Raw genomic sequence first — 60,948 nt, 5'->3', positions numbered from 1 at the left:
GGTTGCTGTTGCACCCTGTGCTTTTAAGGACTCAGCTTATCTCTTCTACCCTCCGCCCCCATTTTGTGCAGCAGTAGGAATCGGTAAAACTAAGAGCCAAAGCTTGGAACTGACTGAAAGTGCCACTTAAGGATACCCACCTGTGGATTGTGAACATCTCACTTCTACTGCTCAGCTGGCAGACGAGCCTGTAGTCCCTTGGAAAGACACCTGAGGTTTTCAGGCCACAGGCCCCATGCACGCTTGTTCCCTTCTGCGTGTCCATATAGCCATATACTGGAGAAAAACACAGTTTCTCACCTGCTGCTCTGGCCATTTGAAAGCTTCCAGGTCCTTCTTTTGTGAAAGAAGGGAGGAGGAGGAGGGAGGAGGAGGGCCAGGTCTCCGCTGTGTGCTATGCGCAGTTAGTGCTGGGTGCCTTCAGCTGCAGACTGACAGGAACAGTACCCACTTTGCCACACTTCATACAAACAGGCAGGGGAAAAGGTCTGAAGCAGACAGGACCGTAAAATAAGATCCAGGAATTCAGCGAGGCCGCAGCGAAAGGAGCAGATTCCTAACTCAGAGCATCTGTCTTTGCCCCGTGAATAAGTTACGAACTGAAAAGCAAGAGAAAGTGGAAGATCCTTTCACAAATAATAAACACTTGTTTGTCTCAGATTAAATGCAACACCTTTACATGTGGGCTCCAGCTGGCCCTAAGTAGATGCACCTTGCGTGGCTGTTACCTTCCCTGCCAATGAGAAGATTATTGTACATCCATCTGCTTAAAGGTTAATAACTCGCTTTTAAAAAGAGGAAGAAAAAAGTCAAATCTGTTAGGTTTACAGGAAGAAAAAAAAATGTTTTTCATTAAAACTGCCCGAACTTTGCCCTGCCTCGAAGTTGTACTCTCCAACGGAGAAGGAATGTGTTAACCTAGGTGCTGTAGCCGCATCTTCCAGAGAGAAATTTTTCCACGCCTTTTAAACAACTCCTGTAATGCCAGTAGGAAAGTGCAGTTTCAAGAAAAGAATGTCTATTTCTAATCTGGGTCCTGCCACTATCTAGAGTTTATAGAGAGACTTTTTAGCTCTTTGGCAACATTCGGGCCAGGAGCAATTTCTGATGTAAACCCATACAACCAGGATGTTACTGAAACTAACGTTAGGCTCTCAGCAGCCTGAGCTTTGCCAACATCTGGAGAATCTGGCGTTGAGTGCCTGGGGAGGGAAGGAATTTTTCTCCTACAAGTGAGGGGAATGGATAAGCTTGCAGCAGCACCTGCATTATCCCTTTCTTTGTGAGATGGAAAACAGCCATGCTCCATCTGAACCGAGCTGATGCTCCCAGCCGACTGATGGAAAGGCCAGAGGGGCTCTGTGGGTCTTGGGGGGTTGCTGACAGCTGACGGGCACCTTCTCAGCTCTGCCTGGACACAGAGGGCACTTGCTGGTTCACCCAGCATCTGGACGCAGGGGTTTGGGCTCTTACTGGTGCTGCTGGTTCTGTGGAGGCTGAGGGAAAGCCAGTTACGCTGAGCTTATTCATGGAGCAAAAGCAGCAGAAAGGGCCCTCCCAGAGCCCAGTTTTCCCCATGCTGGGATGAGGCAAGAGATGTGTCCTGGGAACCCGTGGGGCCAAGACAAGCCCTCCCCTCGGTGTGGGGAGAAGCGAAGCCCAGAGGGCTCCGTCTGCCCTGCAGCCCAGTGAGCAGCATCTGGCCATTGGCAGGCGCCTCTGGGGAACCTGGCAGAGCCATGGCGGAGGAGAGGGTAGGTGAGGCTTGGAGGCCTTTGCCAAAACGGAGCTGGGAGGAGAGGTAGTGTGACTGGACCAGCGGGAACGTAGGAGAAAGGAGCACTTTCAAGTGGGAAGGTCCCCCCACTGCCAGCCCCCAGTGTCTTCTCTTTGGACCACAGGAGTCCTCGTGCCGCAGTGCCTTCAGCATGGCTGTGCTGTGTAAAAGCGGTGGTGCCGGGTGGCTGAGGCTCCCCAGCTCTGCGGCACCTGGTTGCCAAGTCACTTCTCCCAATGTCAGCCGTGATGGATTTACCTGCTGCCTCTTACGGACCTCTTGGGAAGAGCTGGGAGAGTCACAGGAGCCCTGCAAGCCTTAAGCTGTGCCAGAATCAGCACCTCCTGAGGAGTAAGCGAGGGAGAGCATCCTCCTCTCTTCCCTGCGGCCATGGTGCCCTCTGTGCTGGCTGGCAGCAATGCCAGAGGAGCTGTCGGAGGCAGAGAGGCCCTCGTTAGCCAGGAGCTGGCTGGCAGGATGTTCCCGCGCCTGGCTGCTGGCTGTAAACCATCTCTTTGTACGGGGAAAGGCAGCGGCCCATGAGCTGCCACCTGTTGTTAATCTACCCCCGGCTAATCCATTCTGCACTGTGTCAGCAGTTCAAAAGGGCACTGTTAGTATTTTTTGCCAACTTCAATTAACGTGAGATTTTGGAGGCCCCTCTGATCACATTTCATCTGTCATGAGTCAGGAACAAACCAGCCAGATTGCAGTTGAGAGGAGAGAAGAGAAGGAGTTTATTGCAAACCAAAACAACAACAACAGTGTTTGTGCCCCCTCAGCCGGGGCGGCTGGGAAGCAGGGTCCTTCCCAGTGATGCTGCTCCTTTCCAAAACTGGAAAAATGGTACCCAGAAATTCCAGTCTCCTCCCACCACCCAGAGAAAAAAAAAAAAAAAAGCTGCAAGTGCAATAACTTACTTCAAAAAAAAAAAAGGTAAAAAGAACCAAGCTGCAAGACTGTTTGTTCTTTTTTAATATTCCACTGTAATGAACTGGTAATACATGGCTGCATAGGCAATAACATTGCATGGCACAAACCTCACATGGCAACATTTTTAATGATTTTTAAAATTCTTTTTTATCCTGAACTTTTAAAAACTTTTTTATTTTTTTTAATGTGTTCTACCCCAGGCCGTTAAGCTAAAGAAAAAAAGAAAGTTTGCGTTTATACAAGGTTACAATATTTTACAACAAAAAAACAATAATATTGATTGAGGTTTGCTTTCTTTCTTTCTCCCAGTCTGTCTTTCAAACACTGCACACCTAAACCGATATATTATTATACATTGAAAACTGTCCTTCAAAATCAGTAGTATAAAAGTCCTAGCTCTACCAACCTACCTAGCTATGCGGGGGCAGTGGGGAACCGTGTTACCAGCAAAGAGTTAAGGGGGTGCAAGGCTGATCCCTCGCCTCCCCCCAGCTCCCTTGGGAAGCTGCAAAGAGCTGAATGGCTTTCCATCCCATTCCTCCCCCCTTCCCATTTGGGTTTAATTTCTCCTTTGGTCTATTTGCTTTTTGCTGTGTCAGTCAGACCAGGAAAATAAACGCGAGGCTCTGCCTCTGCTTGATTGTTTTTCAAACCTTTTCCAGGAAACTACCTTTTTGCCTTTGTTTGTTTGGAAAGTGTTTTACAACGTGCTGCCTGGGCTGGGCATACTCTGGGAAACAGGGAGACATGTCTCGCCGCCCGAAATACCTCCACCGCCAGAGAAACCCAGCCGGCAGCCCTGCTCGGGCGGCACACCGGGTACACCCGGCTGGGGCTGGTGCTGCGTCCCCACGGCTGATGGGGGCTGATGAGGCAGGTAAAGCCACAAGTGCTGCAGCTCTGGGACCTCACCTCATGTCTGATGCGCTGTCCCTGCGAAGGGCTGTCTCCTACTACCCTGCCCACACTTTTGGCCAGACGTGCCAGGCGTGCTCCGGCAGGGATGTGCGCTCACTCACATGCTGCTATGGGCTCTAAAGAGGGAAGCTGGTTCTCCTTCACCGTGCTGTCTTGGTCCTCTTCTTTGTGGGTTCTACCTGGATACATGCTGGGACAGGGAGACCTGAACTGCGCAGCATACTCAGGAGGAGGCAGCCGGAGCCTGGCCGCTGGCTGGAGAGCCTGCTAGGAGCATGGGTGAGCGGCAGTGCTGGCGGTGGGTGATGCGCCTGTGGGCTGACCTGGCCCCCGTCACGCTCCTCTCCACATCGGCTTGTTGAGGCACAGCACGCTTAGAGCCTGGACACTGCAGGGTCGAGCAGACTCCAAGCCTGGTTCCCACTGGTTTGCAGTTGTTACCAAAACACTAACTACTGCTCGTAGGCAAGAAATGCCTCCGAGTACTCAGCAGTGAGTGGCACCCAACCGCTCATAAGCCAGTGGCGGGAACTCATGCTGCTCTTGCCATTTGCCACCTCCTGGTCTCAAAGCTCTGGGACGTTCAGATCTAGAACTGCTTGGGCAGAATGGTTTCCCACCTTTAGGAGGCCAGGGAGGGCAGCTGGGTGAGCCCAGCTAGCCAGGTGCTGCACCCAAACAGGATGCCACCACGAGCACTGGCATGGAGGGTGTCAGGGTAGCCGGGGCTCGCGAGACATTTTGGTGGTGGCTGGGGATGAAGCTTATAGCCAGGGAATCACAACTCAATGTATGGACAGGAGTAAAATACTAAATAAGGAATAAATAGTGAAGAAAGTCATAAATAGAGTTGAAAGATATTAAAATAATAATAATAATAATTAAAAAAGACATCATCACGGTAACTTGAGATTGCAAGAACAGCACTCACCCTGTGACCCTTAAGAAACGCAGTAGCTGCAGGCTGGCTAGATTAAGATACGTGTATACATATATATATATATATTTATACAGTTTTTCTTGTTAATTTAAGAGCTTGTTTTAAAAAACTTTTAAATTAATTTTTAAAATATGTGTAAATACAGATGCACGTAACTGCAACTGTATCTACTGCCTGAATAGCTGCTTTTTGGAGGCTTCTGAGGGGAGCGCCTTCCAGTGTGACCCACAGGTGTGGGCGCGAGGGGCCGTGCTGGTGCGGCGGCAGCACCCGGAGAGGTGAAGCAGAGCCTGGCGAGCGGCAGCGGGAAGGAAGCCCTGCGGCAGGGGACCCCGGGGAACAACATCCCCCCCTCGCCTGGTGATGCATCCAGGCAGGCTCAGGGCTGGGCACGTGTGGTGGCGTTTAAAATAGATTGAGTGAGTCCAACATGTGCTTTGCACATGGATTATTTTTTTTTTTAAGGTGAGAGAAAGTGGAGGCCAAGCCTCTGTAAATGCCAAGTCTGCTGCCAGGAGACTCTCCTCTCTCTCTAACAAGACAAGGGATGCAGCACTTAATCCTCTGAGCTGTTAAACAGCTTGGGTGAAATCCTGGCTCCGTGGAAGCCCATGAGGAAAAGCTGCCCTTTAACTTCAGTAGGGAATGCAGCTAAGCTCTCGAACAGCTCCAGCCCTCCATCAGAGCTGCCTTCAGTACCGGCAGGTCATGCAGGACTGGTCCCGTGTGCCTGCCCACCCCACCGCCCCCTCCTCAGCTCTGCCTGCTGTTCATCTGCCTTTGTCAGTAGGGTTACGGGGCTGTTTGGGCAGCGGCCCTTCACAGGATTGCCTGCTGCCTGTGGGAAGCACCACCCTCCCCAGTGCACCTGGGAATACTCCCAGCACCAAGCCCTGCTGCCTGCACAAAAGCCAGATTTCTGCTTCCTGCGTGATCCTGTCTGGTTCAGTCCTCAGCCTCACTCGTAGCACCTAAGCCACCACGCCCAATTGCTCAGCTGGAGGTTTCGGCTGGGACAGAAGTCCTGGCTGCTGGTGATGGGAGAGGCCCTGCTCGTACACGTGGTGTGGTAAAACGCGTGCTGCTTCCCTGTGGGTACCAAGCAAGGCACCTCTTAACCTTTCTTTCTGAGGAGATAAAAGAGGCAGCACTACTGGTCTTTTCTTACTCCAGTAAATATATATGACATTTGGGCTAGCAATGGTGTATCTTCATGCAGTGTCTGGCAGTCCAGGCACTGTAGCAATACTGGTATATGGCGTACGGTGAACCTGAAACCTGACATTTGGTTGAGGCTTATTTGGAGCCTTTTCCAAGACCACTAAATATTCCTGGACCTTGAACTACAAGATCCCCTAACACTGAGCAGGAGGAATGAGGGCAGGGTGATGCACAGATTTTTATGGGAGTAAAAATCCTATAGTTCTTGCGAATCTCGGAGACGGCTGCCCCAGCTCCAGCTCAGCCTGCGCAGCCGTGCTGTGGGTGTTAGGGATCGGCTGACCTTCAGCTTGTCCTGGGTGACAATTCAGTGGGGTAAAAGGATGTTCTGAAATTATTCCTGGCAATACGAGGTCACTGAAAAGCTTGGAAAAGATTTAGCCTTGCGAAGAAGATCTCACTTAACAGCACCATGCAGGTAAGAGCACTGGGAGGGAAAAGCGGGGAGGCACATTGACTCGACAAACGCCTGCGTCCTCTGCAAGGTGCAGAGGATCTGAGGTGGCTGGAGATGGGGCAGTGTCACCTCTTCCAGCCTTGGGTCCCTTCCCAGCCTGCTCCCTGTCCTGTTCCCTGTACAGAGATGCCCGCAGTGGCTGTGTGCAGTGGGGCCCTGGGGTGGAGGGCTGCAGGGAGGGGTTGTCATTGCATGAATCTGACCCCAGGACAAGGGGTATGAGGAATTCAATGGCCTCACGCAACGGTGGCCCTGTGCTAGTGCTTGAGCTGTTTCTCAGAGCCGCCTCTTTGGAGACCTGTGGATTTATATGGCAACTGTAATCCCCTCCCCATAGCTGCTGTCTCTAAACTGAGGATAGTAATTCCCAACCCAGAGGAAACATTTTGCTGCCCCACCACACAGGCGAGCCTGAATGCCAACCACAACCACGGCAGAGCAAACCCCAGGCGCTACCTGAGGCAGCAAGCTGTGCTGGGAAGCCATCGTCTGCCGCAGTGCGTCTCCGGCTGGGCGACCAGAGAGCTGGCAAAGACTCCCAGTGTGGTAGCACCGTGCCATGTTGGGAAGAGAAGCATCCCCTTCACAGGCCTCAACAGCTCTGTGCTTCATCTCAGACTGCAAGATGGAGAGGAATCAGGGTAGAAGGAGGTGGGCTAACGTTGCCTTCTTTCTCGCCTCGGGTATCTTCCCAGCCCTGTTCCCCACTCAGCTGTGGGAAGTTGTGGCGCCCACTAAGAGAATGGGAGCAGCCTGAGAGGTGTCTCTTTGCTGGTGCCAGAGTCCCCATTCAGTCCCCTGCCCAGGGCAGAACAGATCTGAGCAACACTGTTGACAAATTAGGAGGGCAAGTTGTGTGTGTGTGTGCGCGTGTGTGTGTGTGTGTACACGGAGGTGGCGGGATGGGAGAAGCCACTGAAATGCCAGCAGGCTCCTGCTCTTTGGAAAGGCAGATCTGGTGTCAGAAAAAGGAGCGGGGAGAAAAAATGCCCAGGTTATTGGGGAGGTGGCAGTGAGAGGGGACGCATCCCAACCCAGATCCCACTGGAAGAGGTGCTGCTCCACAGCCTCCCTCTCCCGCATGATCCCAGGGAGCCAGGAACTGCTGCGTTCATTCTGGAAACACTCCACTTACGTTAGCATATGTACTTTCTATACCTAGGGTAGCTAAAAGTGCTGCATTCAGATCCCCGAGGAGGCAACTGCTGTCTGGAGTCCAAGAGGATGGATTTATTCGGCTGTCCCCGTGTGCTCTCTCCGTGTCTCGAGGGCGCTGGGCTGCAACCCTGTCATGTGGCCCAGGAGATAGCAGCGCTGTGCTCCTTCGCTTTCATCCTCAGGGCAGCGATGCTGGAGGTCTTGCGGTCCGGCTCGCTGTTCAGCTCGTAGCCATTGAGGCTGGGGCTCATGCCGGCCGTGCCAAAAAGGCCGCCCATGTGAGTCTGTCCCACGTGGCTGCCGGGGCCGGAGACGCCAAGGAACTCGGAGACGCCACCGGCCGCGTGGGGGTGAGCATGGGGGGACATGCAGGAGGGCACCGTCTCGCAGGGGACGACGCAGGCGGGCACGGGGGAGGCGGCTCCGTTGTTGCCGATCCAGGAGGGGTTCTGGATCTGAGGGTGGGAAAAACACTTGTCAGGCTGCCCTGTGTGGGACCTGGCCGGTGCCTGGCCTTGAACAGAGAGTGTGTCTGGCCCCGGTCCCCGCCATTGCCCCTCAGGGCAGCCCTGTGCACGAGGGGCAGCCAGCATGGTGGGATGCAGGGTGCTGAGCCCCACCAGAAGCGGCATTCACAGGCCCCCCCCAGAACCAGTGCGTCACCAAGATCTGTACGCCAGCCCTGGCAGGGACAGGGACACTGGAGACTAACCTGCAGGGTTCCTTCCTTCTCCCCTCCCAGCCATTTATCTTTTTGGGGTTTTGCATCATAAATGCTTTTTGGAGCATGGCTACTCTTGGCACGGAAAGCCTGCTGTCATCCACGGTGTTTCTGCAGGCCTACCCACTTCAGAAGGAAGAGGCAGAAAGGGATCCTGCAAGATTGCCAATCTCCCCTCTTGCCCCAGCTTTGCCTAGGCAAGAGTGTTTTTCCCCTGAAAGGATGTGCCTGGTGGAGCTCAGCTGCCCGCAGCCCCCAGTCCAGGCAGTTTCCCTGCCCCTCGCCCAGCACTGCTCGTCGCCTGTCGAGGAAGCGTTGCCTGCAGTGCCGCAGAGCAGAGCCCTGCGGTGCCACTTCGTGCAGCCGTCAGGGCTCCTGTGGCATCACTCAGTCAATGATATTGCAGAAGAAGGGGGGGGCTCGGTATTTGCCTGTGGGAGTAGGTGTGCTGCGGCAGAGGGGGGGGACACAGGATGAAAGCGGGGAGGAGGCAAGCAGCTGACTGGAGCAAGAGAGCAAAGTGCCCTTCATCCCACCACCCCACCGCACCGCTCACCCTTGGGCCCTCTCTGATCTCTTACCTCCTGCAAATCGCTTTTCTTTTTTTTTTTGATCTCTAGGGCTGGGAGAGGAGGGCAGTGCGGAGGAAGGGAGTGGTATAAGTTACAAAGGCAAGAGAAGGGAGTGCTGAAAAGGCTGCTGAGAGTGTCCTCTGCTTGAAAAGCTGCTTTGGCATCTCTCAGCTGTTTCATAAGGGCTTCTTGTTCAGTTCGGGGGAGACGCCAAGCAGGAGAGAGGTCAAACGCTCTGGGCTTGGCTGCAGGGGAGCTTTGGTGCGGCACTGGCTGGGGAGGTTGCTGACAGCCCGGGCGTCGGGGCGGGGGGATGACTCCCAGCAGATCTGTGAGGACAAGTCGGGTTCAGAGCATCATGTCTGCAAAACCGTGCCCTCGAGCAAATTCTGGGTGGCGGGAAGAGGAGTCGGCAGGATGGAGGGAGTGCTTTGCGGGTGCACAGCCTAGCCCTCCAGCTAGCGAATGGCTGTCCGCCCTGGCAGCATCTAAAGGCAACGTTGTGAACTGGGGGCTGGCCCACTGCTTAGGAGGCTACTGTGGTGACAGGTTTCCTAAGACGGAAAGCTAAGAGAGGAGGCAACTGTGTCACCTGCCTCCTGGGCCAGGTGGGCAGGAACAGTCTTGACAGACCACAGGAACAGCCCCAGATAGCCCAAACAAGGCTGCTCCCACCCTTCCTTTGGCATACAAACCCACAAGACCCTTGGGAAGCATCCCCAGATGTCACCAAGTGTGCTGTGGGTAACACAGCCCATCGCTAGGAGACAGCTGTGGGAATTTGCCAGGGGAAAAAAAAGCTGTTGTGCAACTGCCGAAAGAAGGGAACTTAGACATGGCAAAAGGAAGCCTTCCTGGGAACTGCTGTTTTTTAGGTATTAAATAGCCTTCTGGGTCTTTTCCAAACCAGTGGGGAGTTGGGCAGCAGCACACGGGATGGGAGAAGAACAGTGTAACAGGATGTGCTGAGCAGGGTGATCCAGACCCAAAGGGTGGCTGCACTACGTCACCCAGGCCTGGGCTTGGTGCCTGCTTTAGAGATCGCTGCTCCGGGCCAGGGCACGAGGGAGCCAGGCAGGGCACCCAGCTAAATAACTCCTGGCCCTTCAGCGCTTTGCAATATGCCCCTGGCCCCGGCACTCTTGCAGCCTCGCCTGAGGGCAGGGGGATGAACCCGAGATGCGAACCGTGACTTGGGGGCGACCAGAAGCAGAGGTGATGTGTCCAGCAGGCATCGGGACAGAGCGGCCAGGGTGGGGGGGACACACTCACCTGGGCGTAGTTCTCAGCACGGGTGAGCAGGGGCAGCTCGTAGGCGGTGGAGAAGTGGGTCCGGACCTGCTGCATCTGGCCAAACCGCTCCCGCTTGCGCCATTTTGCTCGCCGGTTCTGAAACCACACCTGGGGAGAGGGCGACGGAGGGGCTGAGAACAGAGGGGGTCGGTGGCGGTTGGGAGCCCGCTCAGCCCTGGGAAGCCCACCGGCAGGCAGGGTGGGTGTGCACGGTGGGGGGACAGTGCGTTGCTCAGCACAAAAGCCCCATGGGGGAGCAGCAGCCCTGCCCCGCATCCCCGGGGGGCTGGGGTCAACCTGCGCTCCCAGTCTGGCAGCATCCTGGGCAAAAGGCAATGTCCAGCTTTCGGTGTCCTGCCTGCCTGGGCATGTTCACAGCTCTTGCTTCCCCCAGCGTGGTATGCCCTAGGATAACCCATCTTCCTCACTCCCCTAAATCAGCATTACCCAGGCATTGCCCGCAGCTCTGGTGCTGTCAGCCAGTCTTGGACAAGAAGTGCAAATACATCCGTGTGTGCTGCTGCCAGGCTGAACCCAGCAGTACTGGGGCTTTCCCCAAGCCTAATCCTGGCTATGACGATGCCATCAGATGACAGCTTGCATTTCTCACTGAACTCACCGTCTTATTTTTCTTAATTGTTAAAAAAAATAAAAAGCATAACACTCCTTCCCTCCTTAGCTGCAGGGAAGGACAGGTGCCTTCTACAGCATTGTATGTCCTTTGCTTTACACTGAGTTTTCCTTGCAGGGTTTGCAGCTCCCCACTTCACAGTGCTGCTCAGATCCCTTCAAGGCAGAGGAAAGACCAAAACTCTGTTTCTGCTCTTATTTTTACTGGCTCGACATCAGTGTGGATTATTGCACTGTTGTCAGCACCATTGCTCCTGATTTGCATCAGCCTGAGAGAGATCAGAGCCTGGCCCAGTGTCTTCAAAGCCTCTTGAAGCTTGTGAGTCAGGGAAATACATCAATCAAGAGCCGCTTTGAAGGCACTGAGAGATGCAGGCGATCACCAGGGGCTGGGTTGTGCAGGTCACGCCAGTGCACGAAAGCAGCAGTCCTAGAGCCGCTCAGTTCTGCTTCGAGTTTTGCACGGTGACTTGCGGATCGGAGGTGGGGGGGGCATCGCTAACCAACAGCTTGGCCCTGCCAGGCGGCTTTTGGGAGGCAGGATGGTGATGGCATCGTGGCCTGCGTCAGTGCAGGTAGAAGCTGCTACAGAGAGAGACAGGCCTGAGGATCTGTGGTTTCTGGTCTGAGCTGACCTTTCTTGTGGTGGAAGACCATTTTAGGCTCTCCTGCTTCAGTTTTCCCCTCCCCACCATGCAGGCAGCCTCGTGCCGGTCTCCCACAGTGCCCGACCACAGCCAGCCCCATGGTACCAGTGGGCCACGCGCTGTGCTCTGCTTGGTGCGGGGAGAGAACGGCACAGCGCCCGGGCACATCCTCCCCACGTGAGCTGCGGATGGTGTAGGATTTAGTGCCCTGCCCACAGCCACGGCAAAGCCATTGGCACGGGCCAGCCAGACAAACCAGAGATGGCCGTACCCGAAGCAGCAACGTGGTATTATCTCTCACCGCAAATCAGAAACCCTAGGAGGATTTTTCAGCAGGTGCAATGAAATCAAAAAGGTCCTAGCATTATCCCAGCTGAGCGTGCGCTGCACACGAAGAGCGTCCTACTGCAGCAGGTTTGATGCCCCAGGCATCTGTCTGCTTTTCTTCTACCTCTTCTTGGCACAGCCGCTCCAGCCCAGCTGCAGGCCAGTCCCAGGGCTGGCCCAGATCACGCTGCTTTGATCTCCAGATTCAAAGTTAGCAGTGGTGACCCGGTTCCTCCTCGGGCAGAGGAGGCCCCGCTGTGCACAGAGGGGTGGAGAGCAGGTAGGGAGCAGAGCGCTGGCTGTGCGCGAGGCCGGGGCCAACATGTGCCAGGCATATGCGGCCATTCCCCCGCCTGGCGAAGGCACCGGCTGGCCTGGCTGCACACCTGCGCTGCCGTGCAGGGGAGCTCGCCTGGGCATACCCCCCAGGACACCCACCCGGCAGCAGGACGGCTGAGCGCAGGCTTTTGCTGTGCAGCTCCTCATTTATGCATTGGACTGAACTGGTGCTGGCAGAGCAAGATGGTTTGAACTGGCAGTTCCCGAATTGCGATCCCTAGGCAGCTGGTGGGCTGGGAGGCTGCGGCAAACCCTCACGTTAGGCTGAAAAAGAAGCCTGTCTTCCATCCAAGTGCTGGTGCTGGGGACACTGGAGGCACTCCGAGAGCTGGCAGTGAAGCACTGCTCTGAAACACTTCTGGCAAGGTTTGGAGCACTTTTTAAAGTTCTCCTTTCTCCTCTGGTCCAAGTCCTTTTAGGCTGCTTGGTACCTCACAGTCGGGTTTCTCCAGGCCTCCACAGCACTCCAGGGAAAACAGGGCAGGCAAGGCAATGTATAATGTGAAGATGTCAGCAAAACCCCAACTAATTCGAAGTATTTTTTCGATCTTAGAAGACACCTGCTTTTAAAAAGCAATCTAAAACTCAACAAAAGTCCATTTTCCTTTCAATGCCTGTCACCTTTCATCACGAGAGGCTGCTATGGGATGGGAATGTGGCAGTGGAGGTTGCAACAGGCAATGCAGCGTGTCCTCTGGGGTCAGGATGGAGTACTTTGTGCAGGGATAAGCAGTCGCTGTGGGCTGCACCTCAGTGTTAACAATTAGAGTGGGAGTGTAGGGTAATGTCGTGCATCTGACTCCTGCAGACAATGCTTTGATAAGCCCTGATGTACCAAATCAGCCCTATAAAAATCTACAGAACAGAAAATGTTTCATGTCTCCATAAACATTCAGCCATATGCTGGTACCTAAATCCATATGCATACACAGCTGATGTGCTGTGGGGGGTGGAGAGGCCTGGTACAGCCAGAGACAAAGCAAGCAGGAGGCTCCTGTTCGTTCTCTCGCTGTTGCTACCCTGGCACCCAGCCGGCACTGCCGGTCTGCCCCTGCCACCAAGCGCCACGTGCCCCGCACAGGGCACGGGTGGATGGGCTAAGCCAGGACTTCACTCTGGCCATGGCTGGGGACTGCATCGTTGTGTTCATCCTTCCTCCAAGTTAAAGAAAACGGTGACTTCCCCTCTCTCCTACCTGCCCCAGTGCGGCGGTGCAGGGTGAGTCTGGCCTCCGCATGTGTGACGGTGGGCTGGTGGCAGCCATGGGGACGGATCCAGCCCAGTGCCCTGCACCCTGTGTGCATCGCTGCCCCGATGCAGACAAGGGCTTCCTGCTGGGTGGGAGCCCCTTGCACTCCTGCTCTCCCCTGGCAGCCTGCAGCATCCGTTCTGCCCATCCCTGTCCTCTGGCCCTACTGCCCTTCTTCCTCTGCTCAGCCTCTGTCTGTCTGTTTGTCTGTCTGCCTCCAAGACCCCATCCCTCTGTGAAAGGCCAGCCCATCTCCCCTCTTCCCGGAGATGGCCACCAGCCCTTTGCTTTCCAGCCTGCAAGAACAGAGCCAGAATTCATCCTTGAGCGCTGAAACTGGACACCATTTTATCAGTGGCCTGGAATGGGAAATTGGAGCCTGGGATGAGAGAATTGAATAACTTGAGTTTGTTTTCATTTCATGTTTAATTTCCTGCAGGCTTAGCTCAGTCTTTCCGCTCCTTCCACCAGCCTCCCAGGGTTTTATGGGGGAAAAGGGATCAAGATACATTACTTCTTGCTTTGCTTTGCTTTTTTTCTTTTCTTTTTTTTCCAAGGCGGTGATTTTGCTACAGCGGAGTTTGACATTTCCCTCTCACTTTCAAGCCCCCGCCATATCAGAGGGTCACCACCGAAAACATTTCATTAACGGTCCCAGCAATCATACGGCTGGCTCGGAGGGGGGTGGCTGAGGGGTTAGAGTCCCTGGCCATGAAGCCTGTTTCCATTCCCTTCCCTCTCTCCTCCGTCACAGGGCAGGACAGGAGGCCGAGATGCTCAAAGTCCAAGAGGGATGAGCAGCTGAGGCCGGGCTGGCATGGGCTTGGGGGACAGAGGGCTGTGTGTGCACATGCAAAGAGAAGGAGCCACGTGTGAATACACACGTGTGTCCACCATTTGTCCACAGTGCCACCGCGTCAGACATCTACTACAGCCCTGGATGGGCTGGAAGAAGCCCAGGCAGTTGCTGGTACCGAGCAGGAGCTCCTTCTGGGGCTCTGCAGCCCCAGAGATGGAAGAGGAGGATAAAGGAATGGAATATGCATGCTGCATAGGACCTACATGGAAACAGCGCCCACTGCACACCCTTGCAGGTTTGTTTCTGACCTCAAGCAGCCCATTCCTGGTACAGTTGCTCTGTCTCTGCACAGGGCTTACGCAGGGCTCCTATCCAGTAGCTTAATGGTACCTGGCAATAATGGGCCAGGTTGTAGGGGGCAAGCAGGGACCATGATGCATTTCATTGCAGGGGGAATTAGCTTTGGAGTTGTCAGACACCAGCACTGAAAGCTGGAAACCAAGATAGGTAGAGAAATGAAGGAGAGGGGTCAGGCTGTGGGATGCCACTGCTCCGCAGACAGCACAGCTTGCCTGTGCCCATGGCTGGCATGAGCTCTTCTCCAGGCACCGAGCTCTGCAGCAGCTAACGAACCTATTTCACTAATGAAGCATGAGCTTGAGAAAGGATGGAAAAACCCAGAGCTGCCACTTACCTGTCTGGGCTCTGCGTCTGTTCCTCCCTGCAGGGTGGCGGCTGGTTGCACTCCCTGGGGAGCTGAGCCTGGCCAGAGGAGATGACCTCCAGCCAAAAGCTGGCTCAGCCGTGGGAGGGAGCATCACACCTCAAACCTGCTGGGCGCCTCACCCTCCTGCCGCTCTGCTTGGCTTTGTTCAGCCTTGCAGGCAGCTGAAGCTGGCCCCTGTGAAATTATCCCAGCGCACCCTTCATCCCTTAGAGGATGGTACCTTCCCTGGGAGAGGGACTGCTGAGCCCATGGGGCTGCAGTAGGTGCAGGCCCAGACACCCCATGGCACCCAGAGCCCCTGCCAGCCTTGCAGAGGGTATCTCAGCACGTAGCACCCATTTGGCTGCAGGAGGAAAGAAATAAGGGGCTCATGGTTTATTTGTGATTTCTACCCTCTCCTTTGGCCCTGGCTGGGCCCTTTGTCCTTGCAGTAGGCACTTGCTTTGCCATTGCTCTCCTGGGCTGCTGCCCCAAGCCTGAGCCTTGGCTGTGAGCTGATGGCCCCTGGTGCTGCACAGGGAACACGGGGAGGCCCACGCAGAGCAGAGCTTCCCAGAGGGGTGGGAGGCCAAAGCCAAGCCTAAACAAGCTGCAGCACAACCCAGAGCTGAAGACAGGTGCTAGAGTGATTCACTAAGGCCCCAGCCCCAAAGGCCTCCCCTGTGGGAAGTGCGGCCCTGTGCCATCAGCAGAGGACCCCCCCGCCAGCCCGGGCTGTATCCCCATGCCTCCTGCGGGCTGCCACCACCACGCAGAGGCTAAGCAGTTCTCTAGCCAGCAGCCCAGCCCCCTGGAAACCCGCACAAAATACTGGGCACCTGGGGTGCGCCTGAGCCTGCGCAGCCAGCACCCACAGCACCCAGCACAAGCCTGCTGGTTCTTGTTCTCTAGTGATACAGAGTCTGCACGGCAGCCCTTCATCACGAGGCGGTGGCAGGGAGCCCACAGCCCAAGGGATGGGGTCCTTCCTGGTGCGGCTGGGGGAACAAGGGGAATGCAAGCGCTTACGCCTTTCACCTCAGGGTAAACGCTCGAGCAACCAGGCCACTTAGATTTCCTCCTGGATGCCTGGGGAGGTGCTTCTACCCCTGGCCTCATTGTCGTCCAGTGGCAAAGTGGGGAAAAAAAGCCCTTGAAATCACAGGTCACACGGAATGAACTTGTGAACTGCATCTCCTCGCCCACCCTGGCTCTGCTAGCCAGCCTGGCAGGCTGCCTGGGACGTGCTCAGAGGTGAGCAGGAGGAGCTTGCCACCCTCCAGCACCTCATCCTCATTCCCGAGCGAAAGGAATTTCATGCACTGTGCAGTCAGTAACCCAACGCTGCACCCGGCCTCCCAGGAGGCCCCATCAGCACTTGTGATGTGTCCCTGGGAAATCAAGGGCTGTGCTCAGCAGCAAAAGTAAAGAGCTGACGTTTGTAGTGCTGCCTTCCTCTGCCCATCCTGCAACGCTCAGCACGCTTTGCATGGGACCAACAGGAATCGTGCTGGTTTCTGCTGAAAAGCAGCTGTGTTCAGCCTGAAGAGAACCAGCTGTGGGGAAGAAGGCCACATCAGCCTGCAACCCAATTTAGGCAATTTACTGGAAGTAAAGGTACAGACTAAAGTGGACTTATGCAAGGATGCTGGCCTGACTGCTTCGACTGTTTGGAACGACTACTTGTAAAGGTCAGAGCAGAGAGCAAGCCAGGCTGCCTGGAACCTAGGAGATAAGAGATACAACCTGATGCCTGGAATAAGAGATACAACCAGATGCCTGCACATGCCAGCTATTCTCCATGCTAATGCAGGTTCTGGGGGTGGTGAGCTGATAAATGCCCACAGACGGAAGTCACAGGATTAGCTAGACTGGAGAATGAGAGCCTAAGCTTTAGCGGAGCCTTTGATGGCCATCAAAGTGCGAGCTGCGGATGTCTGCTCCAGGTGATGGTTCTCTTTTCTGCACATGCTTCTGAGCTTTGCCAGGCCTTTGGTTTAACCTTGACTCAGAGGACAGAGCAGCACTCAGAGAATCATTCACTCCTCCAATGCAGAGTTTGGCTTTGCTGGACCCCCAGGTTAGTTCAGGGGAGCTTGGTCATGGGAGCTGGTACCTGTGCGGGTGGATGCAGTGAGACTGCAGCATGGTTCTTTGTTAGAGTTTCCTGCTTCTCTCAAGGCGGTGGGAGCACGTTTTTGCTCCAGATCACCAGGTTTCATGCAGTCTCAGCCAAGCAGGCAGCAAGAGCTACCACTCTTGTTTCACCTCATGCTCTCTGGTAGGGCAGTCCTGGTCACCTCTGCATCCTCATCTTGCCAGAAAGAGCCCACACCGTGGGAAAGCTTGCTTCCACTCACACTAATGGACCTGTGTCTCCTGCTGAGTCTCCTGAAGGAAGGAATCTTTGTAATAGCCTTGTTTAGGGTGATGGTGAGGCTTACCTGCCTGCTGCCCCATTAGCTCCAGGACAAGAAGCAACTCTGTGAACACTAGAGCTCAGGCCGCCAGCCCAAATAAAGGAGCTGCCACTCGTGTCACATGTGGATGTACCTCCCCGTCCTGTCCCTGATGGAGAGGAGTGCCAGCCCACGGCATGGGCTCTGGGTTGGGCCCAGCTGCCTGCAGGCTGCGGTGGGGCTGCAGGGGACCTCAGGCAGAGCAAGGGACAACAAATCTGCAGGACTCATGGTTTCATTCCTCAGAGAGCAAAGGCTTTTTTGCAGCTCACCCACCCCTCACCCAGCCCCAGGCCATCCCCTGTTACCTGCACACGAGCCTCAGTAAGGTCTGTTCTCATGGCTAGCTGCTCCCTGGCATAGACATCTGGGTAGTGGGTCTTCTGAAAGACCTTCTCCAGCTCCTCCAGCTGGTAACTAGTGAAGGTGGTGCGGTTCCTTCGCTTTTTGCCCTTGTTGCTCTCCGAGTCAGCCTTGTCCATGGGGCTGGGGAGGTCCGTGCTGGCCCTGTCCTGGGGCCCTTTCACCCCGGCTTCCTTCACGCTGAGGTAGCTGCTGTCCATTCCAGAAGGGTCGGAGCTTGGCTGCAAGTCAGCCTCTCCCAAACTGCTCTCCTTACCTATTGGGGTGGGAGGGTCGGGAGGGGAGAGGAAAGGAAGGCAGGTTTCAGTAGGGTGGGGGAGAGAGAGAGAAAAGGAAACAGATGTAAGTCTTTTGACTAATTAGTTGGTTCAACCAGATAAAGCTAGCCATGGTAGTTGGGCAGCAGCAGTCCCCAGACAGAGGGTTGCCCTGGGTGCGGGAAAGCTGCTGGCTTCAGCCTCAGAGGCTGCTGGAGCTCAGCTCATGGGTGGCACAGGCAACGGGCTGGGTGATATTTAAGGGAGAAAGAGGCAGGGGAGCTGATCACAGCCTGTGGATGCCAGCACAGCTGGGGAAGGGGAGGATGGGGTGAGCTCTGCCAGCTCCTCCCAGACCCCCTCCAGGAGGAAGGATGAGCCTGGCACACTCAAGTGCACACATACCAACAAGATGCTGCTTCACCCTCCCACTGCCCACGGAGCACTACGTTCCTTGGTCCTGGCCACAGGAGAGGTCTCAGAGGACAGAGGGACCCAAACACAGGCCTCAGAGGATGATTCCCAGTCACCAGCCCATCTGTGCTCCCCTACCAGGGGCACACAGCAGCAGCACATGGCGCTCTGTGGGTTCTGTTTTCTGCTTGTGCATCCCCAGGCAACCAGTGTTGTGTGTCAGCAGAGGTGATTCTGACTGACACCTCACAGCCTCCTGCGAGGACTTGCGCTGCTTTTGGCAAAGAGGCTACGAATGGCGCTTAGTGCCACAGAGAAGGCTGGTTTGAGACACCTACAGAAACACCCCGGCCTGTGTGCGGGGCAGAGAGAAATGAGAGGAGTCTGACAGCAGCCTGGGAGGCTGTTCCTGCCTGACTGCTCAGAGCAATTAATAATTAACGGGCCATGACATACAAGAGCAGTACGGGAAAGCAAGAGGCAGGTGTTCCAAGCACTCAGTGAGCTGGTTCCTCTCTAAGGCTTAGCAGAGACAAGGAAAAACACCTTTGAGCTTCTGTAATAGAGCATATGTATCCTCAGGCACAGGCGCTGCGATGGAGTGTCCTCCCTTGCTCACCTCCGACCTCCAGTGACAGTGGTGTCCCCTGTCCCCCCACTGCCATACCAGCAGGACTCTGGTGGGGACCCACAACAAGTGGCCGCGGCGCTCTTGTGTCTGCTGCCACTGCTCTGTGCAGCGGGCTGTCCCCAGACCAGAAAAAAGAGGGATTTGTGTGAGCGACTGGCCCAACTGGCATACGCTGCGCAGCCCAGTGTCACACCTGCCTGCATTTCTGGCTGGGATCTTTGGACAAAAAATGTGGCTGCCCTACTGTGGGGTTTAACCTTGAGCCACTATTCTCAGCTCCTAAAGGTGCAGTGGTACTTCCTATCCGTGCTCTCCTTGCCAAGCCAAGATCATGCCAACTGGCTAATCTTTTTTTTTCTTTTTTTTTCTTTTTTTTTTTTTTTTTTAATTTCACATTAACCTATTTTCAAATGTTCTCAGTCCAGGATCACTCTTTCTGGGAAACAGCTCCACCATCCAGGGATGTCCCTGTGGGGAGCTTTCCCTCAGCAGTGTCATATCCATGGTTGTTAACCCCAGCTTAGGCCCATGTCTTTGGAAATCCCCATTTTTTCTAACAGTTCTCCCTCATTACAACATCCTTCCACCTAATTCACTGTATATTTACATCTTAGCCCTTCTGTGAATGGCTCTGTCATAGCTTCAAAAAGCCCACGAGCAAGCTTGTGAGAAGATGTACATATCCTCACTCTTTTCTCACTCACAGTATGAGTGTAAATTGTACACCTTTGCCACAATATTTATTATTTTCAAAACTTGTTATAATAAAACAGTTTCAGAAAGTCTGCAGCAACACTCTACAGCCTATGAGAGTCAGCAGAGACAGAGTAATAAACAAATAAAAGTATTCCAGGAAATTTTTTTCCTTTTTTTTTTTTTTACTATTTATGATGTCAGGAAGCTCAGTACATTTCCCCCATGCCTTTGTGCTGGCTGCCTCCCTAACTTCCAGGTCCCCTGCAACTCCAGCAGCAACAAATGCAAGACCTGAGGCCTTTCCTTGGGAACTCCTCTGCCATTCCTTACCCGCTCGAGCGGCTCAGCTAGCTGGGGAAGTGTCTACACACACGCACACACTCAGAAAAGCTCTGGGTCTGATCTAATTTTGTCGACTGCATTAGCTCAAACTGCAGCTGGGAGCTGGCCCCGGGGCTTTCAGCAGCGATAGTTATCTCCATCACAAGCCACCGGCCCTGAGGAGCAAGCGGCCGTCCCTGCTGCGCACATGGCGGGTGTCCCGTGCCTGCCTGCCACCAGCCCAGAGCCCTCCTTGCCTGCTCAGCCACGCTGCTCTCCTGCTCCCGCACTGCAGTGGACATGGAGTCCTTTACCTCTGTCCCCTGCGGGCACTGCCAGGGATGAGCTGTCTCCATGAGAGGAGCAGCAACAGTGGGATTGACGGCAGGAGGCAGAAAGCAGGGATGACATATCTGGGAGGGGATGGTGTACATCCACCCTCATCTGAGCATCCCAAGAAGTAACTCTCATTCTCCAGGAACAGGTTCCCTGACCTCAAAACAGTCACGCAAACTGCTGAAGTGAAACAAATTGCATGCATCTGCATATGGATATGCCCAGGCTTCCTGTAACTGGAGATGGCCTCAAAGTTTCAGCACAAAGTTTGGGGTGTCTGTTTCTAATCAAACCTAGAGAGATCCTGAGTTACATATTGTAACATGACAAGGAGATAATGTGAGCATCATTGCACCCTTACAAACCCAGCCAGACCGCTTGGTGACTCCTTCACTGCTTGTGACTCCGTCCTTGCCCCCACAGTGGTAGAAGGAGGATATTTTCTGCTTCCCACACTTACACTCTGCTTTCCCAGTGCCTTGGCTGCCTGCTAGACCATTGGCATTTCCGAGATCTTCCTTGAGTCACCCGGAGTCAGCTGACAATGGGCAGAGACAGCCCAGGACAGCTGGGCACATGGGCCCCGAGCATCACCCTGATCCTTTTTGGGCAGGAGAGCTGCCTGCATCCCCAGTTCACCTGCAGGGGATACCCCTTTCTGATCTCACTGTGTTTGTCCTGAGATCCCCACGGAGGAGGAAGAGAGTGCAGGAGACTCAGGCCGTGCTGCACACATGGCGAGGCCCCGGGACAGCCAGGCATCACACCGCTCTGCTGCCAGTTAACCATGTTTAACCATGCCACGGTTAAAATGGCATTTTAGCCATGGCATCACAATGTTTGGATTCACAATGTGTATCTGTTCTGCTCCTGGAGTGTGCTATTTTGGGAGGGTGATGAAGTAAAATCTTCACTAAGTACAATCTTATCCACAAAATTTAATTCAGAACAAAGTCAACTTGGTGCATCCCCATGGCAACGCAGAACGGGACATTTCAAACACACAACTTTGGTCCCAACTGGAAATTCCAGGTCTCCTTTGCACAGCATATGCATGACAAGCTGCAGCTCCTTTGTCACAGACTCCACAGAGATGTTGTGATTGCAGCCCCACGGCCTATGAGGTGGCAAGAGAGCTATACGGCCAGCAAAGCCCAGGGACACAGCCAGCACAGGGCTCCTTCCCCTGCACACCAGGCAAAGAAGCCTGCAGGAGCTCGGCATTGCAGATGTACTGCTCTGGCAACATCTCATCCAAGCTGTTCTGGTCTCCGTGAGGAGCTCCACACTATCCCAGCCCCAAGGCTCCGCATGTAGCCTGGGACACCTGGACACCTACTGACATGTGGTGGCTCACGGGGGCGGCCCACCAGCAGCCAACCCATGTCCAAAGCACGTGGCACGGGTGGTGTGTGGCTGCACTAGGCAGCCCCTCTGCTCTCACGCTAAATGACGTGGGGGCCTTCTGCCTTCTCACCCAGGGGTGGACACAGGGGTTTTATCCCCTGCCCATCCCCAGATCCCTATGGACTCCTACACTGACCACTTCATGGTGCTTCTCCCTGCCTGCACAGTCACGGTCCAACTGTTACTTTTCATAGCAATTATGCTTTTTAAAAAAAAAAAAAAACAAACACCAAAACCCCTAGTGCAGATGTTTAAGAAAGATTTTAAAATCCAGTGCTGGCTCTTAAAGTAATTCTCTCAACTCCTGCTTAAACACCAGTGCTAAAATTTTGCCTAGGTAGGCTTTGGGCAGCGTATTCTACACTTCTTACCAAGGAAGATTTGCACCACCAGCCCTGCCAGCACACCTCCAGGACTTGGCTGGCTGTAGTAACCTTATCCAGTCCTTGTGATCTTGCCTTAACACATGCTGAAGCCATTATGCTTGTTCCCAAGTTGTCTGTTGCAGCCTTCTGCCTCCTGTCTGTCATTGCAGTCTAGAAGTCAGCACAGGGCTATCATTTTAAAAAATATCCGTATTTTGGGTTATACAGGATAAAACAGAGCTGCTGGATTTTAGACGTACAAAGGTCCAAATCTTTAGGTTTATTTCCATTCAGGGAGTGAGTGCTCTTGCGGTCTGCAGATGTAGAGAAGAGTTTAAAGATGGAGAGAAGACCTAGAATTTCATGGCTGAATCTGGCATCACTGATTTTATTAGCAATGATCCCATACTTAATCATACCTTCTCTCTCAGGCCCAAGCGAAGAGTAAAACTGGGCAGCATTCATCTCTTAAATGCAAGTGGTAGCAGTCTACATGAGACACAAGCCACTAACATGGTTCTGGAAGCTGCAGTTACCCTTGCTGCAAGGCAGGAACTGGTTGGAGCATCTCCATTTCAATTCTGGATAAGGATGAACACATCTCCTTGTACCCAGCCTAGCAGTGGTTCCCTTGAGTTCGCATAAAGCGAACAGAGCTGGCTCCTGTACATGTACACGGCTGTCCATTTATCCCAGCCAGGGAGCTCCTTTGGTTGGTCCCGCAGAACCTGAAGGAAGGCTGGAACATGCTCCAGACAGCTCCTCTGCTCACGGCATGACACGTACCGACTTCCCATTGTGCTGAGGAGACCACTGCATGAATGTGCTCAACGGCCCGGACACCATCCATCTCTGCTGAGCCCGACCAGAGCTGCTGGTGCTGCTGCTCTGCTGCCGGCAGCCGCCACGGCAAAGAGGGTTGGGCAGCAGGCAGATGTTCATGTACATTAAATCTACTGACACACTGTGACATAGTGAAACCACGGACTAAAAATAGCTGTGAAATACCTGGCCACCTCAGGGAGCTAATTACAGACAGAGCTAATTCCTACAGCAAAGCCTACTTGTAGAAAGAAGGAACAGGGAGAGAGATATTTCTTCCTACTGTGTTCCTGATTGCACCTAGGGCCTCTCTCTTGGAGACTTATTTTTCTGAGAAAAGGACACCGCGAGAGCAACACTAAGGCCTGGAGCAGAAAGATCTCAAAAACTCCTTCTGTTCCTGAAAGGCAATCTGGGGACAGTTCTAAAGGTCCCAAACAGCACCAGCGGGTCCACAGGCTTTCTGTGGCCCTGCAGCCGGCATATCACTGAAGGCACTGGCTCTGTCTCCCCTCTGCCTGCCTCGGAGATGCTTCCCTGGGAGTCAAAACCACCTCAGCCCTGGCTCTGCTTAGACCTTCTCATGCCTGGTTTGGTTACATTCTCCCAGAATAAAGTGCTGTGCGGGTTTGGGGACAAACAGGTTGATTAACTCCAGCGCTGTTAAGTTTACATCGCAGCACGGCTGGGGAATGTGTGCGTGTGTGTCCACATGTGTGTTATTTGTTTGTGCAAGTTGCTGTTCCTCTTGCTTTTTTTCCGAACTTGCTTTTTTTCCCCAATACAAACATCTGCTCTCGAGGGCACGCATTGCTCCATGCGCTGATTAGCTGAGTTCACACACCCTGCGGCTACTTGGGGAGAGCTCAGCACCATCTGTATCAATGCAACACGCACTGCTTGCTCCTCTTTCATGTTATTTAAAGGGCACGAACAAAACTGGCTTTCCTATAAACAAATCCGTTCTGAAAACTCCGCGTAGAAGCTGTGGCTAGAGCAAAAATGTATGGTTTATGCCCCAAGTCCTTCTTCATATGGCACGTTCATTTGAACAGCAGGGAAGAGCTGACTTAACAAATTTTGAAGGCACAAAAATGCTTCGAGCAACCTGCTGTAATTGCAACTGACCTTCTGGCTCCCAGAATGCAGGAAAAGAGAAAGACCAAGAAAACGTGCTGCCATCGCCTCCATGGGGAGAAAATGAAACCGCTCAGTTGCATACCATGGCCTCCTCACCACAGAACATGAAAGGAGATCATTGTTATCCCAAATATTCTGGAGCTGGGCATCTTGGTTCTCTCTGATGTGAATTTCTTAGTGACCTGGCTCTCTTCTCTCTGACATCTGAAGATCTTCAGTGGCCGCAGAGGATGGTGCAGGGCCTTGGGGATGTGCTCTGCCGTGTCAAGACCAGGCACAAGACAGTTTTGTAAGTGACAGCAAAAGGAGGTGACAGTCACCTGTGTGCAGCTCAGGGGCAGCCAGACCCTCAGTAGATCCCACACAAGCAGCCCCAGGCATGGGGCTGAGGGTGGTCGCCTATGGGTTTTCAGCACACTACGCTATGTGCAAAGTCCTGCTTGAAAGCAGGACAGTCAAGGTGGGTCAGCTACTGCATTTTAAAATGTCTCTTCTATTTCCCACTGCAGGCACGTCACAAACAGCTGGGACATAATTGTGGGTTTCTGCGATGTCCTGCTTGTGTCTCCACCTAAAACAGTGCATGTGAACCAAAAGCCACCTACTACCTCTGAACTGACATCACCAGTGCTTGTCTGCCAAAGAAGATGGACGAAGCAGGCAAGGATTGGAAGGGGGCTTGAGAGGGCTTTCAGTTTCCTTTTGGCTCTGAATTTGATAACTTTTGGATAAGTAGCCTTCTCCTTCCAAAGCAATCTTGTATTGCCTTGCCACAGCCATGGTCGCCTAAGGGTCTTGGCTTTTCTCAAGTTCCTCAAAACCAGATGTGAGCACCTAACTGCTCTGAAGACCGGGCTCAATGCTGAGTAAGACAAAATATGGGAGCTCATAAAGAGAAAAAAATCAGCATCACCAATAGAGGACAAAGTATTGGATGAGATTGTCTCAGTCGTAGACTCACAGCTACGTACAGGTCAGTAGCTGTTTTTCGGGAGTTAAGTCCAAAAGAGTGCACAGACCCATGGGCAAATGACAGGCAGAACAGGCAGGTTCCCATGCTGTTTGCTGAAGACTTGTGTTCTCCACAGACAGGCGCTGTAGGGTGTTGCACACCCTGACGCTCTAACCCAACGTGGGGTCTCCATCTCGCTCCCGTCTGGGCTGAGTGTCACTGGCTGTCAGCAGCTGGTGGAACATCTGCCCCATCCGCCTCTCTGCCTGCCTTTAGAATCATCCTGTTCTCTCAGGGTTGTGTTTCCTTTAGAAAAATCTAGATACAGCAAGGTTGCAAGGTTGCTTCTCCGCTGTTTGGAAGTTACCTTCAGCCGAGCTACATCAGGATAGTGTTTAAGGGAGCTGGGATTCAACTCCCCCTCCCTGCTCTGAGGTGTTGTGAAGTCAGGCCCTGTGCCTGCAGCAGGGAAAGGAAAGCGCTGGGGAGCTCTGGGGCTGATGGCAGGCAGTGGAAGCTCAAGGATTGTTCAGATGTGAGTGACAGATGAGGGTGATGCAGGGTTTAGGGCTAAGCTCTCACTCTGAAAGGAAGAGCATAAGCCCTTCCATCGGATGCAGATTTATATACTCATCTTAACTCACCCATGCCCTTTGGCCACCGCAAGGATCTGAAAAGATCCTTTGCCTGAGCACTGCAAGAAAAAAAGGAGTCTCTTCACTGCAAGTTGTCATCTCCTCCACAGCTTTCCCCTACAACCAGTCAGCACCTCCCTCTTCCTCAAAACACACCCTGGATGTTTCCCTGAAAATTTCCCTCCAAGGCTGGGTGCTGGGTGAGCTGGGCATCTGCTCAGTCGGAGAGAGATGAAGGCATGAGGTACTGGTGCAGCCTTCCAACGTCTCAACGCGTGTTGCCTTCCGCGTTAACCACGCGCCAGGTGAGGCACCACCAGCCGCGGCATAGGGCAGCAGATACAAATCATGCAACCAGTTAGAGGAGAGTGGTGGGACGCTCCTTCCAGCTGGTGGGGAGGGCTGGAGAGGCAAAATTGCCTGAAGGGAGATGAGCCTTGCTCTGATGTCTGACTATGGCACAGTTTAATTCCCTGCTGCCAGCTTTGAGAGTGATTCACCCCATCCTATGTGTCTGTGCCTGCCCGGACAGCGTTCATGCCGTCGGTCGGTCGGTCCATCCATCAGTCTGTCTCTCTCTGCATTCTTCTGTCTGTCTGCTTTGCAAAAGCAACCTCTTCACAGCAGAGCCAGCGATGCATCGCTGAAGTTCAGCTGCCTCCCAGAGGTGACATCCAGTTGCCTGGGTTGGGCTGCTGGTAACAGGGCTGGAGCTGCAACCTGAAATAACCGGCAGAGCAGGGGGGCAGGAGGAGGGAGAGCAGAGCCATTTTGTCACGAGCTGAGCAAGAGCTCAGCTGCCTCTGCATTGCAGAGTCCTGTTTCAAATTAGTGACAGACGAACTTCAAAAGGCTTGCAGGCAGCGGATGGAGAGGCGTCTGAGCGGGCTCTGCCTAGCTGAAGCAGCCAGCCCACGGCCCCAATCCAGCTAAGCACTGCGGCATGTGGGTGCCCCTGGACTACCCTTACACTTAAAGCGAAGCGTTAGGTACTTCAGACGGGCAGTCAGTCAAGCCCCAGCGAATCTGCCCAGCACAGCTCCTGGGCTGCTTCTCGTGCCTCCAGATTTGGGCCCCCAGGTGCCCCCGTGGAGAAGAGGTGGGGACTCTGAGTCTGGATGAGATGCTGCAGCAGCCCCGTTGCTACCCAAGTGCGGCACATCTCAGGGGGATTTGCGTCCTACCATTTTCGCTTGGAAACTGGAAAGCAATAGTGATGGGAAAGCTGAAGTAAAAACAGAAAACACCCAAAGTTGGCTGAACCTCACTGAACCACAGAAAGGCTTGAGTTTAAATGTTGGGTCAAAGTTTGGGCCAGGTTCTTTAAGAAAATAGTTCTGCTGTTCTTCAGTTTTGTACAGCTGATTAGTAAAGAAAGGTCCAGAGAAGGGAAGAAAAACATTCAGCCTTCCCCAAACCTGCCCGTTCTTGGAAGCACAGCTAAAACTTATTTCCATTCTGATGGCACACTGCAAAACTCAAGGCCAGACAGGTCTGGGAATTGCGAATGTTCCTATGAGCACTAGGCTTTTAGAAGTATTCCAGAAAGAAATTAGGTTTCTGGCTACCAAACCCACCGATTCATAGTCACTGGGGCTGGGCGACAGCCTGGCAGTGGCTTTTACTGGCAGAGAGAAAGAGGGCAGCAAAATCACAAACTGAAGCAAGAAGAAGCACAACCAAACTGGGAACTTGCCAACCAAGAACGAAGACAAAATAACGAACAGCAAACCTGACAGGGGGAGGTTGTTCCGCTCAATCTCTACACCCCTCTTCACTCCATTGCTCTGGCCACCTGCTGCAAAAAAAATCTCTCTGCCTTGGGGAGGTGGGGACAGTGCTGCAGACCTGCAGGGTTTTCCTGCTGAGGAGATGTTGGTGCCCAAGGAGAGTGGGAAGCATGGTGTCCTTACAGGGTTTGAGGGCACTGGCCACCCCTGCTAGCCAGGGTCTATCATCCTTGGGCCCCATGACCCTCCCATGGAGTACAGGGGGTGCACGGCAGCTTCAAGGTCTCACTGACCAGGAGAGCTGTTCCAAAGTATTGGAGGGGCATAGCTGCGCTGCGTGGCCTGGCCATGAACCGCAGTGTGTCTGCGCTATAGCTGAGGAGAAAGAGCAAAGAAAGAAAAATCTGTCTAAGACTGACCTGCCTGAAAACTTCGATTGCCCCTTACACAGTCTAAACAAATATTTATCTAAATTACTCAGAACCCCCCAGTCTTCTTATATATATCCCCAAAGAGTGTCATAAAACATCTACAAAAAAGCACTCCGTTAACCTCTGCTGCCCTGCATTAGAGGAACATACTTCAGCTCCAGTTAAACTGAAGTTTAATAAACTCTTGGATGCTGTAGGATCCCTCCAGCCTTTGCAGCAGCCAGTCCTCCCTCGCCCTAGCCTGGCTCTGGGTCCACATCCAGTGCTGGCATTTGCCATAACGAGCAGTGCCAAGGTGGGGAACCATCAACATCGCTCTGGCCTCTGATGGGAGCCCACCATCAATCGCGGATGCTACGCTCTCACGCCTTGCATTTCTTTCTGTGGGGGCCATGAGGATAAGGGAAAGGATGTTTGAAACTCTCCCCCATTTCTCCTTGGCCCCCAAAATCTAACCTATAGCTTAATGCACTTTTATCTCTAGAGGGTTAGCTCCACATCGCTCATATTGCAGCAGAGAGAAAGTCCACGTTCCCCATGGGAGCCAGGGCAATCCCAGTCTTTTAAACTATACCAACCACTGATGCAAGCAGCTGTGCTTGAGAAAATACTGGGAAATGCTGCTTGCCTCACGATTTAAGTGCAATGCTTTCTTCATCTGAAAAAGATGTGTACAGTTCAATAATCTCCTCTTAATGAAGTTTTGCCAGCTTATCAAGGAGTAAAAACGATACCAAATGACTTGGCCAATTACTCTCATGAGACATTTGTGCAAGAGCCCAAGCATATGGTTTGCAAAGGAAAGGGATGAAAATGATTTACAGAAGCAGCAAGGCAAAGGTTTGTTGATAATGAGGCACTAAGAGGAAATGGGATGAATGTGTCTAAGATTCCTCTGGTAAATGAATAACGAATAGTATTCATAGCCAGCAACTTACGTTTTTCATTTTGACCTGAGAATAGCAAGATGCAGGGAAAATGACAGTTATTAAGAAAAAAAAATCCATTTGGTAGCACTGAACAAGGAAAACATCCACCCAAGTGCGCTCTCGTGAAAGGGGAGCCGCGAATTGCTGAAAGGGTAAACTGCGCCTGTCAAGTAATTCACAGCACTGTGCACTCCGAGGCCTGAGAAGGGGGATTTCATTTCACTCGAGGACTACTTCACCTTGCAAAATGCTTAATTATCACCAGGGGGGAAAAAAAAAAAGAAAGTAGGTTTGCACAAGTCAAGAGAATTTGACCTTTTCTTTCTTCTCCACCTCAGTGGTTCGCTTCTCCGCTGAGACCGCCCGCGCCCGGTGAGCCGCACTCCCACAGCATCCGTCTGCCCTGCGTGCGCTCTCCAGCCACTCGACCCTGACCGCTGAAGTTACCAGGGTCTGGCCACTGCATTTGGTAGTGACCGAACCAAGCCGAGATGTGGAACTCTCACCATCACCTGCAGCACTGAATTCCTTTATAAAGCCATTCTGGGGGCCAATTTTTTCTAGGGACAGACTGGACCAGAGAGGACATTTGCCCCTCATGCTCTGGCAGCTGTGGATGGTGGGGGGAGCAGCATGGCTCTGCCAGCGCTGATGGACTGCAGCCACCTCTGCCAGCTGGAGATGGCCCCAGCTGCTCAGCACCACGATTACACCCAAATGCAGGACCAAACACGCCTACGGGACACAGGAGGATGAGCAGTGAGAGCATCGTGCAAATGGCTTTTGTGCCTTTCCTCTTATTTCTTTTCTAAAATATTTCTTGCTTCCTCACTCTTCAGATCATATATACGGCATCCCTACCATCAGTAAACAGTTCTCCATTTTCTTCTTATCATCCAGCATGTGAAAGCAATCTTTACTGCACAGCATCCACACCCTGTCCAGCAGTGTCCTCTGGGTTCCCCACAGCATTCACCCAGCCATATCGGAGGGTCACACAGAGATGCCTGAGCCACAATGAGCCCAAGTGGAACGAGGCACCGCTATTGCTCATCTTGTAGGGATGGCAAACTGAGATGGAGAGCCACCAAGTGCAGAACAGCTCTGAGATGTCTAAGCCTGAGTTTTAAGAAGTACTTAGCATTGTCTAATATTTTTGCACCTTGAAGATGAAGGGCCTGTTGGCCTCAACATGCTTCGTAGATGCCCTGAATAACGCAATACCTTTGTATCTTTGCCACCCTGTCTAAGCCCCTGTTCAGTCCAACACGCAACACACTCCCCAGTCTTCAGACCATTCTGTCACATCCAGATTTCTTACTCCAGTCTTCTGCTGGGATAAGAATCTGTGTCCCCAGATACAGATTTTATTGTGTCTGTAGTTAGATTGAAGAATATATGCTCCCCTACTTTGCCTGGGTCCAATATGCACTCCACATCTATTGGGTTAAATGGCCACTGCAAGCAGAGACAGTTCAGACCTGGCTGGAAGCATGCTCAGAACATGAGAAAACTGCAGAGTATTTAGGTGTGAGAATCAAAACTGTCACTGCTGAGTGAGCGAGAACCACAGCTCCTTATGGCTTGTTCTTGGACAATTTTCAGAAGAAAGGCATGAAGCACATTTCCTACCCAACGCCCAGCTCCACTGCAAGGCTGACGTTCTTGCTCCACAGCACAGCGCACCAAAACTTTTGAAAAAAGATATTGCCATTTTTTTCTGACATGGAGAAAACAAAAATGTTCTTCATTTTCTCTACGTTCTTGGAAACAGCTTAATTGATTCAGATGAACTTTAAAAAAAAAAATAGTATTATGAAAACAGCCAGAGGCAAACAACTACTGTGGGAGCTTTTAGGCCAAATTGTTAAGTTTTGATTAAGTTAGAAGCAACTGGAGGCAGGATTTTGGTAGGAAGTGTCAGACAGTAGACACAAAAAACAATGACTCTGGTAAGACACTTCCTAACAGAGAACAAAAAAAAAAAAAAAAGAATCTTGGAAACAGAGAAGCTCCTGGAGCATCACTAATTCTCAGCAGAACAGGATGATTACGTGAAAAATGATGACTATGAAAATCAGCCTAAATTAAAAATTGTATCCACATCAGCTGAGCTCATGCCCACTTCTGCGTTTGTTTCCAGTTAACATTCCAGGATGGGATCATATTGACATGAGTGACTGCAAATGTCAAGCAAACATTAGCAAATATTTACAGAAATCATCTTTAGGAACTCGTGAAAAGGTGTATTTGCCCCAGAAACCTGCTTCTGCAGTGATGCTCATCCAGCCAGGGAACAGAAGAGACTCTTCTCTCGTGTGCCCACCGTGTACCTACTTTCCACTCACCAGCACAGATCACCATTCAGCTGCCTAATTCTCACACCAGCTGACACACACGCACAATCTGCTGACCAAAGATTACTCACAAACATCACCCCAACAAAAACCTTGGGTCCCAGACAGACTTACACAAATCATACCTTGATCACAGACAATTTGCAAATGCAATGTGACGGGCGCTCATTCCTTCTGCCCCCTCTTGTCTTCCAAAACACTCCCTTAGAGGAGCCCTTGTTTTTCGAGGTTTCTGGTCTACATGCGGGTGTCTGTGTGTTGACACAACCCCCAGCTCAGAAGTACTCTGCCTAAAGCAGACACCATCCCTGTGCCAGTGCCACAACCAGAGCTTCGGTGTTTAAAAGTTGCCTTTTCTAGCAGGGTGGGACGCAATGGGAGGTCTTAACAGTACCTGGAAAGAGTGACTGCAGGCAGGATGTCCTAGAGAAGATAAAATACACAATCCTAAAACAGGGGCTGGAATCCACGCGTGTCGAAAGCGCCAGTCTGAAAGGTACATACTGTTTCAGAGTTTCCTAGCTGACAGTAAGCAAGACCCCTTTTCACCTGCTGCATCTTCCTCCACTCTTTAGAAATATGCCTATCTGCAATAGTCTGGAAAGAATGAAATTTGGGAAGAACAGATAAACACTTCAGTTTCCAATGTCTGAGGATTCTCGGCATTAGTGGGGCCACTAGGCACTGCCGGCCTCCGCTTCCCAAAACATTCCCAGATCTTGGGCTCAGAGTGTCTGCAAGGAAAGTTGCCAGGGGCTGCAGCGGGTTGCTTTCTCCTTCCTTCTCGTCTCAGACTAGGCTTCCCACATACTGTCTTCTCAGATTTACTATCTCACCGTACATTTGGGTCATGATTCTGCAGATTTCTGCAGACTTCATGAGAGGCAAACATGCCCGTACGGGAATGTATGATTTCTGCTGCAATTCATTTTGTTCATAAGGCTCTCAGGAGAAGATATACGGTCAGACATAAATAATGGGGCTCCAAACTGCCTACATCCTTCACTGAACACAGTTACGAGGCTGCAGCTTCCAACAGGCCAGGGTTTTAGTGCTAGAGGAAATTGTGGAGGCTCTCCATCCCAAAGAAGGGGTCAGAGAGCACATGCACTGCGCCTGCCGGTACTGAGAGGCTCGCCTGGAATCAGGGACTCTCTGTATGTATGCAGCTCCCATCCTCTGTTTTTCAAAGCAAAGATGCAGCTTCTCAAATTGGCTTAAATCATGCCGTTCTTCCTCAGTGACACCTCCTACGGCTGATGAAGCTGAGGCTTATAAACAGGGATAGCACAACTGCTATACAGTCCAGTTTGCTTCAAGCTGTGGTACATACTGGACTAAGTAACCTTCTCCTCTAAGCAACTCCTTTGTAAAATAGCTCCCAGTAGAGAGGGATAGGGGATGTGTGTGTGTGTAACTTCATCAAGAACACAATCTGGCATAAACAGAAAAGAAAACTTTAGTGCTCCATCTCCTGTCAGTAGATGGACCGTGATGTTCAGATGCTACAGTAAGAAGCTGTATAGATTACTACCAGCTGGGGACAGTCTGGAAGCCAGCATGTCATCTCTTTATTTAACAGGCCTTGCCCCCAGGACAAAGCTCTGCCAGGAGAGGTGGGAGATATGGAGCAGAGCTGCCCACCTGGGGAAGGGGTGGCCTGGCACAATGTCCCTTTGCGCAGGACGCGACCGGGCGAGGGGCAGGCAGGGACAGTCCTGCTGGGCTCAACCACACTGCTACTCTGCTACCACCGCCGCACTGCTGGGTCCCCTGCTTATCCGCACCCCCTGCTCCAGGCGTACCTAGCCTGCTCTGGGTTGTGTTTCAAGCAGCCTTCAGTACCTTCATCTGCTGGTTTCATCAGCTTGTCCATGCTCACACTGCTGTGTCGGTACTCCTGGCACAGGGCTGAGCAAACGGGAACTGTTTCGCTCACCATAGCCAGGCACCTCTGCAAAACCACCCGCTACTCAGCCTCCTGCCAGCAGAACCCAGACCCACAGACCTGCTTCATCTCAGACGTACGGGGAGGAAGAGTGTCCAAGCAACTACTTTAGCTGTCTACATACTTATATCGCCTTTTCCTGTGGGGCCATTTTCATAGAGCCCACTCGAGCTGACTTTGCTCCCACTGGGATGCCACTGCAGGCTTTCAGCTCCTGCTCCCATTCCTTTTGACTCCCTGAGAAGGAGTTCTCAGCAAAATTTTTGGTTTTAATGAAATCTGTTGGCTAAACCAGGCCACTCCCTGTTTTTCCCCAGTAGGGAATTAATTTCTGTCAAACTCAACATTCACAGCCGTATTCTTGACTTTCGGGACCCACTCAGTTCTCCTCATAACTCCTCCTGGGCTAGAACCCACTGGCCTCTTTCATGTTAATGCACATGTGTGGCCACTGCTACACACCATGGTTTATCTGCTCTGGGTTCCTAATCTGTCCATCTCTATGGGATGCGGAATCAGCCAGGTTTCTACACATGAGCCTACACCAGAGAATGTGCGTGTTGCCTGAGGCAATACTCGCATTTGTTTTTCTCTAGAAAAACCCAAGCCATTCCACTTGATTTTTGCCGAGTCCAGACAGGCCAGGCCAGTGCATACCAAACAGCCCAAATTTATGAACTTCTTCACAGGACAATACTAGGTTTCCTGGCTAATGTCTGAAAAGGAGTCAGATCACACTTTCCCTTTCTACTTCTCTGGAAGTCGTTAAAATCAACAGAATAGACAAAGGGCTGGATTAGTCCTGGTCGTTCTCTTGTAAAGTATCTGGGGGGTGATTCAGTTGTCCACTCATAGGTTTCTGGTGCCATGCAAGACACGCTGAGATCTCTCGGATGCCGACACGGGGCAGGGTAGATACCAAGGTCTTGAGGACCAGCACTGCGAGACCAGGCAGAGTAAATGGGGGCATCTAGGCCAAGCGTCACCTGGTTGGCTCAATGCCTCCTCCCAGCACCAGCCAAGCTTCCCCTCTCCACCATCCACAGGATGCTGGGTACCTCCTATTGCATTTACTAGCATCTTAAAAACCTGTTGAAATACTTTGGCCTCAAATCCTCTGCCTTGTTGCATGCTCTTCGTGTCTAGGTCCCCAAATATGGTGAAAAATTTGTGCCCTAGAATCTTGGTTGCAATCACAGCCTCTTGGTTCCTTTTTGGGTAAGCTTCAGGTCGTTTTCTAAAGACATCCATAGCTACCAACAAATATTGTCTGGCAGATTCCATCTCAGGCAAAGGCCCAACAACATTGACAGCAATGAATTGCAGTAAGGTCCCCAGGAGACACTGCTCTCTCCATCCTTCGGGACCCACTTTTGAAATATAACCCATGCAAGAAATGCATCACATTTGCTGTAGTAATTTTCCATCGTCTGTTTGCATTTTCCTCAAAACCAGTTCTCTCTTGGCTTGACTAAGGATTTTGCGACTTCAAGATGTCCAATGACTTTGACATCATAATGGAACCTCAGAACCTCCTTTCTGGGAGGTTTTGGGTATAATGAGCTCTCATGAATACTCATCACCCATTGTTTTATTTCCCTATCTCCTTTACAACATTTCATGTTTAAATTCCAAGCTTTCTCACTATGACCAGAGAACTTTTGCCCTGCTACTCTGAAGAGAGTCTATACTCCAAAGCAGATACAATTGCCAAATGAGGGTTTTTCTTCAACTAGACCTTGTTTTGATACCAGGAGCCTTTTTGAGGGACGCTTTTAGCTCCTTGAACTCTGCTCTTGCAAACCTACCTCTACTGGATGAAGCAGGAGCGTTTTCGTTCCTGCAGAACGTGAAAGAAAGGAGAAAAAAGAAAGGATGCAGCCTCAATCTTTTCTTGCTGTCCTGCTGAGGGAGGTATCTGCCCCCAAAAAGGGCATGTGAAGAAGGCAGTGGCAGAACTAGCCTTTGGTGACTTCGATCTTGTGTCAGTGCTGTCTCCAACCCACAGCTGTGTTTAGCAGAAACTGCTTCAGCTCTGAGAATGCACAGCTGCTCTCCTGCGGCCACAGAGGTAGCTTTCCCTTCTCACTAGGAGCGCGTGGAGCTTTTGTAACCCTGGCAAGTTGGCAGCTGAGCCTCCAGCAGCAGGATCAGTGCTCCTCAAGGCCAGGCAGGCTGACAGTGCCCTGCTCCCTTCCCTGGCATTGGGGAAGCATTGCCCCATCACCCCTGGCTAGGCGTTTGTCCAGGGTGCATGTTACACCCCTTTTCAACAGGTCGCCTCGCTCCGGGTTCCGTTTCAGATGGGCAGCCTGCTTATAAAACATTATCGGTTCCTGTCAAAGGGTTTGCCACACACCGGGATATTGTCAGCTATAACGGAGGGCTTGGAGGGCTGGCCATACGGTCCCTGCTCTGCTGGTTCCTCGAGTGAAGGCTGCTTACACCAGTGGTGGGAGACCCATGCTGCAGTTCACTGTGGACCTGTGCTAACACAAAAGCCATTTTCACTGCCAGATATCCACAGTGGAAACCAAAATGAAAATAGTAAGGCACATCCCAGATATTATCTATTAATGGTAAGGCACAGCACGCTTTGATTAACATATTACACAGCAAAGCTGTCGCTGGCTTTTTTTTTTTCTAACCAAGACAACAGATGAGGTCCAGGAGCTGGCTACAAGCTCAAAGAGACAGCTCAGGGCCTTGCCCACGGAGGCAGGCACCGCAAACAGATTGAGCAAACTTCTTTCTTTCACACGAGCTGTGTCTTTAAAGGAAAACACCGCACGTGGAAAGCCCTGATGCTCACCAACCAGGTACCAACCACAGTGATGGACATACTGAGTGTTAGCTCATCTCCCACCTTGGCTACGCTGAGCATTTTCCTGGATCCCGGTGGTCCAGCCTCCCATAGGCATTTCTCCCCAGCAAGGACACTTCCCCCAGTCCCTGCCTTCCCTTGTACCCATGGGGTGGCTCCATTTTGGACTGTCCCATCATCTCCCTCTCTGTCTAGTTTCAATTAGCAACTGCAGTACCTGGATGAGCATCTGCAATGCCTATAAATTACACTTGCGATAAACCCTCTCTTGCTGCTTGGCTTCCCTTGCAGCCCTCCCTCTGAAGCGGACTGCTGCCAAATGGAGACAAATAGGTTGTTCAACCAAGAACTCCATTTTTTTTTTTTTGCCACCAAGGCCAAGGAAACAGGGATTTCCAGTACAGCCAGCCACAAAAGTACCCTTCCCAAAACCAAACTAATTCAAGGCTACAAGGGAAGAGAGGGGTTCTCTGAACACCAGCTTAGTATCCCGCTACGGGCACCACAAAACCTTGCCACAGCCTCAGCTCTAACATAAAACCAGTATTACCCGGCTTTGCATGTGCAGCCTCGGGTCCCTCTGTTTCCTGAGTTGGGTTTGGGCCTTTCAGTAGACTTTTATGAGGCTCTGTCCTGACCAGCCATGTATTTATAACAACCCTCTCTGTGGATATTTCCCCTCCCCATCAGGGCTGCACTTAACCGAGCCACTGCACTCATGTTTGATGTTGTAGCCAATCCCCCATTGCTTGCTATCCTGCATAAGTCCCTTTTTCTAATAGCTGGTAGTGGTATGAACTGGATGGAAATACTCTTCTCTCTAGCACAGGACTTCATACCAGCAACCAGCTGCCCTCTCTTCCAGTAGCAGCTTTCTGACTGCTGTTCAAGGGCTGAAATGCAATATTTAAGCTCCGCCATAAATCCCACAGCTTCATGGAGTGTTTCTGGCCTCCTGCACAACCTGCCTAAGTGTCTAGCAATTGGTCCATCGGCTATTTATCTTGGAAGTCCTCACTGGCATCTGGAGATGTGAGGAACACAAAATGTCTGCAGGTCCTCTGCCAATTTAGGTGGGTCTCTTCTTCCTCTTGCCTTCTAGCATTTGGCTGTGTCCTGTCTAGCTCAGAACGATATCTGGCTCCAATCTGCTTATGAAGGTTCAGACTAAATCTTGATAAGCCAGGTTATGTCTATAACAGCACTTCTCAGCTCTCAGGTATGGGTCTTTGCCACAGCTGTGCTCCTGACTCCGCTCCAGGATGAGGTCTGGGCACGCAGCATCCCAGGGAAGGCTGGAAAAGAACCGCACAGAGCTCCAGAAGGTCTCACAGCCTCCCAAACTGGAGACTAGCACCGCAGCCCAGACTACGGAGCGTACCCCTGCCCCAGCGTTTGACCTCAGGCTCTTCTCTGTGAACAAGAGCTGCAGAGCAAGGCTCCGTCCGGCTCCTCTTTCCAGCCAGCCACGCGGTGGGAACAGACGTGCATCAGCCTCCCATGGGGTCCTTTCTCAAGTGGCATCGCTGGGGCTGGAAAAACCTGATGCTGTGGGCCTCCTACGGGTGACCCAAGCCCCGCCTGGCAGACCCAGCAGCCTGAGACCATCTCCACGCCCAGCAGGCTGGTACCCTGGTGAGCCTTTGGTTTCCTTTTTGAGATGGCTTTCTATTCCTTCAGAAACCTTTCTGTGGCTCAGGCCTCCTATTAAGTTTCAGGCTGAATAACATTTTCCTGTTTCTCTTGTTTTGTGAAACATCTTCTGGCCTGTGTCACACACGTTCCCCAGCACCTCATGGAGCTGGGGTCTTACAGCTGGGCCTTTGGATCTCTCTGGGCACTGTCCCAGCACAGAGTCATTCTCTGATCGTTTTTGACCCTTTCTGGAAAAATTCCTGGTGTTGCCCTCTCTCCCTGAGCACAGCTTACAACTTTGTTTTGTTTTGATTTGGTTCTGGTATGAATTCCTTTCACTTTCCACTGCTCGTGAATACATGAGATGTCTGCAAGCACCTTTGTTATCTGATCCTGCTTGCATCAAAAGCGTTCATACCGTTCCCCTTTTCCCTCTTTGGAAACTGCAACCTACCCCGACACCAGTGCTACCGCTCCCGACTGAAGGAGTTAGCCAGTATCCCAAGTCCCGAGGAGGCAGTTTCCACTACAGGGAGGAGCTGACGAGACCCAGGGTATTTGTTTCATGCGGTGGTGTTTGCACACAAAGCACTATCTCCCTAAACACAGCAGCAATCAGATAGGAGTCATTTTGAGACATTACAAGTTTCTTTTATTTCCCCCAGACAGACATCTGCCTGAAACGTTTGTTCTGTCTCTTCCTCAGGTTCCTTATTTTGCATTGACAGCACTTCTCTGATGGGCCTTTCCCTTCAGTTGACTCCCTCTCTTTGTTTTCGTAGTGTTTTCAGACTTCTACTGAATAAAGGCAGTTGCTACCTTCATAAGCTCCACAGAGTTTTCACCCAGCCTCAGCGTGCAGCATGCCTGTCAGTGACTAAACCAGCTCACCTTTCAGGCTCCATCACCGGCCAAAAACTCACTTGCCTGACAGCTGATGAATGCAGTTCTTGCTAATAAAGAATATATTTAGAAATAATACTGATTCAACCATCTGTTTCCAGCAAGCATACTAACTGCATCAAGATAAACCCTTAAGCTGCATCTTCATATTAAAAAAAAAAAAAAAATCAGATTTAAATTGGCATTTAACCTCTCAGTAAGGCGATGCAATGGTCTTCAATCAGTGCAGATGAAGACAGATCATAGCTCATGGCATACCAGCTTGTCACAGCTAAATCCTGCCGGGACCTGAAGATAGCAGCTACCAAACGTTGAATCACAGCTATTCTCAATGGAGAGATAAAGAATTTTATGCTGGTGGATTCATACTTATATAGTCCATAAAATCAGCTGCAGACAACCTTCTGTAACCATGAGGAGTCTGCCACTACTCATCACCCCTCCAAGATATCTCCTCTTCTTCTTGCCCTGCCTCTTCTCATTCATCTCTGTTCCTTCCTCCCTTCCTCTCCCCTATTCCTCGTTGACCCGTCTCTCTTCAATCAAAAAATGGCCCTAGAAGTATTGTGGTGATCACTATTGCTCTCTCACATCATGCCTACTTATGTGACAGTCAAAATACAAAGATGATGCGCAAGTATGAATGAAAACACAACCAAGCAGAATCACCAGTATGTATAATAGCCTTGATTCATCTGAACTTACGCAGAAAATAAAATGGAGGTCATTTATTTAATACATGTCAGCAGCTTTCCTCCTTTACTTATGAACTTTCATTTACAAGTTGAGGCAGCTGAGAGACATGTAACTATGGTCAATTACTCTAACGCTTTATTCATATGAAATGTTCCCATCCATCTCTCAGTAAGTGATTCTCAAGTCACAGGGGTCCTATATTAGCTGTGTTACTCCTTCTCCTAATCCAGAACTATTTTTCTTTTTCTTTTGAAAATATATCTGCATGAAGATATTAGATGTACGCTTTCCAAGCTGATTAACAACTGAGACAGGATTTTGGCTTTTTTTCCAAATGCATAAGAGTCATACCTCAGAAACGCATGACTCTTGAGGCAGAGATTTCTCAGCATTTTCTGAAAAGCGGTGACCAACCCATGTCTTGTTTTGTCCAATATTGGTTGCCCACACTGATGAGTCGGTTTTTAGAGATGAGACCATTCCTGTGGATGGACAGATTGAGCCTATTGGTTACCAAGAGACCTGAGCAGGTGAGAACACAGCGGTTGCTACAGCTTATTGCACCAAATAAGGACCTGGCTGTCAGGAAACCTAAGTTCAGTCCCCTCCAAGATCAAGCACAGGACCTCTACTCCCTGAGTTCTCCAGTTCCGGCAGTGGGCTCCTTCTCCAGGCCTCCCAGAGCCTCCCCTTGCCCAAGCCACGGCCCTGGCAGGATCACGCTGATGCCGCTGCGTGGCGACAGCTTTCCCTCGCACAAGCCATTTGCAGGTTCTGAGTCTCAGTTTTTCCGACTGCAAAATGACTTGCTGCCACAGGATGCATCACGCTTTTTACCTGAGAGTTGCTACAGCTCCCCGAATGCCCTGAACACGACTTAAGGACTCCAAGGAGCGAAACTGGATCAAGAGCTGGGAACCGGAGCGACCGAATGGACAGGGCTGGAGATGTCCTTTAGCAGCAGACCTTGGCTCCGAGCCTCCCAGACACCCCCTCCTTTTTACAAGGGAAACTCATCATGGCTTGGAAAAGGAATAAATCTCCAAGATCTGAGGAACTGAAGTCTGCACAATAGCTCCCCTTAAACCCTGAGCGCGTTTAACTTGGGAGGTTCGAAACCACAGCCAGAGAAATCGCTTTTGATTCACAACTTGTTTGGAGCAGTCACCCATCGAGCAGCCGGTGAATCACTCCAGCCAGTCGGTTACTCATGCAACCGCACTGAACCTACACTCGAAAGGCAGCACAAAATAAACAGCCTGCAGCTCCAGATAACACACGCACGGCTCGTTCGCGCTATCTGGCATCAGCACACATTGTTAATGGGACTCCCACACCAAACCCTTAGGAAAAGACGGCGCCCTGGAAGCATCTCCAAATCTCTCTCCCCATCGGCGTTTCTCTCGTCTGCTTCGCACCGCGCCGCTTTCAAAACAATTAAGACGAGTCAAAAGTTTTAAGGCTCTTTCTTTCGGCACCCTTCTCGTTGCTGGTAAGCGTCCTGCTAGGGCTGTAACCCAGCGTCCGCTGCAGCGGAGTTAATCGCCATCAGCAGCGGGCGAGTCGGGAGTAAGCAGCTCTAGTGCGAAGAGAAATCATCTTACCGAAAAGGGGGGAGCGGCGGGAATAGAGCGGAGGAGAAGGGAGGGGGGCTGCCGCTCTTTCGACACATGAGTGTTATAAACAGTTCGGGTCAGGAATCCTATAAAAAGCCTCCAGCCAGATCTACCGTCCGAGTCAAGGGAAACGCAAAACATCTTTGGAAAGAGCCGCGGATAAATCTTCCTGCGTCGCCGGGGTAAGAAGCGTGAGCCCTACCTTCGCCTCCCGCTCCCGGAGGAAATCCCGCAGGTTTTCGCGGAGGAGATCCCGCACCTCCGAGGGGTCTGCTCAAACAGAGCCGTAGCCAAACTCCCGCCGAGAGCTCCCTCCCCTCCCTGGGAGGGTGCCGGAGCCCTTGAATGGCAGAGGGGGTGGCCCTATTGTGGAAAAGAGGGGGCGAGTGCCAGGGCGGCGCCAGCAGCGCGCCGGGAGCCGCCGGCCGGGCAACCGGTCCCGCGGCGCCCGGGAAGGGGCCGGCCCGGCCCCGCCGCCCCGCTCCGGCTCCCCGCCCCCGCTGGCTCCCGCCGCTTCTCCCGGATACCCACCGGGGTCCTGTCCCCACGGCCTGCCCCCGCTCCCCCCTCCCTCGCATCTCTCCCCCTTTATGCTCCCTTGGGGGTCAGGGCAGCGGCATCTCTCCGAACCTCTCCCCGCTGGGGTGCAGGGGGACTTCCGCACACAGCCCGCCTGCCTCCCCGCCGGCGCTATAATCCATGGGGAAGGAGCCTGGCTAGGAGCACAGACCCCAGATCAAAACTGAGGGGGGAGGGAAGGGGGAGGACGGGGGGGCAGGACCGAGGCTGTTGCCGTAGCTCGGGATTTTCCCCCACCCCACCCCACCCCAAGCTCTCTGTACCCTGGGGCAGGCGGGGGCCCTAGGGGGGCCGCAATAGCTAGAGACCCCCGGGAGGAGTGGGGGGCACGGCATCTCCCGGTACGGAGGGGCCCTGCAAGAGTCCTAGCGAGAGCACGCGGCTCCGCGTGCCCCCCACCCCAACCTGATCCGGGCTGGGGGCTGCAGTGGCGGCGGAGGCGGGGTGGGGGGTGCCTGTGGTCCTCCCCGTCGAGCTCCGCCAAGGCTCCGAGCAGCGACGGGCGCTGGGCGCGGGGAGCCCTGGGCGGCGGACAGCGAGCGGTCCCTGCCTGGAGGCGGGGGGTGGGGGGCGGCCGGCCAGCCGTGCCTGCAGCTCACAGTACACCGCGGGGAAGGAGGAGAAATGCACTAAAAGTGTCGATTCAAAAAAGCACGCAGTGGCCCTCTGATTCCTACGGCAGTTGCTTTCCGCACATCTATTAATAACGCACTTTAGGCTGCACTTTCTATTTCCTCGCTAAATAAAAGAAATGGTCGTTATTTGCATAACTCGGCACTTAAAGAATTTCCTCTGTGAGAGAAAGCCCGCTTCCTTTCTCCTGTCTCCTCTGAGCAAGCACTCCCATCACATTCGCCTTCACTCCCTAAAGGATTTTTTTTTCCAGCCCGTATTTCTAGACAGCAATATACGTATACATTTCTGTGCGTCTATGGGTATATGCACACATATGTTTCAAGACATATAACTTACTTCAGCTCCGCGCAGTAGGAATAGCAAGTCGCATTACTACAGCGCATAAATCATTCGAAAGCTTTTTCCTCTCCTAAGCCAAGATACATAACCTGTTCTGAGGGCTTTTATTGAAGATTTCGGCTTTAATTGGCGGTGCCGCTCTGCGGGATAACTTGCACCCCCCCTTTTTTAGGGCAGGGAAAGAGGGGGGAAGCCGTGCGAGGCCGTCGGTAGCGCCCAGACCAGGGGGACTAGCGGCGGGGGAGACGGGGACCCCGCCGGGACCCCCGCCCGGGCCGGGCCGGCAGCCGGGTCCCCGAGGGAGCCCCGGCCCTGCCAGCAGCCGGACTGCGAGCGCTTCGACCTCCTCCGGCCTCTTATTGATCGCAAGATGCGGCGAAAGAGCTCGGATCTGGAAAGAGAAGCCGAGAGAATAGACGGCCCGCATGGGCTTTTCAGAACTCGAAGAGACTAGTTTGTTAAAGAATTAAAATGGAAGAAAACAAAACACAAAAAAAAAAAAAAAAAAGGGAGGGGAACACCCGCTCCCGCCGGCTCGCGGAATGCCCGCCGTGCCCCCCGCCGGTCCGGTCCCCGCCACGCTGAGCTCGCCTGGGGGCTCTGCGGGCAAGGAGGGGAAAGGCGGAGGCGGGGAGCGGCTGCGGGGCGGGAACTGCGTTCCCCGGGCAGCGCAGGGACCCGCCGGGGCGATGGGCCCGCAGCAGCTCCGGGCGCGGGGGGCGGCCGGCGGCCGCAGCCTTGAGTTTTTGTTTTCAGGTTTTTTTTTTTTTCCTCCTTTAATTGAAACACTTACTTTTTTTTCTTAAATTGAGGGCCTGGTGTCCCACCACCCCAGCATCCTCCTCAGACCCCAGGCAACCAGAACGCAGGAGCCAGCAGCCCCCGCCGCACAAGGCGCACGGCAGGACCGGCACCGGAGCGGCGGCGGGAGGCGGCAGGCCACCGTCCTGCACCCCGGCTTCCCGAACAAACCCTCCCCCCGCCCCCCTCATAGTTCTCCCCGCCGGCCTTGCATCCCTCTGGCGCGTTAGCGGGCCCGCTGCGGGGGGCACAGGGCGGCCCGCTCTTCCCCCGCACTGAGGGTGTTTATCCGGGCTCCGTGCGTTGCCCGGTCCCGGTCCCTCTGGCCGGGCGCGGTGGGCTCAGGCGTTTGGGAGAAGGCGGAGAGGCTCCTACAGCTGCTACAGTCGCCCTGCGAAACCCCGATCTGGCTGTTTATTAGCGAGTCTCCCTTTCTGATCATTATTGTTATATTGTTATATATTGTTATCCTCGCGGGTCCATGTGTCTCCCATTACAGCCCACCGTCCCTACCCACATCACATAGGAGCTTGCAACCAGCGCGGCCACGGGCGCGGGGTCCCGCTTGAAAATAAATCGCGGCGGAGGGGAACCTGGCCGTGTTAAGGAGGGCGACAAACTCGCGTGGGTCTACCGGGGTTTGTAATGTGTTATTGTAGGCTAAGCCGGCGCCCTGGGCTTTGCAACCTACGAAAACAAGAGAGCCGGTTAGCAGTGAGGAGCGGGCAGACCCGGCCCGGGCGGCGGGGAAGGCACCGGCGGCTACCCCACGCTCCCGCTTCGCCCGGCGGGAGCGGCGAACGGGTCCCCTCCGGCCGCGAGTCCCTGCAACCCCACCGCGCCCTTCCTCGTGGGCCCTGGCCTGCCCCGTGAAGGCCTCCGCGGCTGCGGAGCGGGACCTGGTGCCGGTGTGGGGCAGCGGGAGCGAGGGAGCGGCTCAGGCGGGGAGCACTCCGGCCTAAGGCCCCGGCCCAAACAAAGTGGGACCGGATCGACCCCGGCCCGGCCCGACGAAGCGCGGGCTCTGGTTGCGGCTGCCGGGCACTGCTGCCTGGAGAGGACTTCACTTCCTCCCCGGGAGGGGAGTCACCGGTGCCGGAGGTGCGGGGAAACCGGGTCTGTGGACCTGGATCCGGGGAGGGGTGAGGGGAGTCCACTCAGCGAGTGATGGACGGCGGGGCTGAGCGAGGCTCGGCGCGCCGGGGTGCGGGAGGTGGGCTGGGGACAGGCGCCTCTGCCTCCTTCCGAGTCTAGAGACAGGGGAAAGGGAAAGTAAAGAGTGAAGAGTACTCGAAATAACGGCGAGAGCCTAGAGGTGGGATCGCCGGCCTGAGCCGGGCCTCTGAAGGTTTCCTCGCCCCCACCACCCTACAGTCACAGCCCGTTTGAGGGACTCCCCGGAGACCCTGGCCCGGCCCTGTCCTTGTCCCTGCCCGGCGGGGTCGCGGTAGACCGGCACACCGAGGATGGGGGATACGGCCACCCCCCCCCTCAGCAGCGACTCGCTGAATCCAGGCCTGGGAAGCCCCTCTTTGCCCGCACAGAGGGCGCCGGGAGGGAGACGAAGAGATTTCATTTCCACTTTCCCTTCTTCGGAAAAAAAAAATAAAATTGTGGGGGTCTTGTTTAGTTGGTTGTTGGGGGTTTTTTTTTTGTTTTGTTTTGTTTTGTTTTCGTGGTTTTTTTTTTCTTTTTCTTTCCTCGCCCTATTCGCCTCGATAGAGTGGAAACCTCCCCGAGAAGCGTTTTACACCCGCGCTCGGAAGCGCCGTGAGAAGCGGCCCCGTTCCACGCTGCCACAGCGCAAGGGAGTGTCTTAATTACCGCTAATGACCCGCGGAGAAGATGCGAGCGGGTTATCTGCAGCAGGGCAGAAATCAATTAGGGGAGTGGCAATTAGGGGAGAAAGTGAAAGACAGGGAAGTGGGAGAGACCGTTACAGCGGAAAGTGGGGATTTCGGTGAAGTTCTCCAGAAATTCTCCCACTGGAAGAGGCTCCCCGTAGAGAATATTTTGCGTAGCCCGGCGATCAGCGCTCTCCTTCCGTTTCTCTCCCTGTTTACCGCGGATTTCCCCGCATCGCCCGAGAACTAACGCCTTCGGGGCGCACACCGGCCCCGCTCAGAAATTACAATTAAAATCACGGCGAAGGGGGACATAAGGGGGGAAAGGAAAGGCGGCTTTCCCCGGGCATCGCGGGCTCCAGACCCGGCTGGGGATAAAGATGCTGGGGATAAAGAGACTGGGCGGGGGGTAGGGGGGACACGGCAGCCCCCAGCCCAGCCCCGTACCGCGGTAGCCCCCGGGGCTCGGCACGCCGGGGTCTCCTTGACCCTGGGGGGAGCCATCCTGCCGGGCAGCCCCTCCCCACCCCGGGAGGTCCTCTCCGGCCCCCCGGGCGTATCTCCCCGGTGTCGCCCCCGGTGCTTCCCCCCCGCCGCAGGCCGAGGACTCACCGTAACAGGAGACCTGCAGGGCTCCGTTGTGGCCGCTGCTCTCTTGCAGCTTGAGGTTGCTCTCCGGGGGGGTTTTGCAGGGGCCTCGCTGCATGTAGAGGTGCGGGGGCTGCTGCTGCTGCTGCGGGTATTTGTTAAAGGCGGCCGGAGCTCCGGCGGAGCCGGGAGCCTGCACGCTGCCGTCCAGGGACTGGCATTCCGGCTGGCTGTAGCGAGCCCGGCACTTGGTGCTGCTGTCACCAAAGCCTTGTCCTTTGCTGGCCAGGAAAGTAGGGCTGAACTTGTCACTTGCTTGAAATGCCCTAAAAGGCGAGGAGCCTTCTGTGCCCTGGGAGGCTGCGTTGTAGTAGGAATCCATGGCAGCCGGATCACAATAAGAAACACAAGTATCAGCATTCATTCCTAAAATTAAAAGGCCCGAGTGTCCTTAATGCGCTTGGAGGGGCACCAGGAACCTCTCTTTCTCTCTCGGTCTCGCATACACACACACTCACAGCTGGGCCAGGCTCTAAGAGGATTCAGATGTTCTTGAAAGCTGACCAGATCTCCAAACCCCCTTAAGATCTCGCACAGTAAAAGGGGTCTTTTTCCTTCCCTCCCTCCCTCTCTCTCTCCCTCCCTCTCTCTCTCTCTCTCACACACACACACACACACACACACTTGCCCTCCGTCTCTCCCTGGAAACTATCTACGCTCTAAAGAGGCTCTTCTCCGCGCTTCCCCCCCAACACATAGGAAAAAGAAAAGGGAAAAGAAAAAAAAAAAAAAGTAGCGAAAGACCTCTCCCCCAATTAATATGTAGATGATGACAGTGGAGGGGAGGGGGCCCAAGAAGGGGGATGTGTGTATGTGTATGGGGGTGTGTGGAAGTAGAGGGGGATGGAGGTCCTATCTTTTGCCTTTAAAAAAAAAAAACCCAAAAGTTTTTATTATTAAAAACCAGAAACCGAAGAGATAACACGAAGGGATGACCGTGGGATCCGCGCAGGCGGAAGCACCGTGGGCAATCTGACGCTCGGTTCGCTCCGGCCCCCTCCGCTGCTCGTTGCTCGCTGCTCCCCCCACCCCCCCGCATTAAAGGCAATACGGATTTCCCCCGCAGCTATATGTCCTTAACCCCCCACCCCTCCATTAACCCCTTCAGCTCTCCCAGCGCTGCTGCGCGCCTTTCGCGTCCCCTGGCACGGCGATGCCGCGCTCGCCCAGCGCATTGCCAGGCAAAGCTCTCGCCGGGGCCTCGCCGCACCTCGGTGACCGTCGGTGTTTATTTACCCCAGAAAACGTGCTCTCTCCAGGTGTAAAACGACTGGATTGGAAAGCGGGAGGGCAGCGGAGCGGGGGCGGTTTAACAGGGGTCACCCAACGCACAAAATCGGCCCCGGCTTCTGGGAGGTGAACTTGCGAAGGGACAGAGGCTGGCAGGAGCCATTTTTGGTTTGAAGGGTCAATTGCAACCCAAAAAGGGCTTAAAAATAAATCAATACTCACCTTCCGTCGTGTGTCCCGTCCCCTACCCTCCCGCCATTCAACCTGATCGCCCTCCTCCCCCAGTTAACTCCTGCTACCCCTTACACTGGCTCTTACCCCGCCTGCCCCTCGTCCCCACATCTGGTTTCTATTGCTCGCTTACCTTGAAGTTTTTGGTAATAAAGATATTACGCAAACTACATCCACAGTTCTTCGGTTGAAAAAAAAAAAAAAGAAAAAGAAAAAGAAAGAAGGAAAGAAAAGGGAAAAAAAAAAGAAACAGAAAAATGAAGAAAGCGAAAGAAAGAAGGCCCTTAATCCCTTGGGGAAAGCGGGCCGTGGCGGAGCTGGCGGGGGGCACCGGCGGCGGTTCTGGAATCCCAGTGGGCTCCCCCCGGGCCCACGTATCCTCCCTTCTCCCCCCGGCTCCCCCCCTCCAGGCAGAGAAGGGAGAGACTGGTGCCTTTCTTCTCTGTGCGTGTGTCTGTGTGCGCGGTGGTGGGCGAGCGGGATGCGGCAAGGCGGGAGTGCGGATCTCGGGGCGCGGGGTGTGGGGGGGGGAGGCTGCGGCTGCGTCCCACCCTCCAGGAGCAAAACCATCAGAAAAAAAAAAAGAAACACCCCAGCAAAACTACTGGTTTCATTAGCTCCGATCTGACAAGAACAGCCCCCCTCACCTCAGATGCAGAGGGGATTTCTAGCGAGGTCGTCGTTAAAACAGCCAGAGAGGGATTAATTTACTAAATTTCCAACCATTTTTTTGCTAGTCTCCCTCAGAGCAGCTCTGGGCTCGCTCAGCTTTCTGGTCCAAGAAAGCTTTCAGCGGATTTGCCTTCTTTATTACCTCGCTTAATTCTTTCCTCGTCGTTTCTCTCTCCCCTCCCAAACTTCTCCCTCCTCCTTCCCCACGGCTTAATAAAAAAGCAAACCGACTCAGTGCATGTGAATCTTTCTAAAAACCACTTCGGGGTGGCCAAGGAAAAGGCGCTACCGGTACCCGCAGCCTGCGACCGGCTCCGTAGGGCTGCCCTGCGGCGGAGCTGGTCGCAGGCTGCGGGTACCCGTAGCGCCCCGACTCCCGCACCCCGGCTCCTCCGCAACGGATTCGCAGCCGCTCTCGTGGAGGAGAGTATTTGAGAGTGCGAGGGCGTTAAATACTTTTTTTTTTTTTTTCCCCAGCCAGTTTCTCCCCGAGCAATTATTTTGGCGAACGAAGAAGCAGACTGAAAGAAGCCATGCGAGGGCAGCCCGCGATTGCTGCCGCGTTATCCTCGGCCTCGGGATTTCTGTCCGGCAAAATTAAAATTAAACAATAGCAACAACAACAACAAAAACTAAAGGGAAAGATTCCGCGATCAGGCAGGAGATTACGATTGTCTTTTAACTTTTTTTTTTTTCCCCAGAAGCCATGCAGGGGCTGGCAGACGCTGCTCCGGGGTCTACCTCGGCCAGAGCACTCCGCCAGCCCTTCCTTGCATGTAACTGTAACGAAAAGTCCATTAGTTGCCAATCAGGGCTAATCCGCAGCCCCGCGGAAAGGACCGCAATAAACCCCATCTCTCTAATGGCCAATTTGTGTCCCTGGAAGCGGGAGGTTAATTCGGGAATCGTTACCGAGGGAAAGTGTGCTGGCAAATACCTGGCGATCTGGCGGGGGATGGGCGTTGTGTGTGTGAGAGAAATAACGAGGGAATCGCTTTTCCGGACGTTTTCGTTTGCCTGGGTTGGGTTTTGCCAGGAGACCTCTCAGGAAGTTTGACGGGGGTGAACGAGAGGCAGTGGGGCTGCGCGCCGCGGTGCATCCCCGCCTGCGGGAGAGCATGGGCGGAGAGGGACACGCACCACTCGGAACCCGCTCTCCCCGTTTTTCCTCCCAGTGACCCCAAACCCTCTGCACCAAAAGGGGAGGGCGGAAGAGCGGCCGAAAGGCTCCGCGCTCCGCAGCGACCGCTTGCCAATTCCGCCCGTGTGCGTGCTTTGTGTCGAGACCGTTTTCAGGTAACAGTCGCTGCTGGTTTTGGAAGGGGTCGGTCCCCAGGGTCCCTCCTCACAACGGGGCAGCCCAGGGGCGGCAGCTCCCACCCGGCAATTCACTGCTTGGGGGAATCGTCCGGGTCCCCAGCTCCAGCTGTCCCAGGTGTCCCCTCCCGGCGACAACCCAGCCCAGGGCTTGTTTTCGGGAAGCCGTTTCCTTTCCAGTGGGGCAGGAGCGAGCATCGCTCCCGGGTAAGGAGCCGGTACGAGGGGCAGGCAATAGCAGGCGGATCCTACACCTCGATCTCTGCAAGGGGAAAAAAAAATAAAAATCTCGATATCTCTGCAATTTAGACGCCTAGGCTTGTATCACGCCCCGGGAAAAGGCAGAGGTGCGCGACAGTTTCTGAGTACCGGGTCCAGGGCTGCGGATGGCGGGGAGGTGGCTCGGAGGAAGAAGAGGAGGAGGAGGAGGGAACGGGCCGCTCGGCTTTCCCAGCCACCGCCGGGACGAACCCGCCGTGTCCCCCCCTCCAAGCCTCCACCGTCCTCCCGGGGCTCCGGTCTCTCGGGGCCGGCCCGGAGCTGGTGCCGGTGGCTGGGAGATTAAACACCTCGGTGCAGGGAGGGGGATGGGGGGGGGGGGGGCGGAGTGGATCTTTCACACCGTTCCCTCCCGGCTCTTTGGCAGAGCCCTGCCCTTGGAAACTGCCTCCAGTTTGTTTCCCCGTCGGGTTGGTTTGTGTGGTCACTTCAGAGCTGCCGGCTCTTTTTGTACCGGACCGAGATCTGAAGGCGACCTATTTATAACATCACTGCTGGGGGGAAGAGAGAGGAAAAAAATACTCGTGCTAATCTCCCAATTTTTTTTTTTTTTCTTTTTCCTTTCCAGCGGGACGAGTGTGGCATCTTTATTTCGGGAGGGGGCTTGCCCGGCAGCAGAGCCACGGGGACCCGCCGGTACAGTGCTGGGGCCCGAGCTGCGCCGGGGCTTTGCTCTTCTGCCCTCAGCTCTTTTTCTCGGGGGTAAACCTATATACAGCTATACGTGGTGTCGACCGTTACTAAAACACATTATTCGTGTCACGAAGCAGCGTACGGAGAGATGCAGCTGACCCGCTCCTCTCCTTCCCGGGAAAAGCCAAGGCGGAGGCTTTGGGTCGGGCCAGGCTGGTTTCTGACCCTCCGGGCTTCTGCCGGCAAAACTCTTTCCCCCGTGTCCCCCGAGCTCCCCCCGCTGCCTCGCACCGCCGCTCCAGCCCCGCATCACCGCCTGCGCTCCCCCCCGGCTCCCGCCCCGCAGCCTCGCTGCCCGCCCCGCTGCTGTGGGGACGGCTTCCTCCGTCCGGATCCGTAGGTGTGCACAGCCACGGGTGTCTGTGCAGCTGTCTGTCTGCACCAAAACCGGGCACCTTCCTGGTCCCTCCGGCGCGGAACAAACCAGACCTGGGCTGCCCTTCGCGGACGGTGCCCGGGCTCCGGTTCAGCCTTTCTAGCCAAGCTATTTTTTTTTTAAGATTTATTTCCTTTTTTTTTAAATATAATTTTTATTTTAAAAATTATTTCTTTTTCTTTATTATTTCTTTTTTTTTTTTCTTTTAATTTTGTTTTTTTTTCTCCGGCGGGAGAAGGGCAGCTGGGCCCGCTCCGGCGAGGGGCATCCAGGCCGGTGGCCGGGGGTTTCGCTCTGCGCCGCAACACAGAGAGGGAGCGGAGCACGAGGTCCCCGAACCTCCCGGTCCCGTCAGCCCCAGAAAAACACGGAACCGAAAAATCACTGCTTTTGGCACCGCGCTCCCCAGGGGCCTCGGTGACGCCACGGCGTGAGAGCCAATGGGGAGGTGGAGCGGGGGCCCCCCCAGGCTGAGTCGGGCGGGGATGCTCGGGCCGGCCGCTGCCTTCGGCCCCCGGCCTGGGCTGAGGGTGAGAGCCCCGCCGCGCCCTTCCTCCCGCTTACTAGTACCCCGTTTAGGGAAGGGGGTGGCTATGTTTAATATGCCACCCCCGGACTTAAATTTTCGGTGGGTTTCTGTAAATTCCTTCCTGCGGGGAAAAAATCACTTGCTGCTAATTTCCTCGGCGCTTTCCCTCTGCGAGTGACCGTGCCAGACCCCGCTCCGAAGTCAGGGGCTGAGGTTTTTTTTTTCGCTCGAATCGGAAGCCGCGGCGCAAGGCAGGCAGAGCGGCCCGCAGGCTCTCTGGGCGGGCTAGCTGCTGGGGTCGCCCCGCGGCTACTTGCCGGGAGCTCCCCGGGAGGGTGTAGGGGGCCCGGCGGCAGCAGAGCCCGAAGGATGCGGCTTTGGGTACCGCTCCGGGCGTCCCGGGGGCTGCGCCGCGGCACCGGGGGGGACCGGCAGCCCCGAGACCCCAGCGCCGGGTTCGGCTCCCGGGGACAGAACAAGGGCAGCCTCCGGCACCGGTGACCTTTCGGGGCCAGGATGCTCGCCGCGGGGGTCGGGGGAGGGGGGGGAATGAGCATTTCCCGGTGGGGTGGGCCGGTCTGAGAATGTCCTCTTTGCCCTGCGCACGAAACAAAGAGGCCGAGGAGGAGGGGGCTGCGAGCCCAAGGCATCCGGTGGCATTCGGTGCACCTGTCAGCGCGGCTCCCCCTGACCTTTACCAGCCGGGACAGCCCGCGGCGGGGCGGGGAGGGGGTGGTTAGGGGTTGCCTGTGCCCCAGCCCGGTGACCCACCTCCAGCATTCCTCGGTGACGAGCAGCTGGTGCCTGCTGCCCAGGGCGGCTGCCGAGCGCTCCCAGGGAAGCGTGGATCTTTTTAATTACAAATATGAGGCACTCGGGGCAAGGAGAGGCCGGCTCAGCCCCGTCCCCGTTACCAGCCGGCCGTGGGATTTAGTTTGTTCCCTTCCCTGCCTTACGTCCTGAGAAATATTTTCACCCCCGGTCGTTTGTAAAAAAATTGTAAAAACCCCACCTTTCTCGTTGCAATCTCCGATCAGCTCCCCAAAACCGTCCCTAAACTAAACAAGAACAGATCTCCCCAAATAAAGCGACTCCTCATCTGCCGCTGCGAATAATAACCGTTATGACTTTTTTTTTTTTTCCGGATTATAGTCGCGCCTCAATTACAGAAATCACAGAGACATGTTAGGCGGTCAGCGCACCACGCACGAATTTATTTTCCCTGTGATTTGCGCCGAAGTCTGCTGACCCACCAGCGAAGGGGCTGGGGGCGACGGCTGCAGCGCGCCTGCGAGCCCCCGGCCCCGCGGCGAGCTCCCGGGCTGCGCTCCCACGCGTGTCCCGGGCTCACTGCAGTGGCTTCACCCCCATGCCGCTGCTCGGAGGGTCGGTTCCCAGGGCAGTGGGGCCGGAGGAAATCTCCTCTTTCTTCAACAGGTTAATTCGGGGAGGGATACAGGAAGGGGGATTTTTAAATTTTATTTTATTTATTTATTTATTTATTTATTGCGGGTAGGGAGCTCGTGGAAAAGCCCCTTCTACAAATGCCCCGAAAAGGGAGAGGAGCAGGGCAAGGAGGATTTGCAAACAGCGTGCTCGGCTCCTTTTGCACGGCCGCTTATCCTTGCCGGGATCCCCGCTGGGCTCCGCTTTCCAGCGCGCTGTGGACTCGCAGCCGCTGATCTGATTCCTAGCAGGGGCTTAACGCCGCTTTTCGGGTCTCCTGGACCATGGCTGTTTTATTTTCTGTTACTCGTTTGCTTATTTATTTTTTAAAGACTTCCAGGAACGCTGCTTTTCCTTATTTTAGGGTCTTTTTTTTTTTTTTTTTTTTTTTGAGCTCCTGAAAAAAATCTGATGTAGGCTGATTGTCTCAGAGCTGTGCCTAATGAAGGGAAAATTGGTTCACTGGGTTCACAGATGCCTTCCACAGGATGGCTCAGGGTTGCTCTTTCTTACAGAAAGCATCCAAGAAATTTTGCAAGCCGTGGAGCTGACCGAAGGGTCGCCTGGATGTAGATCCCATGGGGATGCCATTTATTTATTGTAGTCTCACACCGAGGGAAGCACCCTTGTTTTAAGGCAGAAAAACTGAGTCTCAAACAAGCGATCGCCCAAACTCTTACTAAGCCACAACATTTGCTATCAGCTGGGAGCTGGGAGAGAGCCCAGGAGTCCTGAGGGTCTCTGCCCCTCTTTCCAGTGAGCAGCTTGGCAGTGCCAGCCATCCTCACACAGGAACGCAAGCGACTGGGATTTCCCCAGGTCCTGAGCTTCTTCAGCTTCCGCTGGAGCCAGTGAAAGCTGCAGCAGTTCAGACAGAAATCAGGCCACTGTGGTTTAGACTACCGAGTCAGAAGCCCCAATGGTGTGCACCCCGTCTTCAAACTTCACGGCCAAAAATCCTGCTCAGCCACAGCGAGAGACCTCTGCCCAGCAGCCATCCTCAGCTTTTAGTGATCATCCACCCATGAAACCTTCTCATCAGGACACAACCACAGGCAGGACACAAGAGAAAGTCACCCAGAAAGCCCAGAGAGGAGAAGAGTCCGAATAGCATCGTTAGGACACCCACTATCAAGGCAGGAGCTAGGACTTGGTGTGACTTGTTATCTTTGGTGGCTTGAAGATTGGAAAGATAAAAAAGAGGGACTAAAACCAACAGCAGCAGCAGCAACAGCAATGAAACAAATGCAGCGCCTCCACAGCCATTGCAGTCTGGGATGGAGACAGCCTGCGGCTGCGCTGATGCTGGGACGGGGCGAAAGGACAGTCAGACAGACCTTCCCCGAGTCAGAAATGACAGTCCGGTCAGCTGAGCCCCAGGGCCACCTGTGTCCTCCCTGCTGCTCAGATTTATAGAGTGTAACATTTTAATAAAAAACACACACACCTCTCCACTTTGGTGCATTAAGAGATTTCTAGCAAAACACAGTAATGTTGCTATAAATTTCCCTCCCAGCACCCTCACAAGTAATAACTCAAGCCCCAGCATTTTGTATTTAATGTTTATTTTGATGGCTGCATTCCAGAAAGAAAAGGGAAAAAGAGGCAAAACCTACTCAACCACTCTCCCCATTGCTATTAGCCTGATGTTTTCAATAAAATTTAGTGCAAACTGGGAAACAAACACTTGGAAAAAGAAAGGAGGAAAACAAGCACACTTGGGCAAAATTCTCCTAGACATCTGCCAGGGCCTGGGTTCAAATCCTGGCTTAAATTACAGATGTCCTACCATGGGCTCTCGTTATGTCCTTCTCCCTTGGCATGGTTGAACAGTACCCCGAGGAGCTGTACCTGTGTTGAGCAAGGCTTGGTGGTGGAATGCTCCAAAGGATTGAGACATATGGAGGGTCGAGGTTGAAATAGCCAAGTCTGGAAGTTAAAGGCTGAGGCTTCTTGGCCAAATAATGCAGGGCAGAATACTAGGAGTGCTGCCAGTCATGTTTGAAGTACATGGCAGAGCTATTTAAAGCTTTCAGAGCACCTGCTTCTCTGTGAAGCCATTAGTCCTTCCCTTGCACCAGCACTAAGCCCACACTTGCCACCAAAAAAGGACAAAACCATGCAGAGAGATGGTGACACACCCAGACAAGCAATGGCATCTCCTAACCAGGGTGCACTCTCCACGAGATTACTCTTGCCTCTGTTGAGAGCAGCTCGAACCCTCATACCATAGTGAATATTTACCCAGATGAGATTTAAACTTCTGATTGCTTACCCAGAAGTAGCAACCCTTGAATTTGACTTGATTCAGATGTGGTTAACAAAAAATGTGCTGAGAGCAGCAGCACTATGTAACCAGGTTGCTCACTAATGAGAGATGTGTTCCAGGCTCATAGTGAGCCCGTGTGCATGAAGTCTGCACTGGCTAAGCTTGCAGAATGTGTGAAACTCATCTTTGTGCATCAGACCAGAAGAAGCCAGTAGGCTTAAGGAGTAACCAGATTTAAATACTGCAGAAGCTTTTGGGTTGCCCTTTCTGCAAGGCACACGTTGCGTTTCATTCCCTGTCCGGTAGCCCAGGCACATGCCAGTATGGCTGCATCTCTGCCTTTGTGTGCATTAATCCAGCTGTGGCTAGACCTGGATTTCCCAGATTTCCTGCCATCCTCAGATCACTCTAGACCCCAAGGCAGATTCAGAAATTGACCATATTGCTACTGTGATGTTTCACTGAACCATCAATGCCTCCACACGCTCACTTAGGACAAACTCCACTGGTCCCTGGAAGCTCAACCAGTGCTCCCCTTTCCACGAGGTTTCTGTAGTCTCTGAATATTTATATATGGTATTCACTTCTCCCCACTTTTCAGCAAGGAAAACAGAAAGATTCACTGTCGCGGGTCAAGGGCAGTGGAATCATCACCAACCAGTTCTGTGAAGGTGGCACAGGGGTGATTTCAATTCCTTCTTGCCCTCCTGCCAACCTTGCTCTTCAGTTCATGTACAACACAGAGGTTTCTATGGACAAAATTACTCTGCAGATTCAACCTCCATTGAGATGTTCGACTTTTGACATTAGGTTCATTGGGCAAGTGGTGTCTAATAAATTAGATATTATGGTCATGACTTGCAGAAGTGGAACGACCTATCATTTCACCCTGTATTTTGAAATAAATGACAGATTTGTGAATAAGTGTTCACAGTATCTTGCTAGGAATGAGTCCCGCTTTTCCTAAAAGAGACTTTGTGCTGTCTGTGACACTCTGAAAATCCCACGCCACCTGAGCAGACTTCTGCATTGCATCCTGTCATATCAAGCAATCAAAGGGAAAAAAAAAAAAAGAAGACAAATCACACAGGGTCAAAATATATTACTCATGCCCACAGTGTCTTCCAGTGGCCCTATGGTTTTTTTCAGTGGTATGAAACAAGCAACAAGACTTTTCCTGAGCACACTGATCAGAGTGAAGGTGTCACTGCCCATAAGGGTCAATAAGGCTTTCTGATCTCCATTTTTGAGCTAATGTGATTATTTCCATTTGAATTAATGCTAGTCGCACACGTGTCACACGAGGTGTGCTTAAGGTGCATGACTACTCTACTGGAAGCAATAGGCTCACGGTGATGGTGAGCTGCCCACCAGCAAGCTCTCTGCTCTTAGCTCCTTGCTAGTGACCATCAAAACCGTATTTGCAGCCAGAAGAGAGCTAGAAAACATAAGATTTTTCCGTACTTCAAGTTGTTTGCTCTGCTGATTTCAGTCTGGAAGAGTGCTCTCAATGAGGACAACACTAGTTTTACACCTAGAAGCTGGACCTTGGCTACTTTCTTTTCACTCTTCTCTTGAACAGAAAGGTAGTTGAGCAGCCTACCACTCTGTAGGGCAAGGCAAAACATGCCAGCAAAACAGGATTAATCAAATTTGTCTTTGCTATCAACTGGAGAACATCTGCTCAGTAAATAGTATTTGGGACTGTTTGACTCATTTTAAGAAATGCATCAGTTTGTGACCACATGGGTCTGAAATATGAACTTGCCGTTTCTAGAGAGGTTAAGACCCAACTTTTTACTTGTTCTGTATTTTATCACCTTCCTTCCCAGCAGAATTCTCTACAGCAGGCTTCGTGCGTTGAATACCCAGGCTGATTTTTTGCCTCATAGAAATTGGCATGGCTCTAATGATATCATGGTGATTCACACAAGGTGTTTGACTCCTCAGTATGTGTCTCAATTCAAAAAAAGAGAAATCTAATGATGCTTAAAAAGGATAATGTTGTTCAGAAGGAGGGTTGATTGCGTTCCAACAGTCAGAATCAGCAGGACTCCCAGCCAGCCTGGACAAGAGGAGAGAGTCCAGTGATGTGTCCATCTGATTTATTTTTTTATGCAACAAACAGCACTGCAAAATATTGGAAGGGGTATAGTAGTTCCTCTTCAAGGCCTCAAGCAGCACTAAGGAAATACATTCACTAAAAACCTTAAACTGACCCAGTGGACTGATAGCCAGTTCCAAGAAACTCAGCATTTTATTCTATATTATTATTATTTTTTTTTACTAGGTTAATATTCTTTTTATAAGGAGAATGGGAATAACAGTTCACTCTGGATGACCGGCGTGATTTACTTCAACTGCATCAGCACTCTTCCAGCTCATATTCGAGGCAGCTCTTGGGTGATATTTCCGGGAGGGCAATGGAGTTGTGTGATGCCATTTAAAGAAAACAGAAAGCTGAAATACGATTTTTTTTAGATTTCTTGAGGGACGGGAAGAGATTTGTTTTAAAAACCTCCAGTCACCTTAAATCCATAAATTTATTTTACCTCGGGACAAGCAGAGAGGATGAGATCACTGAACTGCACGGATGAACAGAGACCTCACAGATACCACGGAAACAAGAATCTGGTTACTTCCATGGTAGAGGATGGAATGAAACTCGACCCGTTGCCTCGTGTCCAACTCCCCCTCCCCAGGGACACCATTTCTATGTTACTGTGGGTGCAAGCCTGGCAGGCTGAGCTGGTGCAACGGCTTTGGCAACTGCCTAGGAAACCTGCTCCAAGAGGCAGTAGGGAAGATTTGGTGGTGTCCTCTTGGATGCTTGGCCCTGACCTATGCTTCATACCAGCACGTGATGGGCTGTCAGGAACTCTCCGTTTGTTAACAGAAGCTGGCTTGAGTTTGCTAAGCCGATCCTTTTAGACTGTCCTCCTTTGAAATCCCTCAATAACTATAGCAGTGAGAGAAAAATGGTGTGGTGCAAGATTGTGTTCCTGTCCTTTGAGTTGAAAATATGGTCTAAGTTTGTCTGGAAATTAAATCACACTGGTGATGTTGCTATTCAGGTCTCCTGAGAATACACCTCTTGTGCTGTCTCCTTACAGAATCAGAGGCCCATTCAAGGTCTTTGTACTGATTTTTAAAATTCTTGAGAGATTCCTCTGGTAAGGTGTACGAAGAACCACATGCAGCAGTGTGGCCTCCTACATGCAGCAATGGCTGCTCATGATACTAAACCTGTAAAGAGATATCTGAGCTGAAGGGTGCAAGAACATGCAACAGTTCTGACAAGTGTTCAAAAACCTGATTTCTCCAGCCCATCTTTCCAGCAAAAGTACTGATGCACATGTGTGCAACTAGTACAGGCAGGTGGACTTTAAAGTTTGCTTTTTTACTTGCTAAAAAGAGAAATATATATAATTTTTGGAGCTGTCCAGGAAATGTATGTCCAGGTTTGCGAGGGAAGTTGAGTTTTGGGAACTCAACTTAGTTCCCAAAGTTGAGAACTTCCCTTAGTCATACAAAACTCCAGCTTTTCAAACGTTTAGGTGGACGTGTTTCCAAAGGGAAATCTTCTCCCTAGCCTTCTGAGACTGCATTATGTTGGCTTATACGATCTAGATAGTGACTTGTCCTAATTTCTGCGTGTTTAGGCCCAATCTGGCCTGTGCTAAAGTCAACAAAAGTTTTGCTGTTCAGCTCCTTGGCAGCAGGATTAGGCTTTCTGTTTGTATTACATTTTATCTGTGATTTAGTTTTTCTGCCAAGGCCTTTAACCATTGATGTCAACAGATGATAGGGAAGGCGAGAGGCGAGGGAGAGATGATTATTTTTTTCTTGAAATACTATATATTAAGCATTTAAGCATCTTGCCAGTTGTGTACAAAATTTCCAATTCTTTATGCAAATGCCGACCTTCCCAGTTTAGAATAACTTGGCAAAGTTACTCTGTACTTCACCTTTGCACAACAGCTCTTAAAGATATTTGTACATCTTAAGCCCTTTGAGTATTATGCAAATCATTTAACAGGAATATGAGCAGGACTATGCCTATGAGTTGTTCTTCAAAATTTAATAGTCTAAAGTTAAATTTAACTTTCTTTTCTCCCCCCCTCTCTCTCTGTGCCTCATATGGGCCATAAACCAATATCCTCTATTCTCCAGAAGCAGCAGGAGCAGTGGCCAGTAGTGTAAACACACAGATATTAAAATTTGAGCTCATTCAACCATAATTGACCAAAAAGAAAATGAAGTGAAAACAAAAAGCTTAGTTATACAGCTAAGAAACAAATAATGTCTTTCCCAAACACATGCGGGTACCTTCCTCTTTCTCTGATTAGAAATCCTCAGGAGATTCGGGTTTCAAGTGGGGTTAAAAGCTTGGTGATTTGTTTAGCCAACACTTGTAAACCCAAAAGCTATTTTTGACTGGGAGCGTATCCTTGGTGCAAGGAAAGTTTGCAAACAGACAGTGACACTGTCCCCTCTGTGCTGCTGCCCAGCTGGTACATGAACATCCTTTCTGTGCTGCGCTGGGAGGTATCGGCTGGAAAAGCAGATTGGGAATGGCAATCGTGGGAGCAAGGTTTCTGCAGGGCATGGGTGAAGACCAGGACAGTCAAGGGCTCTGGCAGAGACACTATGTCCTGGCCGGGGCAGCTGAGTTAACCCCCGTCCTGCACGTCAGAGAAAGGAAGACCAAGTGCCTGAGGGTCGCCTCTGGCTCCTAGTCCTTCCTCCCTCCCGAGCAGGAAAACCTCATGGCTGGTACTGGGATGGAGCCTTAATGCAGCCCAGCTCCCCAGACCTTTGACAGACAGATGCTCTTATAAAAAAAAATCGAAGGACAAACCCAATTTTCTCTAACAAAGTAGCAGACTTACAGGCACAGGAATTTCTTGTGGGTTTGGATCATTGCTGCAAAGTATTACTGCAAAAGTATCCTCGCTATGTCCCTTCTCCAGCACGTACGGTAAGACAGAACTGCTCCCAGTTGCCCAGACTGGGCTCTCAGTTACACAGAGGTAAATCTAGGGCAAATCCACAAGACTTCAAGAATAAACAATACAAAGTCCGGGACTGAAAGCGAAGATTCAGGGCGCTGTAGACAGAGTAGTCTGATATCGGTTGTGGATTAAATAGTGCAACGGTTATGGTAAACAGCACAGACAAAAGTCTTTTGCCGATACATTGCTTCAGAGGAATGGGTCTTGTAAGAGGAACTGCTTGTTGTTTTCCAACAGGAATACAGCCTCCTTGGTAAAGTCAACTTACACCAGCTCTGCCTACTCCTATTTCTTGACGATGCCTGTCTTAATACTGCCAGATTAAAAACTTGTAGTATGTGGAGTTAAGATCGAACTCTTTAAAGTAAAAGCAAACTTGGTCATGGATTTTAATGGAAATACTACCAGTGTGACATCAGCAGTAACGCTGGATATTTCTGGGAGCAGAGGTCGTGTAATGCTTAGTAAGGCTGCTACTCAAATGTTGCACCCAGTTCTGCTCTCCTCTGGCTGTGCAAGCGCTGGAGGAAGTTGAAAAGATTTTTGGCAAGGCAAGCAAATAAATTTCATAGCAGAAGGCTGTGTAGAGCACAATCTAGTCATCTTATTGGAGAGAAAATGTTAGGAGACCACTGGCTGCGCACACTTGCAAACAGAAACGTCTACGTACACAGGGCTTTTTGATCCTGCCAGCGAAAACACATAGTAAGATGCAATGGCTGGATGCTGGAGTCAAACAAGTTCATCCTTGGAGCGAGGCATCTTTTCATCACAACCGAAGGCATCTCTGCCTGTCCTGTGGGTAGAGGGGCTTCCTGGCGCTTGGAGGCTTTAAGCTTGGGCAGCCTTTGGAAAGACACACTTTAACCCAGCTTCTGGGAAAAATCTATTGCCCGTGTAATACAGGAAGCAAACAAGATGATCACAGCAGTCGCCCCTGCTCTGGGAGTCTGGGAATAAAAGAGTGGAGGTGCTTCTCTTTCACAGTAGCATGTGGTGATACGAAAGATTCTTGGTCATTTAAGCATTTTGGGGTCTTTATTTTATAGGCAGGGATAATGTCTGAATACACGTTATTTTTTTAACACCACCACCCCCTCTTGTGCTTTGTAGAGTCCCAAGCTACAGTTGCAGAGCTGTGGTCAGGATAAAAGCTGACAGACCAACCATAAATCAGCCAGAACCGAGTTCCTTAACCTTTCATATTAACCTCTTGCATTGACTTGAGTTAGGTGCTATGCTCTGCTGCTATAAATCATCCCGCAGTGAATTTATGAGCTTCAGCACAATAAAGGGGTTTTTCTTTATCCCCCCCGCCCCACTCCTTTCTCTTAGTGCATTTTAGAAATTACGCAGGAAAGGCCTAATGACTGGGATCTGTGAATATTGCTAACTCTCCTTCCCTACCAAAGGGATCTGGCAGGAAGATGTGGGGGTTGGGAGCAGGAGGAGAGAGACTCTTAATTTCACTTACTGGTGACATGATCAGG

The 60,948-nt window shown here is 52.5% G+C and overlaps 1 protein-coding gene across 2 annotated transcripts; it reads right to left on the bottom strand.

Moving 5' to 3' along the window:
• Nucleotides 1–5,506: 5,506 nt before the first annotated feature.
• Nucleotides 5,507–45,765, bottom strand: ALX4 (ALX homeobox 4). 2 transcript variants are annotated; one of them, XM_086748793.1, is made up of 5 exons: nucleotides 45,366–45,765; nucleotides 34,248–34,250; nucleotides 17,455–17,765; nucleotides 9,970–10,098; nucleotides 5,507–7,859 (listed from the first exon to the last, which is right to left on the bottom strand). In XM_086748793.1, the coding sequence occupies exons 1-5, from the start codon at nucleotides 45,763–45,765 to the stop codon at nucleotides 7,536–7,538; spliced, it is 1,167 nt and encodes a 388-aa protein (XP_086604919.1). In that variant the 3' UTR covers nucleotides 5,507–7,535. The 2 variants fall into 2 exon arrangements, with proteins under 2 accessions (XP_086604919.1, XP_086604918.1); XM_086748792.1 differs by lacking the exon at nucleotides 34,248–34,250.
• Between the last annotated feature and the right edge of the window lie 15,183 nt (nucleotides 45,766–60,948).

Source organism: Chlamydotis macqueenii, chromosome 5, assembly GCF_036417535.1.
Source record: "Chlamydotis macqueenii isolate bChlMac1 chromosome 5, bChlMac1.mat, whole genome shotgun sequence".
Classification (NCBI taxonomy): Eukaryota; Metazoa; Chordata; class Aves; order Otidiformes; family Otididae; genus Chlamydotis; species Chlamydotis macqueenii.
Note: the sequence above shows the minus strand (reverse complement) of the source record. Positions and strands in the feature narration are given on the sequence as shown.

Coding starts and splice junctions, on each gene's coding strand:
- ALX4 (XM_086748793.1), bottom strand. CDS start 45,765: ATGAATGCTGATACTTGTGTTTCTTATTGTGATCCGGCTGCCATGGAT. Junction 10,099..17,454: donor TTACTGAGGCTCGTGTGCAG/GTAACAGGGGAT, acceptor CCCTCTCCCCAG/GTGTGGTTTCAGAACCGGCG. Junction 7,860..9,969: donor GTGCTGAGAACTACGCCCAG/GTGAGTGTGTCC, acceptor TCCCACCCTCAG/ATCCAGAACCCCTCCTGGAT.